The following is a 72,089-nucleotide window of genomic DNA, read 5'->3' as shown; positions in this document are numbered from 1 at the left end:
TGTAACCCTACTAAACGATCTCCAAAAATTACATAAAAATACTCTAAAAATTCCTAAAAATCTCTAGAATATTTTAAAAGTATTTCCAAATATTTTTATGGACTTTTAGAACTTAAAATAAGGAAAATTGGGTCGTTACAAGCATTCTGTTTGATTACTGATCGGTCACCAGACCGATCAGCCGTATCACTAGATCGGTCCCCAGATCGATCCAGAGCTTGGTTTTTTCCCAAACCAAGTCTCAAACCTTCTAAACCAACATCCGGTCAACCTTGACCTGTTGGTACATCATGCTTAGCATCCGGTCACTCCCTTAACCTGCTAAGACTCCCCACCAAGTGTCCGGTCAATCCCTTTGACCCACTTGGACTTTTCTCTTCGTGTCAAGTATCCGGTCACTACCTTGACCTACTTGACCTTCTCAACACCAAATGTCCGATCACCTTTGATCCATCAGGATTTTCCCTTGCCCGGCTTCACTCACCAGGACTTTTACAACTGCCTGGCTTCACTCACCAGGACTTTCCCACTGCCTGGCTTCACTCACCAGGACTTTCACCTAGCTTCACTGACTAGGGTTTTCACAACTGCCTGGCTTCACTCACCAGGACTTTTCCGCATCCGCTCCAGAGAACGAGCTCCCGAGCCCTCAGAACGAGCTACCGAGCCCTCTCTGACCACAGTTCGGAGAACGAGCTACAGAGCTCTCTCCGACTTCCATCCGGTCCAGAGAACGAGCTCCCGAGCCCTCTCTGACCACAGTCCGGAGAACGAGCTACCGAGCCCTCTCCGACTTCCATCCGGTCCAGAGAACGAGCTCCCGAGCCCTCTCTGACCACAGTCCGGAGAACGAGCTACCGAGCCCTCTCCGACTTCCCATGTGCCAAGCTTCCATACTTGGACTTCTCCGTGCCAAGTCTCCATACTTGGACTTTTCCCGTGCCAAGCTCCCTGCTTGGACTTTTCACCATGCCAAACTCCCTGCTTGGACTTTTCCCATGCCAAGCTCCCTGCTTGGACTCTTCCCGTGCCAAGCTCCCTGCTTGGACTTTTCTGAGTCAGGTCAACTCACCTCGGGTCAACCAGGTCAACCTTGGCCACGGGTTGCACCCACAATCTCCCAAGCTTGTATCCTTGTAAAACATCAAGGTACAAACATTGTCAAACATAACTCGTCAAATATCAAAACACAACTCGAGTCAAGTCAACTCGAGTCTGGTCAACCAGGTCAACCTTGACCTAAGGTTGCACCAACATTTAGAACATAGATTATTTAGCTTTTATTTCTTAAAAAACTAAATCTTGAAAGATAGCTGATTTTTCAAGTATAGTTTATAAGGTCAAAATTTAAAAGTTCAAGGTTTCAAACATAAGTTTTCAAAATCAAAATTCCAAAACTAAGTTTGAAAGATCTATTTTTCAAAACTGATTGAAATTTATTTTCCAACACTAAATTTGTAAAAGATTCAATTTTCAAAATTTAAGGAAAATAATTTTGAGAAGCTTAGTTTGTAAACTTAAGTTTTGAAAAATCTAATTTCCACAATCTTCAATAACAAAGTAATTTTTAAAACTAATTTTTGTAAAAGTTAACTTTCAAATCAAAATGTAAAAATTAAGTAAAATCAAATTTTAAGAACTAGAGTTTTAAAATCAATTGTCAAAACTAAGTTAAATCTAATTTTCAACTTCAATTTTTAGGAAAATCCAATCCTTAAAAACAGCTTAGTTTTTCAAAAATAGGTTTAAGAAATTTTTAATAAAATATTTTTCAAACACAAATTTTTAAAATAAAGGGAAAATTTTAATTAATACCTCCCCCTGAACCTAACATTAAATCAAATGTCTAACCAGTTTGTTACTGACTGACTTATCAAAAGATAGCAGCTTTCACTTGGTTAGTCAAGTTAAGTTTAACTTAAACTTGATTAATGTATTTTTGTATTTAACGCCCAGACTTATATCGATGCACTGAAATAAGCATCTTAAGTCTTAGGCAAGTGGCCTACTCATCTCACCCCTTTCTATGTTCGTCAAACACAAGCAAGGTAAGCCTAGGGTTTTGGTGAGATGCTCAAAACTAGTCCTATGGGTACATGCTTTCTAAGGATTTTGAACTAGGCTAAGGCTAAAAATATTTTTAAAGGCTAAAAATAGGAAATTTTTGAAAATGAAACATGTTTTAACCTATAATTTGAGAATAATCATTTTTGAAAATATTTTTGAAATTCGAAACTCTTAATCTATTAATATCGAACATACTCAATCCATATCAGAAAGAACACTAGATATATCAAAAGTATTCTACAAGTGATGTAGATAACTGAAGTGTGTCATAACTAGAGCTATTGAGATGAGGAAGGGGGTGGTCCAGATCCCAAGGAGCGAAGTAGTGTCATCAGCTTAGTGTGTCGGGTCTGCCCGTCAGCTCGTAACTCGGAGACCTCTCGCCGCAGGTCACGCTGAAAGTCAGAGTTCTCCTGCTGGAGACTCGCCATAGCTCTCTCTAGTCCGGTCATACGGTCGGCTAGAGTGCGAGGAGCGTGACGTGGTGCTCGAGTTGGGGGTGGTGGTGGAGCTGGAGTGGCCTCCTCCGGAAATAGTGCAAGCATGAACTCATCCTGCTCGGCTTCCCCCTGTGCGTCTGGATCGTGCTGGTGCTGTGCCCCCCTCCGCCAAGACATAGTACCGTCACCCTCATCTATGTGGATACTAGCTAGAGAGAAGTTCCTAGCTGCTATAATGTCAAACTCAGTCATATAGCGAATGTCTCCTCTAGTGACATCAATGTCCAATGAGGACATATATGCTGTCAGAATGTGACAGAAAGGCATGTAGACTCGTTTATTAGTCACGTATCCAGCAGAGTAGATAATGGTGGAGAAGATATGTAGGTTGATGTCAATATCTAACCTATGACTCAGGGCATAGAGTAAAAATGAATGGAATGGGTGCATCACGGCGATGTCCCGTTTGGTTAGTGGTAAAATGCAGAAAACTAAGACCCTATAAAGAGCATAGTCCTGGACTCGAAGTTCTACCGACCTAAACTGGGGCACAGTGGGTACTCACTCTCCTCCAAAAAAAATACGAATAAATCGTATCAAGAGTGATATGTGAGTAAGGATCTCCGAATGGTAGATCCCCGGGAGGATAGCACAAAAAGGAACAAGTGGATGGACGTAACCCTAAAAACTCCCGGATCATCGTAGGGGATAGCGTGATATCAGTACCCGCTGCCCTAGTAGTATAGGTAAGGTCGTCTACTTTCACTAAGTTGTTGTAAAATTCAGCACACAGACTTATGTTCACCGGACTAGTACATTCAACAAGGTTTCGTAAGTTATAGTGGTTTATAACCTCTATAATGGGAGCACACGAAACTCGGAAGAACGTTCTATCTATACATTTAGTCCTAATGGCCATATAAATAGTTGACTCAAACTTGATTCTAAGTTCATTTGTGGGAAACCTAGGGTCAGTACTAGCATTAGAGGGCACATCACAAGTATTCTTTCGTTTCCTACTGTATATAAAAGAGATATTCTAAATGAAAATATCAAGACAAATTTAAAGAATTCCAAGACAAGAAAAAAATTTACCGAGGAGCCATCGTAATATATAGAACTGATGACCTCGGTTGAGTCGCAGCAGCGTCTTCACCGCAAGAAAATTTAATTTTAGAGCACTCACACACTAAGGTTCGGATAGAACCTTGGTAAGAGTGAAAGGTTGTGGGGCAATTGTTGGGGGCGCCTGCTACTCCCTATTTATAGGAAGCTCCGGGCGCCCGGAGCCATTCTGGGCGCCCGGAGCCATTTCGGGCACCTGGGGTTGATTTTAGGCAGGGCGCCCGGATCCCTTCCGGGGCGCCCCGGAAGGGAATACAAGGGGCGCCCGCCCCTGGTTTCTTTTTTTTTTTTAAGTTTTTGAAATTAAGATTTTGACACTAAAATTTTTTTTTAAGTTAAAAATTAATTTTTTAAAGTTAAAATAATTTTTTTTTTAAAGTTAAAATAATTTTAAGTGTTAAAATAATTTTTTTTAAGTTAAAACAATTTTTAAAGTTAAAATAATTTTTTTTTTAAGTTAAAATAAATTTTTAAAGTTAAAATAATTTTTAAAATAATTTTTAAAGTTAAAATAATTTTTAAAGTTAATTTAATTTTTAAAATAATTTTTAAAGTTAAAATAATTTTTTAAAATAATTTTTTTTTTAAAGTTAAAATAATTTTTAAAATAATTTTTTAAAGTTAAAATAATTTTTTAAAGTTAAAATAATTTTTAAAGGTAAAATAATTTTTAAAGTTAAAATAATTTTTTAAAATAATTTTTTTTAAAGTTAAAATCATTTTTAAAATAATTTTTAAAGTTAAAATAATTTTTAAAGTTAATTTAATTTTTAACTAATTTGAAATTTAATTCTAATTTAACTTAATTTAAATTAAATTTGAAATTTGAAATTTAATTTTAATTTGAAATTTGAAATTTAATTTTAATTCGAAATTCAAAATTTAATTTTAATTTGAAATTTAATTTTAATTTGAAATTCAAAATTTAATTTTAATTAATTTTAATTTAATTTGAAAATTAATTAATTTAATCCTTATTCATCTCACCCGATCTAGATTATCAATCAGGGTATCCTATAATTTTGTGAGATGAATTAGATTTAATTATAGAGTTTGGTTTAACTTGTGTTAGATTCAGGTTTAGCTTTGGTCTCTACAAATAGACATTCTTCGGATAAACTTCTAAGCTTGGTGAGTCACTTGAACGTCATTAGAAGTAACCAACCTTTCAAGGTTTTCCGAATAGTCCTATCCACGGAGCTTAGTACTAAACCTTGGTCTAACTAGTTAGGATCTGTTTAAAGGTAGCTTCGGTCGGTTCCACTTGGCCAAATGCACCAGATTGAAGCCATATCTTTCTAGACATGCGATGCCCAAGCTTCCCCGATGTACTATCATCAAAAAACTTCACCAGTACCATGATTCAAGTTAAACTGGGTCCCTTTTTAACTAATATTAATTACCCTGTCGGGTTAGTTTAATTGGGTTATCCTGTCGGGTAAGTTAGTTTTGGAGGTGCCAGCTATTTTGGAGCCTCCCCCTGAATTATTGACCCTTAATTTAAATTTTCGTTTTAGGGTTGTGTCTATTTCTTTTATAGTTATAATTAACTTGGTGATAATTTATTTTTGTTGAGTTTTAAAATGTTTAAATTTTGATTTAGGTTTGTATTTTGGTTTTTGATTTGGTTTATTCGAGTTTATATAATATATTTTTTCTTTGGGTATATAATATTGATTAAGTCCTACTTGCGTGGTCAAACACGCTTTCGGAACCCAAGCTTGATTAGTTGATTTGTATTGAGTTATTAATGATTTAAAAGTTTTATTTGAGTTCGACTTGTATCCGAGTCCGGTTTTATTATAACACGTCTTTTGATTATTCAGGATTAAGTCTAGATTTTTTGATCTTGTAGTGAATTTTTCTAGCATTTCTTTTAACTTATTGATTTCTTATTTTAATGATGAATTCTCTTCAAGTATTAGATCTTGAGTCGGATTTGAATTTTTTATTTATTCCTTGAGGTCTTGATTTTCCTCAAAGAGTGATTTGTTTTCATTTTCTATTTTAACTAACTTACTATTTAAGCAGGAAATAATTTTGAAAAAAAAATTGTTTAAATTAAAATATACCTTATCCAGGCCTTCGGAAACGAGTACGGACTCATGGCTCGATTTGGGTTCGGACCCGTCTTCCGATTCATCTCCCGATTCGTCTTCCGTTTCAACTTCACGGGCCATCAGCGCGAGGTGGCTCTGGTGCTTCTGCTCTTCTACCTCCGATTCGTCCGAGGAGGAGTCGTCCCACGTTGCTTTGAGGGCCTTCTTTTTAGTTGGCTTCGGTTTGTCGAATTTCAGTCTTGGGCATTCGTTCTTGTAGTGTCCCTTTTTATTGCATCCGAAGCAAGTCACATTCTTTTGTTCCGCGGGAGAACTGATCTTTTGAAGGTCCTTTTTGCTGAAGCTCCTTTTTCTCCTGGTGAACATTTTTCTTACCAAGTTCACCAGGTATTCTTCGTCTTCGGAATCTTGACCGGAATCTTCTTCAGATTCAGACTTGCTCTTCTTTTCTTTGGATGAGCCTGCAAATAAAGCAATACTTTTCTCGGCTCCAGCATTAGTTTGTTCATGTAATTCTAACTTACAGAAAAGCTCGTCTAATTTTAACTTAGATAGATTTTTCGAAATTTTGTAGGCATCTACGATTGATGCCCACAAGCTATTACGAGGAAAGACATTTAGTGCGTACCTTATTAAATCTCTGTTTTCCATCTGGTGGCCTATCGCGTGGAGTCCGTTGAGGATGTCCTTGATCCTCGCGTGCAGTTGACTTGCCGTTTCCCCTTCCTGTATTTTTATATTAAATATTTTATTCAAAAGTAAATCTCTTTTTGTTACCTTTGCGTCGCTCGTTCCTTCGTGCAGCTCAATCAATTTGTCCCATAATTCTTTAGCATTCTGATGCGGTCTGACCCAGTTCAGCTCTTCTCGTGTTAGGCCACAGTGTAGCAAATTGATTGCTTTGTTTTCCGTCGACGCCTTTTTCCTCATGTCCGGAGTCCACTGTTCCGTGTCTAGTGGATTTCCGGAGTTGTCGGTTGGAGCTCGGTAGGCCTTTATAACGCTGAACCATTGATCGTAATCTGTCTTTAGGTACACCTCCATTCTTTTCTTCCAGTACGAGAAGTTATCCCCGTTGAATAGGGGAGGATGTACTGTGCTGAAGCCTTCTAGTTGAGACATTCTGCACACAAGTAAACAACGAAAAAAATATCCCAAGACTTGGTCTTGGATTAGTAGTGCGGGAAAAAAAATAATAGAAGTATCTAAATTGGTGTTGCACCAATTTAGATTTAATTGCAACGAAAAAGGTTTCAAAACAAGTAATAATGCCAGATTGGAATTAAGCGAAAAAAAAACGAAACAAAAATAAAGGTTAATCTTTCACCCCCTTGTCTGATTGGTGGTTGCACCAAATCAAAGCGGTACCCGCTCTGATACCACTTGTTGGATCGTGAAACGTCGATAGAGGGGGGGGTGAATATCGATTCGAAAAATAGTGTTAAAGAGAGTTAAACACAGCGAAATTTAAAAACAATAGACACAGTAATTTTTACTTCGTTCGGAGCCTGTGACGACTCCTACTCGAAGGCCCGTACTCCGTGAGTACTTTCGTTGGGCAATTCACTAGCAATTCGAAATAATGATTACAAAAATAGTACAATGAATGCTAATGAAAGTTAAAACAAATACCGACAAGAATTTAATAAAAAAGGAAAGGAGCGTATTGTCGGAGCTTTGTTAGCGTCGCAGAAGTGTAGAGCAGTAGAGCAAGCAGTAGAAGACTTTCTTTTTGTTGTTATTCTGAAGCTCCCCTCTGACCCTCCTTTTATATGAGGCTCGGGGTGCCCCGGATCCCTTCCGAGCGCCCTGGTGGGACGTGGCAGGTCCAACCAGTCAGCTCCACGTGGCGACGCGCAAGTTTGGATAAAACTTACCTCCGGGCGCCCGGACCTCCTATTTCCCGGAACTCCTTCTCCTGCAAAATAGAGTTAGCCCGAGGTAAATATATATCCTGTAAAACATATTGTTAGCACAGTTAAAGTTCAACAAAGTAATAGAAAAAGAGTATGACTTAGATTCCGTCTTTTTGAGACCGGAATCTAGTCACGATCTCGACTTAGATATCCGAAATGGATCTAAATCAGATCGACGTCTAATGTTCCCTTCCCGGGAACGCGTCCTCGCAGAAACTCCCCTCCAGTGACTTACCTCACTTACCTGTCAGACGTCCGATCAGCCCGTCGACCCGTCTGGACTTCGTGCCAACTATCCGGTCAGCCCGTCGACCTAGCTGGACTTCGTGCCTAAGTGTCCGGTCAGCCCGTCGACCCGCTTGGATTTCGTGCCAACTATCCGGTCAGCCCGTCGACCTAGCTGGGCTTCGTGCCAGACTTCGGTCAGCCCGTCGACCTGTCTGGACTTCTCCTGCACACTCGATCAAAGTGTCAGACAACAATAAACTAACTTAACCTGATTTGTCATTCATCAAAACCTGGGTTAAATCGTTAGTGCTAACCGCACCAACACTGTAATATATCGCAAAATAAATAATAAATGTTATTGGACGAAAAATCTTATTGGATTTTTAAGGAATTTTTAGAAATTTTTCGAGATTTAAACGGGGTCCGTATGATCTATTTTGAGGGGATGAATTGGTGGGGCTAAATGGAGACCTGTTTGGATACCCAATTAAGTTGGGAGTTGATTGAGAAATTAAATTAGGGCTTAATTAAATATACCCTAAGTATTTAATTAAAAACCTAATCTCTACATTTCGGATTTCCTCTCCCTATCCCCCATCCTCGCGCGACCTCCTCTTCCCCGACAACTCCTCTACCCACCCCTTCTCCGGCGATTTCTCGCCTCCCCGACGCCGAGCTCGCGATCGCCGACCATTAGACATTGACATCGACGGAGGGCTTCCTCTTCCCCGATCTCGAGTCTTCTTCCTTCCTCCCTTTCTCTCGCGTGAGCAGACGACCCAATGGCGACGGAGAGACTTCTCCCACCCCGATCTCGTCGTCACGTGTCGTAGGAGGGAAGGCGTCGTTGGATCTCGACAGTACCGATCATCTCCAGCTGGGTAGGCGTCTCGGTGGATGTTTCTTGCGGGCGATCGACGGCGATCCAGCGGAGCTAGGGCATGACGGGGTCTCGACCAATTGAGCCTCTTTCGCTTCTCCTCTTCGATCTACTCACTGGAGGGAGAACCATATCATCACCAGTTGGAATGGATTGTGCGACACCAGCTTTAGGTGATTGGTTTAGGTAAGGCTCTGTCAGAAAGTTTGGTGGATTCAAGAATCTTGTGCGAATTTGTTCCTTTTTGTGATGACCTTTCTTATTTTGGATCAGAGGAGGTGTTAGTTGGTACAGTGCTTGTGCATCATTGTCTTGCTTCCAATTCTCGAAGCTGTGGGAGTCTCGGCTGGGGAAATTGAGGCCTGGTTGAGGTGAGTAAGACTCTGTTTACTAAGGTTCAGCACACAAAATTTGCTTTCCAATTAGGTTTTTGGGTTTGATTTTGGAAGAAATTCATGTAGGGTTCTTGGTAGAGGATAGCAGAGGTTTTGGTGGGCTGTAAGCTTCAGAAATTGCAGCCAAGTACCAAGGTAGGCAATTCCCAGTGTTACTTTTGTGTTCTGATCCGTAAGTTACTGGATTAGGTTTTCTAAGGAATCTAGGGTTTATACTTGCTTAGATTATAGGTGGTGAGTAGATGTATTGATTTAACTCATATTGATATTAGATTATGGATTTTTTTGATTGGATTAATTGATGGTTGTGGATTATGTTTGGTTTAGAAGGAGTTGGATTAAGGATGGATTTAATATCGTATTGGATTTGGATCACTAGGTGGAGTTAAACATGATCGTTATTGGTATGTGTTGGATTGATTGAGGATGGTTTGAGGATTAATCAGAGATCAGATTTAGTTGGAGTGATCTTAGTTGGGTTAGGGATTTTATTTAGCTATTTAATCATATGAATTTAGCTAAATGAAATATATGTATTGATTTATGCAGGACTTTGATATGGGATGTTCATTTCGATATGGGCGGTTCTATTGATACGAGATATATCAAGGCGGGTATTTCTTCCTTTGCCTCTATGTATTTTCTTTGAGCTTAGTGCATGGTTGTTATTTGCCGGATTAGGTTACTTTACCTTATATCAGGTTCATTTACTGTTTTTCCTGCTTGATACTTTTGCTTGAGCTTAGAGAGGATCTAGTTATATCATATACAGTCTCAACTCTTGATTTCTACTCTACTGTGATTACGCGTGTAGAGTATGTATTGTAGGGATTGTCGAGTGATTGGATTTACCATGATGATTTTGCATATAATGTGGATTGTAAGTAGCTTGGTATGTGTTTTATGAGTCATCTTGTTGACCGTACATTTGCATGTTGTATGTACACACGTGTTGGGTTATGTACTTTTGGAGGAGTTGTGTTGATTGTATGTTTGTGGTTTATACACGTGTCTGATGTGTTTATTATTGGAGGATACATGTTGATTGTACTTACGTTCTGTGCATATGTGTCCAGTGGGATTATTGGAGATTTTTGGTTGATTATACGTATGTAGTTGTGTACGTGTGTTTGGTGGGATGTGTGGATTTATCATGACGATTATATTCATGTTGTGGAGTGCTTATGTGGAGTTAAAGTTTGCATGGATGATGACGGTGTCTGTATCATGATTATATATATATATATCATGTTCATCATTCATTGCATACTGACGACTATCGTCTCCTTTGTAGTTGAGAGGGTTGTCAGTTTTATAGCTGTCCACTCTACCACTGGTGGAGGGTGGTAGCTGGGAGTGGAGCTATGTCCTGTCACGCTTACTCAGCTACTTATTGTTTTTACTCTGTCAGCCTCGACCACTCTGGAGTAGTGGATCTTGAGGGTACAGTAGTCAGGGGGCTTGAGTTGTGAGTGGTCAGGGACCCTTAGCTATGTAGTTAGATAACTACATAGTATACTGTCGCCTCAGTCGCTTTATAGCGGTTACGTGCGTGAGGCTTGTACGGTTTGTCACGGACCCAAGCCTCTCGGCCATACATGAGTCGTGGTGTCTGGAGAGGTGGCGGGGGTGACCATGGAGCATGCATGCACATTTGCATTTGATGCGCGGTGCATCGTTGGAGATATATTTGCATACATGCCTAGTAGATACTAGTTGCATGTGTTTGTGGTATGTTGCATTTTTTGCGATATGATTGTTGCATATGGTTGTCATGCTGCATACATGTCATTTATTTTACATGTATTCGCAGTCGTATCTATATTGCACAGGTGTCACGAGTAGGTCTGTTGCAGATATGGTGAGTTTACTGGTCATTGTACCAGGTGTTGATTCCAGATTGGGTATGTATCTATCATTATGTCGGTTGTAGTTTGTATAGTATGTATGTTAGGTTAGTAGGTCTGATATGTTCAGATGCATTGATTATGATAGTAGGATCATATTCTTTGATTCCCTACTAAGACTGTATACCTTTGATCTCTATGTTTATGTATAGACCATGCACTATCTTTTCTATTACCCGCTGAGTTACCTATACTCAACAACGCATGTATACATTTATGTTTTCAGGTAGCCTGTAGATGGTTGGTGTCGCTCGGAGTATCCTGCCTGCCGGGTCCTACGTCACATCCGAAGATCGTGCTTGTTTTCTTTTGTATTTTCTTTTCTTATTTTTGGCATTGTATTTGTGTTTAGCCATGTGGCTATCTTTTGGTTTTGGTATTGTATTTGTGTTTAAGCCGTGCCGGCATGCATTGTATTTATTTGTGTTGTGTGGGCTTTCCTTCGTTTTTCCGCTGTGTTTTGGTACAGCCGTGTGGGCTGTTATATATATAACTGCGTGGTTGTGATTGTTTCATTCCAGCCGTGTGGGCTGTTATTATAACTGCGTGGTTGTGTATATAAATATTCCAGCCGCATGTGGCTGATGTATTTTGTTTGTAGTGATGCTTCAGATTGTCACCGGTACAGGGGAGATGCTGCCAGATTTTTGTCTGGCAAAGACTCCTTTGGGGGCGTGACAAACACATAGCATCAGAATGGATTGGGATGATAGTACGTCAAGGAAACTTTGTCGAAGGCATGTCTAAGCTGAATATGGAATTCTACCTGGTGCACTAGACTTAGTAGATCTGACCGAAGCTACCCTAGTCAAACATGGGCTAAGAAGATCAAAATTTAGTATTAAGTTTTTTGGGCGGGAACAGTTTGGAAAGTTTTCAGGAAGTGGTTCACCGTTGATACACAAGAAGGTCATATGCCTCGCTACTGAATTGAAATCATATCCTTAGGAATTCTGCTTGATTAACCCAAAGCTAAGTTTGAATCTAACATGGGTTCAATAACCTTTTTCAAAAAATAAATAATTATTTTAAAACTTAAATAAAATTATTTTAAAACATAATTAAAATTATTTTAAAACTTAATTATTTTAAAACTTAATTAAAATTATTTCAAAAACTTAATTAAAATTATTTTAAAACTTAATTAAAATTATTTTAAAACACAATTAAAATTATTTTAAAACTTAATTAAAATTATTTTAAAAAACATAATTAAAATTATTTTAAAACATAATTAAAATTATTTTAAGACTTAATTAAAATTATTTTAAAAGCTTAATTAAAATTATTTTAAAAAATTAATTAAAATTATATTAAAAACTTAATTAAAATTATATTAAAAAACTATATTTAAAATTACTTTAAAACTTTTTTTAAATTATTTTGAAACATAATTAAAATTATTTTAAAAACTTAATTAAAATTATTTTAAAACTTTATTTAAATTATTTTAAAACTTTATTTAAATTATTTTAAAATTTTATTAAAATTATTTTAAAAACATAATTAAAATTATTTTAAAACTTTATTTAAAAATATTGTAAAACTTTATTTAAATTATTTTAAAACATAATTAAAATTATTTTAAAAACTTAATTAAAATTATTTTAAAAATTTATTTAAATTATTTTAAATCTTTATTTAAATTATTTTAAAACATTATTTAAATTATTTTAAAACTTTATATAAATTATTTTAAAACTTTATTTAAATTATTTTTAAAACTTAATTAAAATTATTTTAAAACATAATTAAAATTATTTTAAAACTTTATTAAAATTATTTTAAAAACATTATTAAAATTACTTTAAAAACTTTATTAAAATTATTTTAAAACTTTATTAAAATTTTTTGAAAAAATTAATTAAAATTATTTTAAAATTTTATTAAAATAATTTTAAAAACTTTATTAAAATTATTTTAAAACTTAATTAAAATTATTTTAAAAACTTAATTAAAATTATTTTAAAACTTTATTAAAATTATTACTTTATTTAAATTATTTTAAAACTTTATTAAAATTACTACTTTATTTAAATTATTTTGAAACTTAATTAAAATTATTTTAAAACTTAATTAAAATTAATTTTGAAAACTGAATTAAAATTATTTTAACAACCTAATTAAAATTATTTTGAAACTTAATTAAAATTATTTTAAAACTTAATTAAAAAATTATTTTAAAACTTAATTAAAAAATTATTTTTAAACTTAATTAAAATTATTTTGAAACTTAATTTAAAAATTATTTTAAAAGTTAATTAAAATTATTTTATAACTTAATTAAAACTTAAAATTGTAAACTTAAAGGAAAACTAAATTAACTCTAAATTCAAAACTAAATGATTAATCAATTATTTGAACTTGAAATCACTAATTATTTAGTTAATTTTCTGTAACAATTAATCTTTAAATTTCTAAACAAAAACATAAATTAATAAATAAAAAAATAAATTTATAATAATAATAAACTTAAAATTAATTAAAACATAAATTAAAACTTAAACTAAAATTTAAAAATATAAACTTAAAGTAAAAAAATTAAAAATAAAAAAAACCTTAAACAACATAAAATTTAACTAATCTAGACCTAAATTCAATACTAAAGTTTAAAGCTTAATTCAAATTAACACTTAATCATCTCAAAATTAAACTCTAACTTAAAATGATAATTATTTTTATTGAAATAAGTAATAACTAATCTAATAATAATGTAAACCAAATCAATCTAACTCAAAACTAATTTAATTCAATTAATTAACTCTTAATTAATCAAAATATTTAAAACTGAAATTAATAATTAAAGTTAAATTAAGTTAATCAACTTGCTCATTTAATCTAATAAATGAATCAATTATTCTTGATTAATAAATTAATTAATAACCCTAAATTAATTATGTTTAATTTAACCAATACTAATTAAATTGTTTTAAATAGTTAACTTAAAAATCAACTTTAAATTAATCCTTAATTAATTAATTCTATTTTAAATTATACAATAAATTAGAAACTAAATAAATCATTAAAGTTTTAAACCTAATTTATTTAATTCAAACAATAATTAAATCATTAATTAATTTGAAGCTAACTTTACAAATCTAATTAACACAAAATTCAAACTAATCCAAATTTAATTCTCAACTTAATCAATTAATCTAAAACTGATCAACAACTTAAACTAATCACCGTATTTTATTAATTTAAATTTAAATTAATCTTAATCAATTCAAAACTAACCTTAATTAAGTTTAACTTAAATAATTCAATAATCAAATTTAGAAAATAATATTTGATTAACTAAATCAAACTTAATTATTAACTTTAAACTTTAACTGTAAATTAAACTTTAATCGTAAAAATTTTAACTGAATTCTATTAAAATGCATAGATATTTTATGTTTTTTAAAAAAATACTATTATTTTCAATCACATAACTTCTAACTTATACTCAGAGAACCTTGATTTAAAAAAAAAATTCAAATGATTTTTCTAACTTAAACTCTTAATTTTTCTCTTGAACTACTTCAAATATGTTGGTTGGTATTACCCTTATTTTTTATGTGTGTCAAAGGGGGGGAGATAGTAAATTTAAGGGGAGTTATTGAACTCAGGGGGAGAGTTAAAATCTTTTTTACTTAACTCTGCATATTTTAAACTTAACTATGAACCTTAATTGCCAAACATCAAAAAGGGGGAGATTGTTGGTGCAAGGTGCACCAGAATCAAACCTGAGTTTTGATGTTGTCAAAGGTTCAAGTTAAGTCTTGTTATGATATGATTATTTGGCTAAGTGTGCAGACTATTTACTCAATCGAGAAAGTCCTAGTCACAGCCAGATAGTAAAGTCCAAACAGGTCTGGAGGACCCAACGTTTGACAGGTAGGTTAAGATAAATAACTGGATGAGCGACAGTGAGGTCGGGTTCCTAAAGAGAACAACCTAAGGTCGTTGATCCAACTGAAGAAATCGGGAAGGTTTCCAAGTTGAGATCAAGACAGTCCTAATTGTTATACTCATACATATTACTACTCATGTATTATAACTGTGCTAACTTTGTTTTGTAGGAATATTATTGTTATATCGAACTAACTTTGTGTTGCAGAATCATATGACCCCTTGAACTTCAAATGGTCATAACTTTTGACTCAGAACTTAGAATCAAGCTCTGTCAGCGGTCACGCGACCAGCACTCAGAAAGCTTCATTTGACCAAGGGTTCGGTCGACTGAACAGGAGGTTCAGTAGACTGAAAAAGGCATTTTATCAGTCGACCAAAAAAAGGTTCGGTCGATCGAACAGGCAAAATGGAAAAACAGATCAGGTTCGCAAATATGGTATCACAGCATGATCGATCGACTGAAAATGAGGTTCAGTTGACCAAACAGTAAAAGCATTAATGGAGCATTAAATGCGAATCTCGACGAGAAGGAAAGTCCCTTGTTCGGTCGACCGAACAAGGTTATCGGTCGACCGAACCATTAAAGATCAGTTAATGCTCGAAGATCAAATCTCATTGAATCTCAGCACAGAAGGAATGGAGCGAGTTCGGTCGACCGAACCCAGGGATCGGTCGACCGAACGTTGACGGTTCTTATAGAAGAGAGCTCGAGGTCCAGGCTAAAGTACACTGTTTGGGTTCGAAGTTAATCTCTATGCTAGCTGCTGCTGTTCATGCTACTGCTCTACAAATCTTCTACACGCAAGCAAGTGCCGACCGAGCTTCAATTTTCACATATTGTCGGTATATTTATTTTCATATTGCACTTAAATTAAAATAAGATAGTAGGAGTGTTACTATCTTATTTCATTGTACTTGTACGATCTGCTTCTTTCCGAAGATTTCAGAAATAAGGGTTTTAGTGCTTTGCCCATCGGTGCGGTCAAGGACCGCGGACCTTCGAGTAGGAGTCAAGCTAGGCTCCAAACGAAGTAAACGACTTTGTCTCTTTTCTTATTTCCACTGCATGATTCTGATTTAAAAGTAAAAGAAAAGTTTTAAAAGAGTACAATATTCACCCCCTTATCGTACTCATCCGATCTATCAGTTTATATGAATAAAATATTGATTTTAAGAAATTGTCTTTAAGTACCAAGTTTTAGAAAGAACTTGATTTCAGTTTCTAAACAATACAAGGATGGATATTCTGTCTATTTATTATAGCAAAGGTGTTATCAAGATAAATAGGAAAGTTATCTGTTCTGGTACGTTCGTTGGCAATTTATATACTCTAAATCCAATAACTCCCATGATGCAACAAATGAAAATTAATAACACATTTTCTAAATCTAATAAGAGAAAGGAACCTTCGAAAATGAACCAAACATATCTTTGACATCTAAGGCTTAGTCATATTAACTTGAGTAGGTTTGAAAGGACTCTTGGGTTCATTAGTGTTGGAAAACTTTCCAACTTACGAATCTTGCTTGGAAGGAAAAATGACCAAGAAACCTATTAAGGCCAAGGGGTATAGAACCAAAGATGTGTTAGAACTGGTTCATTCTGATTTGTGTGGTCCAATGTCTATCCAGGCAAGAGGTGGTTTCGAATATTTTGTCTCTTTTATAGACGATTATTCGAGATACGAGTACATTTACTTGATGCGCCGCAAGTCTGAGTGCTTTGATAAGTTCAAAGAGTACAGGGCTGATGTGGAGAAACGTCATGGTAAAAGTATCAAGACACTACGCTCTGATCGTGGTGGCGAATACCTCTTTGGAGAGTTTAGGAATTACTTATCAGAGGCCGAGATTCAATCCCAATTGTCTGCACCTAGTACACCCCAACAGAATGGTGTGGTAGAATGAAGGAATATAACTCTTATGGAAATGGTTAGATCGATGATGAGTTATTCAGAATTACCAAATTCATTTTGAGGATATGCTCTGGAAATAGCAGTATACATTCTAAATATGGTACCTTCTAAATCAGTACCCTTTACTCCCATAGAATTGTGGAATGGGCGTAAGCCTTGTCTGAGTCATATTCGGATATGGGGTAGTCTAACACATGTGCTGAAGGGAGACACTGACAAGTTGGAATCACGTACAGAAGTTTGTTTGTGGGATATCCTAAGGGAACTAAAGGTGGTTTGTTTTATAATCCTAAAAATCAGAAGATCATTGTTAGCACCAATGCTTGATTTTTAGAGGAAGATTATGTAATGAACCATAAGCCCATGAGTGAAATTGTTCTAGAAGAAATTAGAGATGACACGTCTAGTCTAGTACCAACAGTACAAGATGAAATATCACAAGAAACTGCAACACGTATCACAAATGATACACAAGAACAAGATAGTGCCTTGTCGTAGTGGGAGGGTTGTTAGGCAACCTGAAAGATTTATGTTTTTGGGAGAGTCGTCGGACTCGATCCCAGGTAAAACATGAACCTGATCCCCGAATATATGACGAAGCACTCCAAGATAAAGATGCAGCATCTTTGTAAAGAGTAATGAATACAGAATTAGAATATATGTATTCTAATAAAATATGGAAGCTTGTAGAATCACCAAATGGTGTAAAAGCCATTAGGTCTACAATAGAAAAAGAAGGATAGACGGGAAGGTCGGAACCTTCAAAGCAAGGCTTGTTGCGAAAGGGTATACTCAGAAAGAGAGAATCGATTATGAGGAAACTTTTTCGCCAGTAGCTATGCTTAAGTCTATCCCGATACTCATATCTATTGCCGCTCATATGGATTATGAGGTTTGGAAAATGGATGTCAAGACAGCTTTCCTTAACGGAAGTCTTGAAGAAAACATCCATATGAAGCATCCAGAGGGGTTTATTGCAAAGGGCAAAGAGCATCTAGTGTTCAAGCTAAATCGGTCGATTTATGGACTGAAGCAAGCTTCAAGGTTTTGGAACATCTGGTTTAATGAAGTAATCCAGTCATATGGATTCATTCAGTGTCCGGATGAGTCTTGTGTATACAAGAAGTGTGATGGAAACGTGGTGGTATTTCTTGTACTATACGTAGATGACATTTTGTTAGTTGGAAACAATATCAAAGTGTTGTCGGAAGTTAGGGTATGGTTGTCCAAGCAATTTTATATGAAGGACTTGGGAGAATGTGCACATATTCTTGGGATCAAAGTAATAAGGGATCGCAAGAAAAGAATGTTGTACTTATCCCAAGCTTCATATATCGATACTATCCTAGCTCGTTTTAGCATGCAAAACTCCATGAAAGGTTTTTGTACCTTTTGGGCATGGAGTATATTTATCTAAAGAGATGTCTCTGAAGACATCAAAAGAGATAGAAGAAATGAAGGTAGTTCCTTATACTTCAGCTATAGGAAGCCTAATGTATGCTATGCACGAGACCAGATATCTGTTTTTCCATGGGCATGGTTAGCAGATATCAAAGTAACCCTGGACAAGAACATGAGACTACTGTAAAGCATATATTGAAGTACCTGAGAAGGATTAGAGATTATATGCTGGTTTACCAAGCAGATGATTCGCTCCCTGTGGGTTACACGGATTTTGATTTCCAATCAGATAGGGACAATAATAAGTTGACCTCGGGGTTTTGTGTTTACTTTAGGAGGTAAAGCCATTACAATGGAGGAATGATAAGCATAGATGCTTTTCGGACTCTACTATGAAAGCTGAGTATGTGACAGCCTTTGAGGCAGCCATAGAAGCTATATGGCTCAGAGACTTCATGATGGACTTAGATGTGATTCCTGGTTTGCCCAAAATTATTACAATGTATTGTAACAATAAGTGGTGCAATAGCAAACTCGAAGGAACCACAAGCCCATAAGGAAAGTAAACACATAGAGCGCAAGTACCACCTAATACGAGACATTGTATAACGAGGAGAAGTTGTTGTCGCCTAGATTGCATCAGATGATAACCAGAAGATTCTTTCACTAAGGCCCTTAAGGCAAGAGCTTTTGATGGGCATGATGAAGGAATGAGAATCAAATGTATGGCAGCATTTATGGCAGCATAGTCTTTTAGTATAAGTGGGAGATTGTTAGAGTGTATACTAAAAGCCTAGCTTTTATAAATATTTATTTTGAAATAAATAATCACATTGGTCATATATCTACATTTATATGCTAAGTGTAGTTGTTCAATTAATTTATATTATAGATAACATGGTGTGTGGTGTCACACACAGAAGATCATGATATCAATTCCATATAAATTATAAACGGTAGCTCATGACTAAGATGGATAGGAACAAACCATTGGAATAGTCGTAGTATAATTTAATATTAGTTTATCTTGACTATAAAATTACACTAGTACACACAGAGTGTATTGAGTTGGACCATTTAAGGCAAGTTCTTTTTATACTGATTGCATAAAAGAACAAGACTTTTGTTATTATGGAAGTGTGTGCTCTTAATCCTGATATAATAACTGTTAGGACCTTCGGATGCGGCTAGAGAGGGGGGTGTGAATAGCCGACCCCAATTTCGCGTTTCTTCCTATGAATTAGGTTAGCGCAGCGGAAATACGATGTAGAAATGAAACAAAGAATAGCAAACCTTAAACTCGACGATGTAACGAGGTTCGGAGATGAAACTCCTACTCCTTGGCGTGTCCGTAAGGTGGACGAAGCCTATCAATCCGTCGGTGGATGAGACCCCGGAAAACCGGCTAATAGAAACTCCTTCTGGGTGGAGAAACCTCGCCACAGTCTCTCTTGCAATAGCAAAATCAGTGTACAAGAAATACATCAAGAAGACAAGAACAATATGAATGTAAAAACACTAGTTTGCTTGTCTTCTCGTCGACTGGTGATGAAGCAACCACTTCACGCCAACAACAGCAGCAACTGATCAGTTGGAGTCCAACCGAGGGAAGCTCACACGAAGCTTCAACAAAGAGGAGCTCAGCAAAGCTCAAATCGCAGTAAGAAAAAAGTAGAAACTCAGCAAGAAGAAGAAGAAGAACTAATTACACTGTAGAGGCCCTCCAACTTCTTTTATATCCTGAACCTGCGAAGAAAGAAGACACAGAGATCTAGCCGTTTTAAAATCTTTCCTTTTATAAATTTTCTACAAAGGATTAAAAGAGAGTTTAGATATCTTTCCTTATTTGTAGATATCTATAATGTTAAAAGAAATATTTTAATTTTTTAAGAAAACTTTTCTTTTTTGTAACCATGATATAAAAGGAGTTTTATTTTTAAAATCTTATCTTTTATAGATATCCATAAAAGGATTTAAAAGAGAGAGATTTTAATTTATAAAATATTCCTTTTATAGCTAACCACATAAGGGATGTTTTAAAAAAGAGATTTTAATTTTTGCTTAAAATCTTTCCTTGATTGTTTAAACATGTTGTGGCCGGCCATATAGAGGAATAAAAGGAAGTTTTATTTTTTTTTATAAAACTTTCCTTTTTTGGATTCACCAAGGATTATAAAAGAAAGGTAAAAGGTGCCTTCGTGAGACAAACCCTCTTCTATTGTTCCTCTCTTCCATCCTTGGTGGCCGACCCTCTCTTCTTCTCCTATTCTTCTTCTTGGTGGTCGGTGGCATCAACTCTTGTGGAGCTTTTGGTGGCCGGTTATTTGGAGGTGAAGAAGTAGAGAAAGAAGGTATTATTTTCTAGTATCCCTTGAATATTGTGGTGGTGGCCGAAACTTGAAAGAGTAGAAGGTTTTGGTGGATTTATTCTTGGTAGATCGTCTCCCATGCGACGTCCAAGATAAGGAGAGGAATACAATAGAAGATCAAGAGGTTTTGTTTACAAAGAAAGGTATAACTAGTAGTTTTATTCCTCATCATACTAGTTTTTCTTTGTATGGATTTTGAAATATCAAACACAAGAGGCTATTGATTTTAGGCAATCGATTTTATATTTTGATTTTGTGTTTCTTTTGTTTTTCGATCTTGTGATTTGATTGTTCTTAGTGGTTACATCTAGGGTTACTATAAAGGGATTAAATATTGAATTTCTTTGAAAGGCTTTGTCTAGGAAGTGGTGGATGATCCCATAACTAAGAAGGCCTAGTGCCTCACCATGTTTAACCTAGAAGATGATCTTTGAAATAAATATTTAATTAACTTTGTGATGTGGGTGGATTTGGATTAATAATGTTAAGCATTGTATGTGATCCAAGTCTAAACCTCTAAGAACAGATAAGTTGAACTTGGAATCAATAATGTTAAGTTTTGTTTGCAATTCCAAGTTTAATTTCTAAAGAACACAATAGGTTGTTAGGAGAGGTTCGGGACTTGTACAAAATTTTTGTACAGGGGAACCAGTACGATATTCCGAGTAGCAACCAACAGGACCTTCCTTTGTTGCGACAAGGTGTAGACGCTACATGGAGAGGTAGCTGCTACAACATGTAGCAGTTAACTCTCCATGTTGCTGCGACACCTTGTAGCAGCTAACTTGGTAAGTCGTGTTTCTAGCAACCCTATTTTCTAGCAGAGATTAGCCCAGTAGCCATAGTTTTCATATTGTGTATATCAACTTGATTTAAAAATCATTTTTGCTCAGTCTTTCTGATGCTTCAGCGCCTTTGCTTTGTTGTGCTACTACACCTTGCGAATGACTACTTCGACTCATAACTGCTACACCTTACAGTAACTATTTTAGTAAGTCATTTGTCTAGTAGGCCTATTTTCTAGCAGAAATTAACCCAGTAGCCATATTTTTGTAGCAGTGTATCAACATGTTAAAAAAATAAATTTAAATTATTTTCGCTGTTGCAGCGCCTTTGCTTTGCTACCATACTACACTTTGCGAATGGATACTTCGACTATATAACAGCTACACCTTGTAGAAGCTACTTCGACTCATAACTGCTACACCTTGGAGTAGCTAACTCCCCATGTAGCTGCCACAACTTGGGCCAGCTAACTCATTTAGTCATTTTTTAAAAGCCATATTTCTGTAAAAAGATTAACCCTAAAAATATTTAATTGTCGTCTCCCTATTTAAACTTGCTTAAATAATGATTATAAATTATTTCCGCTGCTGCAGTGCCTTTGCTTTGGTTTGCTGTGATGCGTTGTAGCAGCTACTTTGACTAATAACTGCTGCACCTTGTAGCAGCTAATTTGACTCATAACTGCTACACCATCTAGCAGCTATCTCCCTCTGTAGCTTCCATAACTTGTGGCAACTAACTCTAGAGGATATATGCTACAATGATGTAGCATCTCTTTCTTCATTGAAGCTTCATCAAGATGTAGACTCTGCATTTTTAACCAATAATTGATCATAGCAATCGCAGTTTTTTAGATAGATCAAGTAAATGAGGTTTCTTACATTTCGTTGTCGAAATAAATGCAGCACGGTGAAGCAGCTAGTCGTCAGAAGCTGCTACACGTTGTAGCAGCTAACGATCCAAATAACCTTTCTTACCAATTACCCTTTTTGCAAATACTGTGCAAATATATATAGTGTCCAATTACATTTTTACCCTCACCTGACAAAGTTTTAACCCCTATACTCTCCTTGTGACAAATATTTCGAAGGAATTTCATTGATAGTTGATCGGTACCCCACGGAGTCTTCCTCAATCAACCTCACCCCGACGATTTGTTTCTCATCTAAAGCTACGCCTTCGTCGTAAGTACTGTGGTAGGGTTTCTCATCCAAAGCTTCACCTCCATTGATAGATTGAATCTTTAGGGTTTTGAACCTTCATTAGCTTCTACAATTGGGTTTAATGTCTTTAGTTCGTTAATAATTGAGGGTTTTACTTTGAGCAAATCAAGGGTTTAAAAGACATGTTTTTCTTTTCTGTTGCAGCTACTGTAGTTGAACTACTATAATCTAGGTAAATCCTATTGATTGAAACGTTATGGTTAAACCCTATACTGCGATTGGCTTCTCATTATTGTAGTAACTACTTGACCCTATCTACTACAACATGATCAGTACCTATGTTGTATAATATACCAATCACGTTGTACTACCTAAGACAGAGAATAGACATTGTAATGTATCTAATTATGGTATAAAAATAACAGTTTCATGTATCAGGTATACATAATTATATGGCGAGCCAAAGAACTGCTACGTCCCGTGCATATCGCAAGAAAGTGCATTGGAAAAGTAAATACCCTCACTTCAAGGGGTTTATATTATCACTACACATAAACGACCGGTAAATGGAGATGATCAATGGATCCCCATTTGCTTGGGCAGTAGCCATGCCTGAAATTACAAATATTCGAAGCCTTATTCAAAATATGTTTGACAATTGGGATGTACAAGCCAGATGCTTCATATTTCATAATAAGGAGATTAGCTTCACTAGAAAAGATGTTTCATTGATTTTGGGACTCCCAGACCAAGGCGCTGAAGTAAATTTGCAACAGCATGCAGCCACCACCCCATTATTTCTTCAACACTCCCATAATATGGAGTGTACATAGAAGGAGCTAGAGAACAAGATGGTCACCCTCAGCAAACAACCTCCTACTGCTGAATCCTATACTCTCTTTTAACAATTATTAATATTGTATTTCTTTGTTACTATTTTATTTACTACCACTAGCAGTATATCAAGATTACCAATACAATCACTAATAGATTACGTAGATGATTTTGTCAATTTAGGTAGGTATAATTGGTGTAAGGCTGTATATGATTATATCAGCCCACAGCTGGGGGGCATTGGTTTGATGCTTTCACAGAGGCCAAAACCAGAGGGCCTTGTGGGAAATCAAGCTCCCATGCTCAGAGGGTTCGCACATCTCCTTGCTGTAAGTCCCTAAATATAATGATAGTCTTATAAGATTTATGCAAAGAGTATCATATTTAAACAATTTGTATTGTATTGCAGGTCTGGATGTGTGAACATGTGAGAATAATGGATCCTTACAGACAGCATGCCCTTCTAAGAATATGCAGATGGAAGTGGTCAGGCTTCCAGGTGGAGACAATAAAGTCTAGGATCGTAGAAATACCTCCTGCCAATATAATTGTTGATTTAAGTCCATCGGACCTAGAGACACACCTGCTCTCAAACAATTCTCTAGAAGTTATTGTAGAGCACATTGATCAACAAATTGCATAGGGGTTTTTACAATTAGCTGGTGAGGGAAATTATGAATAAATTCCAGAGCAATTTACTGAACAGGCAGTCGATGCTCAGGAAATTCCCCATCAAGTTCCTGCATAGGCAGCCGAAGCTCTGGAAAAGCCTGAACAAGTTATTGAAAAATTAACTCTAGAATATATTCAGGAGAAAGAGGCTTGCATAAATTGTCAAGGAAGGGAGGTTGAAATTTCTTAACTGGAGTCTGTGGTTGAGGGCAAGAACCAGATCATTACCCAGTCTGTTTGTGATTTGGAAACTTTAATAGATTGCAAGGACAAAATGATTGAGGAAAAGGACAGAATTATAATTGTAAAAGATAAAATTATAGCAGAGCAAGAGGAAAAAATCAAAGATTTTCAATGGCAATTGATTTCCAAAGATATAGTGGCATTACCTGCTAAACGGTCAATAACAAGGGGAAAAAGGAGTGCTAGAAAGAGATTCCCACCCCCAACTACAAAATAAATTAAGTTAGTCCCTTGGCCAAAAGAATTAAAAAAGTCACTTTCCAAGATGAGCATGAGCTAGAGACTGCTAAGGGCAGCGGAGAGGAAATTATTGAAGTTCCTGGTAAAGGTGAAGAGGGTTGTGACTCATCTACTGATGTAGCGGCCACAACTTCATCATCTAAATGCTTGCATGCGCTTATCAAACACAAATATAAAATCATGAAGGTACGATTTATGTTGGTTGAATCTTTTGTCTTTTACTCCTATAGCACATATAATTAGTCTCTCGTTGAATAATGCTCTCTATGTATTCAGCAACCGAAGTCATATTTTAAGAAAACCAAAGATGATGCGGTGGTAGAGGCATTGTTGAAACTGAGTCAGCTCAAGTGAGTTAAAAGTTTGTTGAGTTACACATTGACCCTAATGCAATTATATGATGGATAATATGTGTATACTTATATTGGTAACACAAGGATAAATTACTTTGGAAGTGTATTATTATTTAATTGTAAAACAAACATTTCATTTTGTTGAATAAAATAAACCATGGTAGATATAGAAGTTGGTATGACACATATAATTTCCGTAACTGCTCCAATTGTAGCTGCAATAGACACTATTGTTGTAAAACATAATTTATGGACATGTTTTATTTTTTTGTTTATGTAGGGCTACGACAAAGGCAATATGGTCCAACGGAATGATTTCATTGGATATGTCATCTTTCCTATGTGTTTTTAATTGGACTATAGGCACAGATGGTGATTGCATCAACGTATATTTTGCAATCATTGCAGAGGAAGCCAAAACCTCTGGCATACCATATTGGCCATCTATATTTTGTGCTGCTGGATTTGTTGTGAGTATAATGCCAACTCCTACTACCCAATTTTTTATTCTCCATATATTCCTTTAACAATACTTGTTTGTTGGCACAGGAAATGTTTGAAATGTTGTCTTATGAGGCATTTGGTCTATCAGCAAGCACTGACACTGACAAGTCATTGAGGTATATATTCTGTCCATTAAATAATGCAGATGATCACTGGCACCTACTTATAATAGACCTCCAAAAATCTCAATACATGCATTATAACTCCCTTTGATCCTCGGAACTATACACATCAAAGTTTCAAAATTCTGTGAGTATATGCCATGTTGAGTAAATCATAATCTACTGGATGTATGGGTGTATTGGTTACAAACTTTATACTCGTGCAGGTTGATTTTTTTTAAAATATGGACCCATCCTACTTTGAAATGTGGTATCTAGGGCTACAATCCTTAATGTCAAGAGACTTTGAGGTATCTACGATCCCAGGTCCAACACAAGTAAAATCATAAGTACATCTCTTTATTCATAATTTTTATACATCTCCATACTTGCACTAGCAATTATAATATTAATAGTGTGAAATCAACTCTATCTTTCAGGTTAGATTGTGCATTTTTTGTGATGCGATACGTCAAGAGTTTAATGTACCGAAGGCCAACGGATTTTGGACAAGCTGGAATGAGAGAGTTTAGTTTTCATGTTGGTCCTAAAATTTTTAATAGCAAACACTAAATTAATGAGAAGGTGGGGGTGTAAACGTATTGATACACTGATTGTAAAGGTTTTCTGATTCCCATAAAATTAGCCTATATTGTGTAAATGTTTTGTAATATACTGCTAACAATGCCTTGCGAAGCTAATATAGGGTATAGCAGCCAAAGATTAAGTATATGCTGACAGATTGTAGTAGTTAATCGGCAGTAACTGCTACAACGTGTTGCATTCCATCAACAGTAGCTGCTATAAGGGACAAATAAAAGCTGGATTATTCTAATATAAATCACTGGTAAATGTACTGTGAAGCTGCCTAGTCCACCTTGTAGTATCTAACAAGAGCTGCCGCTTGGTAAGTCCTACTTATAACAGCTACATCTTAAAATATAACGCTAGAGTAAATGCTACACGTTATAGCAGCTAATCCATGTAGCTGCTACAACGTGTAGCAGCTTATCGCCAGTAACTGCTACACGTTGTAGCAGCTAATCTTTTGTTGCTTCTATCTGTCCTTGCAGCATCTAGTGCTTGACGTTGGCTCTGCTAGTCAGTTTGTTCGGAATATAGGTTTAGTAACCTTTCAACAATAAATGCATGGTAGAAAAAATACCCGACGGTTGATTAATCCTAGTTTTTACTATCTATCTTATGATCATTATCTTTTCCCAATTTGATGACCCATTGACTTGGAAAGACGCATCCGTTTGACTTCTCTTTATCAAGCGGTAGGGTAACTAGGGTTTGCTAGCGCATCTTTTCCTTTAAATAGACGATTAACATAATTGACTCTTTCACGTTGCCTTGCCTTTCGTCCACATTATAGCTCTTTCATGATCATGTCTAGCTTTAGCAAGAAGATGAAACCCACTATGGGTGGGGTTAAAGAACCCCCTATCGAAGAGGATTCAAGCTCTGCGTCTTATTCACCGGAAAGATCATCTGTATCAGTAGACTCGTCTGCTTCCCAGTTTGTATTATTCACTCGTCTTGTGTTTTATATATATCTTTCTTTCCTTGGAATCACGAATTTTCTAAAATATTCGTAACAAGTATCTCAGTTTAGCCATGGAACATCATGTGGTTTGCGGTTACATTAAGATTCTCACAGACCAACGTAACCAGGTAAGGAAGGAATTAGAAGCTGCCCTTTTTCGAGAGAAAAAAAAAACAAACTGAACTTGTGCATCTATGACAACAGCTGCCCCAAGTCAATGGGGCATTAGAGGAGGCTACAAAACAAAAGAATGAGTGAAATATCAATTTTTGTGAAGCTCAGCCTCACATCTCCATAGTGATGCTACCTTTCTACGAGAGACAAAGAATAAAACTGTATTTGTCCAAGTGCGATGATAACTATGTCTATTTAATCTTTCACCAGAGAATGCTATAAATCAAATGAATTATGCACTAGTGTTTGTACCAAATTTTTTGGCTTAAGATATTGTTTGTCTTATGTTATTATGAAACCCAACTAAAGTGTCCAAGACTTCTTCATTGAGGCTGAACAAGAGTTGTAGTCCCTCAATCTCAATTTTGTATTTTGATTACATAAATGAGCTTCTTTACGTTTTATCTATTTGCTTATATTTAGGCACAAGCTGCTACATTGCTGCATTAGCAACTATGTGATCGAAGATGGTACCACATGTAGCAACTTATAAACAGTAGCTGCTGCACTATATAGCAGTTACTATGCATTAGCCACTACACATTTGCGGGTAACCTCGCGACATGTAGATCTCACATCGTGTAGCATTTTCAGTGGATTAGCTGCTACAACGTGTAGCAGTTTTTGATGCACATTGTAGCATTCACATCTAGTTGTCTGGACGATGCTACCACGTGTAGCAGCTTCTAAAGAGTAGCTCCTACACTATGCAGCAGTTACTATGGATTAGCTGCCACATCGTGTAGTAGTTACTGCAGATTAGATGCTACAAGATGTAGGAGCTACTCCAGATTTGTGAGCTCCCAGAATATGCAGCAGTAAGTGTTGATTTAAATAACAAGCCCCACTCTCTATTAAAGATGATATGGCCAATAATTTATTGTAAAAAAAATAGATTTGTGCAGAACTATCAAAGATGTCGTAGGTGACCTACGACATCTGTTCCATCGATCTGTCACATCCATAGAATGACCACTCATAGCTGTCATTTATGAGCGGTGTGACAAGTCATACCTGTCATAAACCATGACTTGTGAAGAAATCAAAAATCTGCTTTTTCAGACGGCCAGCTGTGGATGCGTGAGTACAACTATTCCAACATGGACTACGGACTACTCAGTGCCATTATTTTCCTATATAACAGAGGTAGCCAGGCTCATTGCTTGACATCTAAAGATAAAATGAGTAGCTTACAAATGGATTGGCGGGATTTTCCCCACACCACCTTCACCATTTATTTCATGGCATATAGTCTACATCTTCAAGTGTTTCTTGCTCTTGAAGCGGGAATGAGAAAGCGCCAATGTTACCTTCCATGATCTTGTGTATGCTCCCATATTCGTAAAGGAATTTCGTTAATGCGAACATCATTCTCTGGGTCGGATCAATGTACGTGCCTAGGGTTAGGCCGCTCATGGAGCGGTCTAAAATCTGTACGCTTTTCTGTGTGTGCAAGCCTCAATCATTCGCTATGGAATTCTCATGGCATAACAAATAGATTCGGGGCACGACGATCTTCTCCCAACCCCGAACAAATGATGGGAGGGAAATGTAATCTTTAATTGTCAATTTTACGTTTACTATGGAATATCTGTCATATTGACAATAAATGTATTATTCCAATTTTATTGCTTAGCTATGTTGTGATATGTTTATGCAGTAAATTAATATTGATTCATTATTCAATATCATACTCACCAACAAGGATCAGGAACATTACATCATCGTTGTAGTAACTACAATATTATAGCTCCCAAAACCAATGTAGCAACGGGTGGGGTCGAAGAAATGTAATTATACTTAAGTTGATGGTGCAGCAGTTATGGGTCATCAACGGTACATGACTTCATATTGTAGCAGTTATCTATCCGTAGCAGCTAATCCGTAGTAACTACTACATAGCTACTATTCAGAAGTTGTTACATGTTGTAGCAGCATCTGACAACTACGTGCTGCAAGGTGCTACAGTAGCAGCTATAGCATGCAGCAGCTTAAAAGTGATAATACATTATCTGTAGCAGCTTTAAGCTAAGTCCAAATAGGTTTACCAAGTAACCGTAATACATTGTAGCAGTTTAATTTCCAAGTAGGTACTAGTTGCTCCACGTTGTAGCATGTAAGGGTACTAGTTGCTTTAATTGCGTGTTGTATTTAGGAAGTGTACAGTGCAACACAAAACTTTGAGTGCCCCTAAAATAACCACTCCTAGCGACCATTGCCCCTAGAATGACCACTCATAGCAGCCATCACCCAATGACTACTCATAGCTGTTATAAATCATGGCTTGTGAAAAGCTGACTAATATGTTGTTTTGTCAAAAGGGCAACTGGGGGCTCATGACTACACCTGATTTCCTATATAACAGAGGGTCGAAATGTTCATGAATGTCACAAAGGAAAAGGAGAAGTAGATTCATGGATTGGCCACATTTTCTCGTCTCTACCTTTGTCATTCCTTTCACGTCATCCTCTATAAATCTTGAGGTGTATCAAACTCCCAAATCGGGAAAAGCAAAGCGGTCAAGTAGCCTTCTATGCTCTATAGTATGCTTCCATATCCATAAACGTATTTCCTTATTGTGAACACCATCGTCTAGCTCCCATCAACATACGCATATGATAGTCGGCTGCTCATGCAAAGGTCTATCTTCTGCCTCAAGTCATATGTGCTCGACGAAGGGCCTCTGCAATGCCCTGAGGAATCCTCAGATTTTTCTCAACCTCCACCAAATGACATGAGCGCCATGAAAAATAAGAAATGGTGTATTGTGTTCAAAACATAGAGTACGTTTATCGAGGGAGATTGTTCATGGAGATTACTGTGGATGCAACTCTACCAATACGAAAATGACACAATCTTCTCCCAACCCCGAGCAAATGACAAGAGGGGCATGTAATCTTTAATTGACAATTTTACATTTACTATGGATTATCTGTCATATTGATAATAAATGTATTATTCCAATTTTATTTCTTTGCTATGTTGTGATATGTTTATGTGGTTAATTAAAATGGATTCATTATTCAATATCATACTCATGAACAAGGATCAAGGAACATCAGGCCCACGTTGTAGCAGCTACAACATAATAGCTGCTACACCAATGTAGCAACGTGTTGCAACTTATATATTAATAGCTTATAAATCAGAATAGTAGCATAAATTCTTCCAACGTGTTGCAGTTTCTCAAGAGTGGAAATTGTAGATACCATCTTGTTGATCGTAAAGGGAAAAATACCTACAAACTATAGTTGGCGTTGATATTATGAATGGAATAATATTAATATTGTGAATAAAGATAATAACATAACACACAATTTTATCTTGCAAGCTGCTGCAGCATGCTGTGGCAGATCACAACCCTGAATTAGCTGCTACAAAGTGAATCAGCTAATCCGTAGAAACTGCTACACGTTGTGTAAGCACACATCTCAGGAGCATATACAACAATGTGTAGCAATTAATATGAAGTAACTATCACACGATATGGCAGCTCACGTGTCTGTGGTTTCATAGATAATGTGTAGCAGCTAATCCGTAGTAACGACTACACTTTTTCTACTATTGAGAAGCTGCTACATAGACACACCTCTAGTTCAGGAACATGTGAGTGATGAACATCCAACTTAAGTTGAGGGTGTAGCAGTTATCTATCAGTAGCTACTACAACAGAGGCGAAAGGCATTATGCAAGACGTCACAGATCGTTAATATAATAAAATTTGTTGCTACATGCAGTAGCTTCTCGATAGTAGAAAATGCACATACCATCTTTTTGACCGTAAACAAAAAAAAAACTTGGAGATTATAGTTGGGATTGATGTAATGTAATTATTTAGAGTATTATTTATTAATATTCCAAATAAAGATAATAACTTAACACAAACAAAATTATATTAATTCTTAAAGGCAATTTAAATACTCAGGATTTTCCTATTAATACAAGGGAGGTAACAGTTGGATTTTTATGATTTTATGCTTCAAAAGGTCAAAAAGATGATTAATCAAGTCTCCTTACAGAGGATTAATGTATATCGCCAACTAAACCAATTAACATTTGTTTTTCTATATATTAATCAAATAGATCATTTATATTCACAATCAAAAAGAAGATAGTAGGATAAGATTGGAAATAAAACTTATATTGAAATGACTTACCAATTAACTGCTCTACGTTGTAGCAGTTTACTATCCAATTAGTTGCTACACGATGTAGAAGTAGATTTTCCACGTATCTGCTCCACGTTGTAGCAGGTTAGGTTCCTAGTTGCTTTAATAGCGTGACGTATTTAGGATGTATGCATTGTAGCATAAATCTTTGAGTGCCCCTAGAATGGCCACTCATAGCAGGCATTGCCACTATGACTACACATAGCTGTCATAAATCATGACACGTGGCTAGTTATATAATATGTTGCTTTGTCAGAAAGGTAGGTATGTGCTCGTGACTACACCTGATTTCCTATATAATAAAGGGTTGCAACGTTCATGAATGTCAAAAATGAAAATGAGTACCAGATTCATGGATTGGCCACATCTTCTTCCCACCACCTTCGTCATTCCTTTCATGCCATCCTCTTTAAATCTTGAAGTTTATCAAGATCCCAAATCGGGAGAGACAAAGCGGTCAAGTAGGCTTCCACGCTCTAGAGTACGGTTCTATACTCGTAAACGTATTTCATTAATGTGAACACCATCATCTAGCTCCCATTAACATACGCGGATGATGGTCGGCTGCTCATGCAAAGGTCTCACTTCTGCCTTAAATCATGTGTGGGAGACAAAGGGCTTCTTCGTCGCCCTGAGGAATCCTCATGGAGTAACCATAGGATTCTCTCCTCCTTGGATTTTTTTCATCCTCGACCAAATGACATGAGGGACATGGAAAATAACAACAAGGTGCATTGTGTCCTGCACTCGGAGTATGTTGATCAAGGTAGATCGTTCTTGGAGAATACTATGGATGCAACTAGACCAATACGAAAATGACACAAGCGGTGAGAACAATGTGAGCGCTCCTAGGCCTTTTGACCACTGTGTTCATATTAAAATTATGATGTAATTGAAATGTAATTGTATTCACAATATTGTCAATAAAGGTATAAATGTAATTTATAGCTGCTACATTATATAAGAACTACTGCCACCTAACTGTTGTGATTATTCTGATTTCTCCAACATGTTGTCGTAGCTCATAACTGTGGAGTAGCTATTATAAAGGGAAGCCGCTAATCTCTAGTAACTGCTACACGTTGTGTTAGCGCACATATCGGGAGCAGTTACTACAATTGTAGCAGCTAATCCGCAGTAACTGCTACATGATGTGGTTGTTCACGTGTCTGTTTGATTTCTTCAAAATTGTGTAGCAGTTAATATGTATTAACTGCTATACATTGTAGCAGCTACTCTTGAGAAGCGGATACTCGTTGTAGCCGCATGTGACAACTACCTGCTATAAGGTGCTGCATTAATTGCTACAGCATGTAGCGGCTTGTAAGTGAGTTCTACAATATCTGATAAACCATGTAGAAGCTCAATGTAGGTGATCTAAATAAAACACTGAGATCAACAGATGGACTAACATTTATTGATCGTAAGCGAAGAAAGACTTGGAGACTATAGTTGGATTTGATATACATGAATAGAATTGTATATTATTATGATTTACAATACAACATACACGACCTGGAATTCTATGTTTTTCAATAAATGGATGGTCGCTTTAATAGTTGTTTCGGTGGCTCGAGGAGGGACCGGATTGTTCCTCCCACCCCAGATAAGGCCGTGTGCCTGAACAACATGCTGGTCAAAACAAGGAGTAGTAGCAACTATAGTACAATGTAACTTAATTATACTTAAGTTGATGGTGTAGCAGTTACGGGTCAGTAACAACATACGACTTCATGTTGTAGCAGTTATCTATCCGTAGCTACTACAACACAGAGAGAGGCATTATGGAAGACATCTCAGATCATTAATGTAGAGGTGGTAAGCACAATGTGTTGCTACAATGTGTTGCTACAATGTGTTGCTGCTCGATATTAGCTAGTACACGGTTATCATCTGTATGTTAGTAATGTAGAGGTGGTAAGCACAACAACAGCTGTGAGATTGAAGATGCTAGTGAAACGGGAATAGACGAGGGCGATATAGAGAGCGGCGAGATAGGGAGTGGCGCGCCAAGTAGTTTGTAGCGCCTTTGCATGTTAGTTGCTGCAACATGTTGTTGTAGCTCACAATTGTGGAGTAGCTGCTACAAAGGGAAGTAGCTAAGCCGCAGTAACTGCTACACGTTGTGTTAGCACACATATCTGGAGCAGCTGCTACAATGTGTAGTAGCTAATCCACAGTAACTGCTACAGCATGTGTCAGCTCACGTGTCAATGGTTTCTTTGAAAATGTGTAGTAGCTAATCCATAGTAACTGCTACACAGTGTAGCAGCTAATCCATAGTAACTGATACACGTGGAGTAGTATCTGACAACTACCTGCTGTAAGGTGCTATAGTAGGTGCTACAGCATGTAACAGCTTGTGCGGGATTTATACGTTAGTTGATTAACCGTGTAGAAGCTAAAATTAGGTTATCTAAATAAAAAATTGAGATCGACAGACAAACTAACATCTTATTGAGCATAAGCGAAGAAAGACTTGGACACTATAGTTGGATTTGACATACATGAATAGAAGTATATATTAATAGGATTTACAATACAACGTACCAGAACTAGAATTCCATGTTTTCCAGCAAATGAATGGTCGCTTTACTAGTTATTTCAGACCCTCGATGAGGTATCAGATTGTTCCTCCCACCCCAGGTAGGGGTGTGTGGCTGAACAACACCCTGGACAAAGATGAGACACTTGCTCCATCCGCCTACGTTTATTAGACTTACCTTCGTAGGTCTGTGATAAAGAGCATATCTCCGAGTTGGCTCGGTTTATTTCAGATTGCAAGGACTTTATTTTACCTGCTTGCTGCTCCAAATCTTGCTGTTGTTGAGATATTAGTTGACCATCTACTTGGATCTTCTTTGTGAGTATGGTGATCGCTGAAGCATGCTTCAATCCTAGGTCATCCAGTTTGGCGGTCCTTTGCTCTACGTCCAAATAGGCTTTTTCCCTTAAGACGACCTCGGCTCGAATCTGGGAATGGGCAGCAGAGAGATGCAACTCAAGGTCGACCTGATGTGAGCGATGAAGATCCAGAGTTTGCATCGCCTCTGCTAGGGATCACTCTTTCTCGGATAATATTTGAGGCCAAGCTTGTTGAAAATCTGAATTCATACCTCTTGACTATAAGGTGTAGGAGAAGATGGAGAAAGAAAATGTGTAGTGATATCAAACAAATGTAAGGGCGTACGCTACAAGTTATAGCAGCTACCTCGACATTTAATCACTGACTAGCTGTAGCAGCTACCTATTCATATAGCTGCTACAATGTGTAGCAGCTACATGATAAGTCATCATATTAGTTTCTGCAATTTTTGTGTGCACCTGTACATCAACTGGGTAAATATTCAATTTTAATTTTTTTTTTTCCTACTATACTACACTGAGTGAGCTTTGCTGCTACACATGCTAGTAGCTACTTCGACACATAACTACCACAAGTTGTAGCAACTAACTGTCAATGTCGCTGCTATGGGTAGTAGCCTACTGGGAATGTTAGCTGCTATAACGATGTAGCAGGTCTTGCTTCGACAAATACCTTATCACTATACGCTATAGCAGTTATGCATCAGTTGCTGCTACACCTTTCTTTTTTTTATTGTTGTGGTTACCCTAGCAATTGCTAAAACGTTAAGCTCTAAGACATTTTCCCCTGTTGTCAAAGCTTGCGTCGACATATGACCACTACTAACCTGTAATAAGTTCGGGCGTAGGGACCATAGCTTCGCCTCCCAACCTCCTTGCGACGTCTGGTTTTTGCCTTCGAATCTTCGTCCATCGTAAGTTAATTTGACTCTTCACTTTGGAATTAGGGTTTGAACTATTAGTGTTCATATGATTTTGAGTCGCCTTCTAGAATATCCTACTAAATTCTACGAGCTAATTTGAGCTAAATATGTCATTCTCTAGCAATGGGAGACACCTATGATGCTAAGCAGCTATACAATCCCCAAGTTGCTGAAGATCGAAAACCACGGATTGGAATGGAATTTCCATCATTGGTGTAGGCCTTTTCGTTCTATAATAAATATGCACATGAAGCCATCTTTAGTGTAAGATTAGGCAATAGCAAGAAAAATAAGAGGACCAATGAAGTTGGATGGAAACAATTTGTATGCTTTAAAGAGGGGCATATAGATGATAAACCGAAAAAAGAAGCACACGTTGACAGTGTAAAGGAAAGAGCATGTGGGGAAGTAAGGATTGGATGTAGGGCAACACTTTCACTTGTTAAATAATAGACCAACCAAAATTGGATTGTCACACAAATCATGGAAAGTCATAATCATCCACTCTCGACTCCTTCAAAGGTGCATTTGCTTCGCTCACATCGCCATGCTTTTGAAGCCAAGAAAGTTTTAATGCAGCAGTTTTCATAGGCTAATGTGCCAACTTGTCAACAAGTTCGATTATTGGAGATAGATTCTGGAGGCCTTGAGCATCTCGGATGCATTGAACGGGATATTAGAAACTTTGAGAGAGAGCTAAGGGATGAACAAAAGGGAATTGATGCTGAAGCACTCATTGAGTTTTTTGCAACTAAGAAAGAGAAGAATTCCGCCTTTTTCTATGATTATGAGACTGATTCAACAGAAAGATTCACTAGGTGTTTTTGGACAGATCATGTATCGAGGAGGGCATACAGCGTCTTTGGTGATGCAGTTGTATTTGATACCACACATAACACCAACAAATATGGATTGATTTTTGCACTCTTGTAGGAGTTAATCATCATCATCAGAGCATTGTATTTGGCTGTGCCTTTCTAAGTGATGAGAAAATGAAGTCGTTTGTTTGGTTGCTTACGAAGTTCATAAAAGTCATGCCTAAATGTCCACCAACTGTGATAATTACCGATCAGGATCCAACATTGACGAAGGCCATTGCCCAAGTATTACCATGCACAATGCATCGATATTGTCTGTGGCACATTCTCAATAAATTTCCAGATAAATTGCCCCCTTTGACCTTTCGCAACTACTATCAAACCATAAAGGATGTAATTGTTAACTCCTCAACCCCTGACAAATTTGATAGGTCATGGGAAGACGTTATCAGGTCTTCTGGCTTGGAGAAAAATGATTGGTTAACATTGATATATGAGTTACGACAAAGGTGGGTCCCATTATTCTTTAGCCATGTTTTTTCTGCTAGAATGTCAAGCAGCCAGCGATCTGAAAGCTCACATTCATTTTTCAAGAAGTATGTATCACATAAGAACTCATTGATGGATTTTATCACGCGTTTTAATAGAGTATTGTGACACCAAAGACACAATGAGTTAGTTACCAGCCATATTGATATGGTCGAGCAACCAAAGGTTAAAACACACTGGCCTATGGAATCTCAAATGGTTAGGGTGTACACCAAAGAGAAATGGTTGGATTTTCAAAGTGAAATGACTGTGAGTCATGATTATATTGTGCAACAAGCATCTATAGTTGGTGATTTAGTGGGTTACAATGTCATGAATTTTCAGAGTGGTTCATCTGCAAAACCAAGGGTCCTCACGCATGACAAACATACTGACTACATATCGTGTAGTTGTAGTAAATTTGAGTTCGAGGGCATTCCATATATGCATATGTTAGCTTTTTTTCATATTAACCAAGTGTTTCTACTACCTGATAAGTATATACTCAACAGATGGACAAGAAATGCCAAGGGGCAATCTATGATTTTGGGGAGCAAATTTCCATTGGCAGTCCAGATGCTAAATTGATGGCAAGACACTCGAGATTGTCCTATAAAGCTTCAGTAGTGATCAATGTTGCTTCTTTGACTGAGGAGGGGACAAACTTTTTGGATGACCAATTTGATTGTATATATAGTAAAATTCAAGAGCTGAACATTAGCCGAAAAATTGACAACCCGAGTGAAAGGAAGAAAGGCATTGATGGGGGCGCCTCTATTGTTGATCCTTCTTTAGTAAGGGCAAAGGGTTGTGGAAAATGATTGAAATCTTCAAAAGAGACGTAAACCTCAAAATCCAGGCTATGTCGTGGATGCGGTCACCGAGGTGTCTCACACGACAAGCGCAACTGTCCATTATTGCAGCAGGGGTATGCGTCTAGCATCCATTAATTATCTCCTTAGAGCATAAGTTATTAGCTAAGCATATCAATGATTATCATCCATTAGCAATAAAGTTAATGACTATACAATTGTCAGGTCAACTGCTACAGAGAAGCAGAATACCAACAATGATGAATCCTATGAAGAATATTTGGCATCTATAGCTGGTACGTTCATGTGTTTTTGTCCCTATATAACTACATATGGACAAATTGCAGCTTATAATTATTGCACTATTTTTGTAGGGTCTAACACCTTGACCTTTGCGTTATGAGGATAGGTCTGCCAAACTGATTACAGATCGGTTTCCATCTTCTATGAACCTTTCGCTATTATTCTGATAATAATCTGAGACGTATCACATAAAACTAAATTTGGTTATTAGAAAAACATTTATCCAAAAAACTACCTATCATCACCATCCCTCTTCTGCGATCACTCAATTAATGATTGGTTAACTCCATAAATAAAATAATTTCAAATAATATAATTGATCATGGATTTATATATATAGATTAAGGTTTGTTTGCTGTATCCGCAGGAGATGGTACACTTTGTAGCCGATCACGTGCCCGAAATAGTAGCTTACAATGTGTAGCATCTAATCCGCACTAACTGATACATCGTATAACCGCTAATAATCAGTTGGACATTCTACTCAGATTACCACGCTATTTAAATTATATAATTGACCATTGAGTTAGTAATACACAATGTAGCAGCTAATACGAAGTAATTGCTACACAGTGTAGCAGCTACTCTTGGGAAGCTGCTACATCGTTAGGCAACTCTATATACACTAAGGTAGCGTTTGGTTGTGGGATTGGATTACTAAGGGATTAGTTGTAATCACGAATCCATTGGTGGCGTTTTGACACAGCAGGTGATTAGGTTGATGTTATAGCAATTCGGGGTCGGAGACTGCTACAATATATTACCTCACGTTGTAGCAGCTATCGATCCGTAGCTACTACAATATAGAGAGAGGCATTTGGCTCCACATCTCAGATCATTGATAGAAAAATATAGTGGCAATCTGGTACATAACTCTCTCATCGTCCATAAAATGACCACTCATAGCAATAGCAGTCATAACCCATATGATAAGTCATAACTGTCATAAATCATAACCTGTGTTTGAAAATATGAAGCTACTTTGTCAGAAGGGCAACTATGGGCTAGTAACCACACCCATTATCATATTTAATAATAATATAGCACCACTGTTTTCCTATATAACAGAGGGTCGAACCGTTCCTGATTGTCAACAACGAAAATGTGTAGCTGAATCATGGAATGCACACATTTTACTGCCACCACCTTGGTCATTTCTTTCATGCCATCCTCTTTAGATCCTCAAGTGTTTCAAGCCCCTCTTCCGTGTTGACCCTGGGACGGGTTGCCGGGGTCGCTGGGGGTGAACGTAATCGCCATTTGCCACCATGAAGTGTATCAAGCTCCCAAATTGGGAAAGACAAATCGGTCATGTTGCCTTCCACGGTTTAGATTATGCTTCCATACTCATAGACGTAGTTCCTTATTCCAAACACCATCATCTAGCCCTGATGCGTCTATGTTGATGAGGTTAGGCTGCTGGAGTGCATTAGGGGGAGGATGATCACCTCGAAGTACCTTTCCCAGCCACTTCCAAAGGATGCGAGGCACGTGAAAAATAATCTAATCTGTTTGGTGTTCACAACACTCTGTACGGTGGCAAAGGGTGTTCCCGAATGGAGAAGAATGTGGACAAAACTTGGCATATATGAAAATGGCACTGTCTGTATGATAGCAATGTAAGCGATCATGGGGGTTTTGAACAGTGTTCAATATGTAATTGACGATGCAATCGAAATGTAAAGGTAATGACATTATTTTCTCATGTAAATGTATTAAGTTAATGTATGGATGTTATACCTTGTTGTTGTAGTACTAAGTAGCTACTACATTATGTAGCAGCTACTGCGAGATATTTTTAAACACCGGATTAATTTATTTTTACATATAATATTCCCATTTTATTTCATAAGTATATCGTCATATCATGAAGTGGTAAATTCAAGTGGACTAATGTATACTTGAACAAGCACGCGACCACATAAACTCTACGCTGGAGCAGCTACTTTGTGGTAGACATAAACACCATTGTAGGAAGTGAAATATCATTCCCAGAAAACACATTTAAGGCAGCAGGAGCCGGGAGGAGTGGGTCAAAATTAATTTTATTCAAGGTGAAGTTGTAGCAGTTACTGGTCGGTAACTGCAACAACACAGAACACTTCCATCTGCATATTATTGGAAGGGTCAATGATTGTAATAATGTAGTGGCACAGTATATATATTTGTAAAATAATTGCTAAAAGGTAAGTGGTACGAAAAAGTTTTTTCGACCGTTAACTACTTCAACGTGTAGCAGCTATTCTGGCAAGCTGCTACAAGCTATAGGAGTTAGTGCGGAGTTGGAGTCTCACAAAGTAGCAGCTACTGCAGAGATTGAGCTGCTACAAGGTGTAGCAGTTACTAGTTATGCAACTAACAAGCTCAACTCTATATAATAATTCGATGGCCAGTTATATAATTTAAAAAGTAATAAATTTATAGAGACACATCAATTGATTCATGGTAACCTACCACACCAGGTCTATTCATCCGTGACGTCCATAGAATGACCACTCATAGCTGTTTTTATTATAGTTATGACTACTCATAACTGTCATAAATCATGACCATTGAAGACTTAAAAACTAGCTTTGTCAGAAGCATAACTGTGGACGCATCAATTCAACTATTCCCATAATGAATACTAAGCGCCTCTGTTTTCCAATATAACAGAGGCAGGGAGCCTCCTTTCATGAGATCCAATGAAAAATGAGTAGTTCTACTTGGATTGACGTCATTTTGCCGACACCACTACCTTCATTTTTTCTTTCATTGCATCTAGCCTACATATTCAAGTATTTCTTTCATGCACTGAGGAATCCTCATGTAGGCTCCATATGATTCTAGTCATGATGAACTTCTCCCAACCTTGACCAAATGTCGTGGATAAGGTTAGGCTGCTCATGTACTGGTCTATCATCTACCCAACATCCTGTGTTCGCAATGAAGACCCTTGGGAGTTCACCGAGGAATCCTAATGGAATAACCATACGATTCTTGCCTCCACGAACTTCTCCCACTTCTCCTATCGCCGACGAAATGACGTAAGGCAGGTGAAAAACAAAAGAGATCAGTGTGAGGGGTAAAGGGGGTTCATATTACTATCTTCACAGTGTTCAATATTACAATTATGGCCTAATGGACAGACACATATCATTTTGTTGTGTTGACAATATTAGAGCAGACAATGTAATCTCTGCCATATTTACAATAAATAGATTATTCCTATTTTGTTTCTTAGATTTGTTGGATATCATAATGTGGTAAATTAAAGTGGACTCATGAGTCCTGAACATACACACGTAATCACGAATAATGAACATGCGGTACACGTTTTAGCAGCTAGAGTGTAGTAGCTGCTATATCCATGTAGCAACTGAACCATCATTTTCAGATAACACATTAAATACAACCAAAGGGGACGATCATAAATAATTATACTTTTTCAAATACAATAATAAACTGATATGATACAAATTGTAGCAGCTTCTCAAGAATAGCTGCTACACTTTGTAGTAGTTAGTGCGGCTTAGCTGCTACAACTTGTAGCATATTCTAAATAGTAGCCGCTACACACGGTAGCAGTTAGTGCGGATTAGCTGCTACAAATTGTACCAGCTTATCAATAGTAAATACTACAAGGTGTAGCAGCCACTGAATATTAGCTACTACACTATATAGGAATTACTGAGGATTAGCTGATAAACATTGTAGCAGCTAATTCAATTACGTGATCTACTAAGGTGAAGATGTTAACACCTGGTAATACCAAATCTACTTATACTCATTAGGAGCTGCTACACGTGGTAGCATCATCGGTGAACTAGATGTTAATGCTACACTATGCTACAGTAGTTGATACACCTTGTAGCCGCTAGTTCACAGTAACTGCTACACGATGTGGGAGCTACGTGTCTGGAGTTTTGTAGCAAATGTGTAGTAGCTAATCCCTAGTAACTACTACACAGTGTAGCAGCTACTCTTTATAATTTGCCACACGTTGTAGCATCTTTGAATAAGTAGATGTGAATGCAACAATGTGTTGTAGTACGTCATACACCATGTATCATCTTCTGCCTACATTTTGTACACACTGACTAGCTAAGCCATCGTCCAGCAAAAGATGCTAGAAGGACACATAGAAGCAACAAAAGACTAGCTGCTACAACGTGTGGCAGTTATACTGGCGGTAAGTTGCTACACATTGTAGCAGATACTTAGGATTAGCTGCTACAACGTGTAGCAGTTATTCTATTGGTATACTTTATGATGTAGCTACTGCCTGCTACAACGTGCGGCAAATAGTGTAGTGCATGCTACACGTTGTCGTAGCTATTGCTGATTAAAATAGTTTCACATTTTTTTACCAAGTTAATATACATACCAACGTCTCAATAGTTTTTTTTTACCATCATTTCCATATACTGCATTAAAGGCAACCGGATGGGGTGGTGAAATATAATTATAATTTATCAAGATAAAGTATGAAAGTGATCTCCTACAAATTACAGCACCATCTCAATAGTAGCTGCTACACTCTATAGCAGTTAGTGCGAATTAGCATCTACAATTTGTAGAAGCTTCTCACGATTAGCTGCAACACGTTGTAGCAGCTACTTCTGATCATAAAAATATATAATTGTATTTTGCCACATTTAATATACATAATCTTTAGCTGTTATACCCTGTATTAGCTTCGCAAGGCATTGACACCAGTATTACAAATAAATTTACACCACCTAGCCTATTTTTATGGGATTTACACTACCTTTACAATCAGTGTATCAATATGTTTACACCCCCACCTTCTCATTAATCCAGTGTTTGCTATTAAAAATTTTATGACCAACATGAAAACTAAATTCTCTCATTCTAACTTGTCCAAATTTTGTTGGCCTTCGTACATTAAACTATCAACGTATCGCATCACAAAAATTGCACAATCTAACCTGAAAAATAGAGTTGATTTCAGACTGTTAATATTATAATTGCTAGCAGAGTTATGGAGATGTATAAAAATTATGAATAAAGAGATGTATTTACAATTTTACTTGTGTTGGACCCGGGATCGTAGATACCTTAAAGTCTCTTGATATTAAGGAATGTAGCCCTAGATACCACATTTCGTAGTAAGATGGGTCCATATTTTTTAAAAAAATCAACCTGCACGAGTTTGAAGTCTGTAACCAATACACACATAAATCTAATAAATTATGTTTTACTCAACATGGAAGTTACTTACAAAATTTTGAAACTTAGATGTGTATAACTCTGAGGATCCAAGTGAGTTATAATGCAAATATTGAGCTTCTTGGAGATCTATGATCAATAGGTGCCAGCGATTATCTGCATTATTTAATAGACAGAATATATACTTGAGTGGCTTGTCAGTGTTAGTAATTGTTGATAGGCTAAATGCCTCATATGTTGTCATTGCAAACAAATCCTGTGAATGCAGACAAACATTGGTGGATCCATATATTGATAATAAAAAACTAGATAGGATGAGTTGGTGTTATACTTACATCAAAACTAGTAGGACAAAATATAGATGGCCAATAAGGTATGCCCGAAGATTTAGCTTCCTCTGCAATTATTGCAAAATATGCATTTATGCAATCACCATCTCTGAAGATAGTCCTATCAAAAATACATAGGAAAGATGATAAATCCATTGATATCGTTCCGTTGGACCATATTGGCTTTGTCGTAGCCCTATAAAAACCAAAAATAAAACATGTCCAATAATTAGGTTTACATCAACACTTCCTATTGCTGCTACAATTAAAGCAGTTACATACATTATATGTGTTATAACAACTTTTATATCAGACATGATTGATTTGATTCAACAAAATGGAATGTTTGTTTCACTATTAAATTAGCAGATAATGTCAAAGTCATTTACCCTTGTATTCCCAATAAAATTATACATTCCTAATCCATCATATATTTGCATTTCAGTAAGTGTATAACTCAAGAAACTTCCAACTCACCTTAGCCGGCTCAGTTTTAACAATGTCTCTGCCACCACATCATCTTTATTTTTCTTAAAATATGACTTCGCTTGCTGAAAAAAATACATAGAGACAACTTTTCGATGTGAGTAATATGTGAATTAGGACTAAAAGATAACACATTTAACTAATCAAAATCGTACCTTAAGTATTTTGGATTTTTGTTTGGTAAGCGTATTCAATAGTTTATCTGATGAAGATGTGGCAGCTACAACAGTAGATGTTTTATGGCCTTCTTGTACTTTAACAGGAGGCACAACAAATGCCTCTCCTTTGCCCTTGGCCATCTCTGACTCATGCTCAACTTGAAAAGTTACTCTTTTACTCCTTTTGGCCAAGGACACTCCCTTAATCTCTTTACGAGTTGGGGGTGTCCTTCTCTTTGTAGCACAAGTCTTTGTCCTGGTTAATGGACGATTGGTAGGTAATGGGTAAATAACCTTCGTAATCATCTGACTTTGAAGATCTTTAATTTTTCTATCTTGCACTGTAATAATTTGCTCTTTTACCTCTATAATTTTGTCCTTCTCATCTATTATTTTATCCTTGGAAGCTAATGAAGTTTCTGCATCACGGGCACATTTTTTATTCTCCTCAATTAACTCACTAATTTTGCGCTCCATTTGGGCAATGATATGGTCCTTGCCCTTAGCCACAAACTCCAAACCAGAATTTTCGGCCTCCCTCGCTTGACATTTTGTACAAGCCTCTTTCTCCTTAACAAATTCTACATTAAACTCAGGGACTTGTCCAGTCATTTCCAAAGCTTCTGCTGCCTGTGCAGGAATTTGGTGGGGAATTTCCTGATCATCGGTTGCCCGTTTAGTAAATTACTCTGGAATTTGTTCAGAATTTCCCTCACCAGCTATTTGTAAAAATTCCTCTGCAATTTGTTGATCAATATGCTCTACAAGATCTTCTAGAGAATCGTTTGAGAGCAGGTGTGTCTCTAGGTCTGATGAACTTAAATCAACAATTATATTGGCAGGAGGTATTTCTGCAATCCTAAACTTTATTGTCTCCACCCGGGAGCCTGACCACTTCCATCTGCATGTTCTTGGAATGGCATGTTTTCTGTAAGGATCCATTATTCTCACATGTTCACACATCCAGACCTGCAATACAATACAAATTGTTTAAATATGATACTCTCTGCATAAATCTTATGATACTATAATTATATTTAGGAACTTACAGCAAGGAGATGTGCGAACCCTCTGAGCATGGGAGCTGGATTTCCCGCAAGGCCCTTTGGTTTTGGCCTCCATGAAAGCATCAGACCAATGGCCCCCAACTGTGAGCTAATATAGTCATATACAGCCTTACACCAATTATACCTACCTAAATTGGCAAAATCATCTACGCTATCTTTTAGTGATTGTACTGGTAATCTAGATATACTGCTAGTAGTAGTAAATAAAACAGTAACAAAGAAATACAATATTAACAATTGGCAAAAGAGAGTATCGGATTCAGCAGTTGGAGGTTGTTTGCTAAGGGTGATCATCTTGTTCTCTAGCTCCTTTTGTGTACACTCCACATTATGGAAGTGCTGAAGAAATAGTGGGGTGGTGGTTGCATGCTGTTGCAAATTTACTTCAGCGCCTTGGTCTGGGAGTCCCAAAATCGATGAAACATCTTTCTTAGTGAAGCTAATCTCCTTATTTTGAAAGATGAAGCATCTGGCTTGAACGTCCCAATTGTCAAACAAATTTTGGATTAGGCTTCGAATATTTGCAATTTCAGGCATGGTTACTGCCCAAGCAAATGGGCTTCCATTGATCATCTCCATCTGCCGGTTGGTTATGTGGAGTGATGATATAAACGCCTTGAAGTGAGGGTAGTTACTTTTCCAGTGCACTTTCTTGCGATATGCACGGGAAGCAGCAGTTCTTTGGCTTGCCATTTAGTTCTGTATACCAAAGAGTATATAAGATCTTAATGATACTCAGATGCATTCCCTGAAATGCAATTGATTTTCACCCATACTATGATACCTGACACTCTTATTTTTAAACCATAATCTAATAAATTACAATGTCTATAATTTTTCCTATGTAGTTCATTGTGACTTGTTGCTGCTAAACATGAATACTCTACACGTTGTAGCAGTTAGTGTCAAGTAACTGCTATAATAGTGAGAAGCCAATCGACACTGTAGGGTTTAACGATGTTCTATCATTTTGTAGCAGTTCAACCACAGGAACTGCGACAGCAAAAATAAACAAATTTTTTTAACCTCTAGATTCCCTCAAAGTAAACCCTCATTGATTAGTGACCTAAAAACATTAAATCCCATTGTAGCAGCTAGGAGACGGATCAAACCCTTAAAAATTCAAACTATTAAAGTAGGCGAAACTTTGAATGATAAAACCTAAGACAATACTCACGATGGAGGCGAAGCTTTGGATGAGAAACAAGTCATCGTGGTGAGGTTGACTGATGAACACTCCATGGGGCACTGATGCACTATCAAAGAAATTACTTCAAATTATTTGTCACACAGTGAGTTTAGGGGTTAAAACTTTGGCCTATGAGGGTAAAAATATAATTGCACAGTATATATATTAGCATAATAATTGAAAAAAGGTATTTGGGTAGAAAAGGTTATTTGGAATGCTAGTTGCTACAACATGTAGCAGCTTCTGACGACTAGATACTTCAACGTGCTACAATTGTTTCTACAACGAAATGTAAGAAACCTCATTTAATTACCGAGTTAGCTACCACAAGGAGTGACAGCTACCTGGAGAGTTAGCTGCTACAAGGTGTAGCAGTTATTAGTCGAAGTAGCTGCTTCAACGTGTAGCAGCAAAGCAAGGCGAAACCGCTACAGCAGTGGAAATAATTTTAAATTATTTTTGTAGCAAGTTGATATACAGCTACAAAAATATGGCTACTGAAAAAATGACTTACCGAGTTAGCTGCCACAAGGTGTGGTAGCTACCTGGAGAGTTAGCTGCTACAAGGTGTAGCAATTATTAGTCGAAGTAGCTGCTTCAACGTGTAGCAGCAAAGCATGGCGAAATCGCTGCAGCAGCGGAAATAATTTTAAATTATTTTTTTAGCAAGTTGACATACAACTACAAAAATATGGCTACTGAAAAAATGACTTACCGAGTTAGCTGCCACATGTTGTGGAAGATACCTAGAAAGTTAGCTGCTACAAGGTATAGTAGTTATTAGTCGAAGTAGCTGCTTCAACATATAGCAGCAAAGCAAGGCGAAGCAACTGCAACAATAATTTTAAATTTTTTTTTTTAGCAAGTTGATATACAGCTACAAAAATATTTCTACTGAAAAAAAATGACTTGCCGATTTAGCCGCCACATGTTGTGGCAGCAGCTACCTGGAAAGTTAGCTGCTATAAGGTGTAGCAGTTATTAATCGAAGTAGCTGCTTCAACGTGTAGCAGCAAAGCAAGGCGAAACCGCTGCAATAGTGGAAATAATTTTTGATTATTTTTTTAGCAAGTTGATATACAGCTACAAAAATATGAGTTAGCTGCCACAAGTTGTGGTAGCTATCTGCAGAGTTAGCTGCTACAAGGTGTAGCAGTTATTAGTTGAAGTAGCTGCTTCAACGTGTAGCAGCAAAGCAAAGCGAAGGCACTGCAGCAGCGGAAAATAATTTTAAATCATTTTTTAAGCATGTTGATATACAGCTACGAAAATATGGCTACTAAAAAATTTATTACCGAGTTAGTTGCCACAAGGTGTGGCAGCTACCTGGAGAGTCAGCTGCTACAAGGTATAGCAGTTATTAGTCGAAGTAGTTGTTTCAACGTGTAGCAGCAAAGCAAAGCGAAGGCGCTGCAGTAGCGGAAATAATTTTAAATCATTTTTTTAGCAAGTTGATATACAGCTACAATAATATGGCTAACTAAAAAAATGACTTACCGACTTAGCTGCCACAAATTGTAGCAGGTATTAGTTAAAGTAGTTGCTTCAACATGTAGCAGCAAAGCAAAGCGATGGCGTTGCAACACTGGAAATTTTTTAAATCATTTTTTTAGCAAGTTGATATACAGTTACAAAAATACGACTACTAAAAAAATGACTTATCGAGTTAGTTGCCACAAGTTGTGGCAGCTACCTGCAGAGTTAGCTGCTACTAAGTATAACAGTTATTAGTCGAAGTAGCTGCTTCAACGTGTAGCAGCAAAGCAAAGCGAACGCGCTGCAACAGCGGAAATCATTTTAAATCATTTTTAAACCATGTTGATATACAGCCACAAAAATATTTTTCGGTTTATTCTGTTCCAAAAAATATGGTTACTAAAAAAACGACTTACCACTTTAGCTACTACAAGTTGTAGTAGCTACATGGAGAGTTAGCTGCTACAAGGTGTAGCAGTTAACAGTTGACAGGTACTTGCTACACGTTGTACCAGCTAACTTTCCATGTGACCATGTAGCTGTTACAACTTGTAGTAGCAAAGGAATATCCAAGTGGCTGCAGGCGATTGTAGCAGGCATCGACCTTGCACGTCGTAGCATAAATCCTTCCTATCTTCTACGACCATCAGTCCAAGTTAGCTGCTACAAGTTGTAGCAGCTACAAGGATGGTTTGCTGCGAAATAATTGCTGCAACGTTTAGAAGCGAAGTAAAGACACTGCATCTTTACAAAATAATTTCAAATAATTTTTTACAAACTTGATATATATGAAATTTCAAATAATCACACATATATATATATATATATATATATATATATATATATATATATATATATATATATATATATATATATATATATATATAAAAGATGGGTGACCTGTTTAACTAATAATTCATCAGGTTGAATTGAGAATTTTTCAATGGAAGATGGTCTCGTCACTGCCACCGCTCTAAATCCATTTTTATTACCTAACACTCATTTGGTTTAACGGTGGATTAAGTTTTAACTAATTTGATATAAGTAAAATCATTCCCTTTTTTATTTAAGAAGAAAATTTGAATAAAATAATTTTGCCCACACTTGATCACTTCATGCCTCCATCCATTATTATTGGCATGCCATGTGATAGCACACACTCATCGCTGACTGATTGATCACCAAGTCATGTTCTATCCACCTCCTTTAGCTATCTTAAATTCTACACCAAGTCACTGCCACTGCGGCACGCGACGCATTCTGCAGCAGCCACTCGCATTTTTCCAATTGATTAGGACATATAAAATTACAAGTCCATTGTAAGTGGAATTCTTTATTCTATAAAAATGTTTTTAATTACATAACGAATCTACGCGTTGGAAACGAGACGATTTCCTACGCATTTGGATAGAAGAAGGCCATTAAAAATTGGAAAATAAGGAAGATTCCAATTTTAAAAGGACCCTGACCATTACTCCGACTCCCCAACCAGGGAAGGAAGAGGGGCTTGATCGTGGGAGGATGGTCACAGAAAGTCGCCGCCTAGCTCTCCTCCTCTGCCTTCTCTTCTTCGCCGCCTTCCCCAGCGATGTCACCGCAGCGTCAGCGTTCGAGCGGCAGCTCCAGAGCCGGGTGACCGCGCTTCCTGGTCAATCGTTCAACGTCAGCTTCGCCCACTACTCCGGATATGTCACTGTCAATAAGGAGGCCGGTCGGGCTCTCTTTTACTGGTTCTTTGAGGCCACCGAGGATCCCGCCTCCAAGCCTCTCGTTCTTTGGCTCAACGGAGGTCTGCCTCTCGGAACCCTTCCTCGTTATATGATTTGTTTTTTTAATTAAATAGATTGGGTTGCGAGCAATTATTGGCAAAATAGTTTTTTTTCCCCCTGTTTCTTATAGCTGGACACGGGTTTGTTATGCTAGTGACGTATCAAAAGAGATTGGATTTCAATCTCGTTTGAGTTTTTTTTCCTCCCTTATTCACAATTTGGTTTAAAGTTTCCTTCTTGCATCGATCAGTTCCTTTTCTGATATATTTGAAGGGTGTGTTCGATTATTGATGTATCATCAAAGATGGGATTGTTGCTAACGGTTTGTTTCATTTCGCTGCTAAACAATATTTGCAGTGGTTGGCCTTGTCCTGTTTTCGGCCAATAATGCTTTTGGTTGGTTGTATATAGTACGAAATTGATATAATCTAGGATTTTTTTTTTGATGGTTTTCCAGTTCTATTTAAACACAAGTTGGACCTCTGTGAACGTTTGTGTTGGTTGTGGGTTTGATTCGAGTTGTTTGAACCTTAATTCAAGTAGAATCAAACTATAGCTCGAAATGGCTTAAAATTTGAGTTCATTTCAAGTTATTCAAACCTTAATTTTAGCATATTTAATCTAAAATTGTGTAAAAAAAATAAAGTTTGGTTCAATTTCGGCTCATGACCGACTCGTGAACAAGTGAACAAAAAATTATGGATTCTAATTTGGCTTGAAAAATTATTGAACATGTTCAATCCCAACTTGAATTTGATAATTTCAAATACAAATCAAATATTTTTCTAGTCAGCTCAAAAAGCTTGCGAGCAGATTCGATTCATTTGCACCCCTATTCACAAGTCCTTAAAGGATTTGATTATTTGAATGGAAGATATAAGGGAGAGGAAGAAAAGGCACAATAATATATATGGAGCTCCATCATTTATGTACATCTTTTTGTCACTTGCTCTCCTCTCCCTCATATCTTCCATCCAAGCTATTGGACCTCAAAGGTCTCCTGGTAGTGATTAAGTGGAACAGATGGCCACAATTACCTAATAACAATGTTACTGATGAGGAAGCCTGTTCTAGGTGAAGGAGTTGGTTTGATAACTTTTTGATAGCTCAAGTTAATCATATCCAGGTTGGTGGCAAATGCCAGCAACATTGATCACTCTTGGTTAGAAGGCAGAATATTTTCTTTGTTTTACCCAAGTCATATTTTTCAGGAAGTCCTGCCCATAGTGGTCTGGATTTGTTTGGATCTTTACTTTTATATTACCTCACACCAAAGTTGAGTTATTTTGTGTGTTTTTCATAAAATATATATAAGGTAAATATAGTTGTTAAACCTGTGTCTGTTATTAATGATTTGGTGATTACACATATGCAAAAAATCACTTTTTGTGCTTTGCTTTAACCCTCGGAAATTGTTGGCACTTTGTAGGACCTGGTTGTTCTTCTATTGCATATGGATTGGCTGAGGAGTTAGGACCTTTTCATGTCAAAGCAGATGGGAAAAGTCTTTATCCCAACCCTTATTCTTGGAATCAAGGTGGACTTTTTTTTTAATTTTATTTTGCCTATTTTCTTGTTCATGTATTGTATTACCAAACTGAATTGTGTTTTCATATTTGTTAGCATGGTTGAATTTGATAAGTAAAAAATGTAAAATCCAGCATGATAAAATCAACAACTTTATATGATATGATTGTCTCTGGATATTTTGCAGTGGCAAATATCTTGTTTTTGGATTCTCCTGTTGGTGTTGGCTTTTCCTATGCAAACAATTCTCAGGATGTGGTGACGAATGGAGATAAAAGGACAGGTATTTTATCCTCAAAACTTTACTTAGTTATAAACTTATTGAAATTTGACTCTTTAATTTCTCTTTCTTGCAGCGCAAGATTCGTTAGCATTCTTGAAGAATTGGTTCAAGCTCTTTCCTCAATACCGTGGAAGGGAATTTTACCTAACTGGGGAGAGTTATGCAGGTTTGGAAACAAAAGAAGTGTCTCCCTTTTCTTCTCTTGTTAATGCTTTGTTCAATATATTGAGTCAATTTCTTGTATCTATTTATTGAAATAGTTCATATTCTTTAAAAGGACATTATGTACCTCAGTTGGCTCAAGCTATCGTAAGGTCACAAAAGTTGACAGGAGAAAAGTCAATCAACCTAAAGGGATACATGGTACAAATTTTGATATAGATAGTGCTGCTGTTGTTTTGTGTAGATATTTGTGACATTAGAATTTTTCATAGAGTGAATTATAACCCTAGATTTGGGTTAAAAATGTTCAGGTGGGAAATGCTCTGACTGATGATTATCATGACCATTATGGAGTATTTCATTTCATGTGGACAGCTGGCTTGATTTCAGATCAAACATACAAGTTGTTAAACATTTTCTGTGACTTCCAATCATTTGTACACACATCATCTGCATGTGAAAGGATCCTTGACATTGCCGACAAGGAACTTGGGAATATTGATCCATACAGTATTTTTACTCCTTCCTGTACTGCTAATGTCACCTTATCAAGGAATAAGTTACTGAAAAGAAGGCATGTAAGTGTTTTAAACCCAGATTGATAGGCTGTTTGCATAACAGCTTTGCAGTTTTATAGTGGATGATATGAAAGGAAACCTTTTATTGGATGGATCATGCATGTCCTCTAAATTTGTCATAGTAGAAATGAATTTATGATTTATGAATCTCATACCAGTTGCCTTGTTTTGACAGTCATTGGGGATAATAGGTGAAAAATATGACCCATGCACTGAGAAGCATTCTACAGTTTACTTTAATCTGCCAGAGGTTCAAAAGGCTCTCCATGTCAATCCAGCATATGCTCCAAAGAAGTGGGAAACTTGCAGGTGAATATCTCTTTGTAAACTTCAAATGGATTTTGTGAATAATCTGCATTTCAGATTAGGACATCTCTTGTTAGTTCAATTATTGTTCTGAAACTGATGCTTATTCTAGACATGTTAGATTGTGGAACCTAAAAGAGAAGGGGAGGGAGAGGTAGCTTGTTTGGATTGCCCTATCATATGTAATTTATATCCCTCCCAATTGATTAAGATGGGGAAGGAACCATTTAGGCTGGTTTATTTGGATTGAGTACTAGGAGAGTAACAGGTGGAAAGTGCACATAATTGGACAAGAGTGATCAATGATCAGGGATCTTTTCGCTCTTCCTTAACTCCCCTCCATCATTCTACTCAATTGAAGGAAAATGAGTTTAGTTTCTTCCCTTCCCTTTAAAGGGGTGGTCGCAAAACATGGATATTATAGTCAATCCAAAATAAATAAATTCAAAAGGAACTGAGTTTTTTAGTAACCAATTATTTTGTTTTACTACAAACTTTTATGAAATGTTTTGAGGTGTCCATTTATATGCATTATATCAATGTACCAAAATTATTATGTATTTAACGTTCTGAAGGATCAGTCGGTTAAGGATTAGTGCTAATAAAAAGTCTGGGGTTTCAGCCTTGTGGACAATTTTGTACAATTATATATGTAGACTGAATTCTGCTTCATTCTTCTCTAATAACGCAGTGATGCTGTGAATGAAAATTGGAAGGACTCTGAAAGCTCTGTGTTGCATATTTATCATGAGCTTATTAGCCAAGGACTTCGCATCTGGATCTTCAGGTGACTCTTTTATCGAGTTATGATCGTACAGTTGGGTATGAGTGTTTTTACTATCTAAAAGAACTCTCATAATGTTTCATCAATGCATATTAATCATGTGGCAATGCATTACTGATTACTTGTGGATTTCTTTTCTTTTTTTCAGTGGGGATACAGATGCAGTAATTCCAGTAGCATCAACGAGGTACAATGTCAATGCTCTTAAGCTTCCCACAGTGACACCGTGGCATGCATGGTATGATGATGGTCAGGTATGTAACTGTATTGAGCATTCTTCCTATGGCTCTTAACTCATCATACCTGGCTATCAATAATAGTTTGATAGTGAACTAATTATATGTAACATGCACGTGTTAACTTTTTCTTCTGCATCAATAATCCATGGCGATGGAGCAGGTAGGTGGATGGACTCAAGCATACAAAGGCCTCACGTTTGTAACTGTTAGGGGAGCAGGCCATGAGGTTCCCCTACATCAACCAAAACTAGCTCTAGTTCTTTTCAAGTCATTCCTGTCAGGAAGGCCGATGCCTACTTTAACTGAGCTCAACGTCCCAATGTAGCTCGATCGACTCGAGTCATAAGTTGTGATCGAGTTTTGCAGTTCCTAAAGAGACAGTGTGGAGGCAAAAGAAGGTTACTTGCACGATTGGGTAACTATTTACTGAATCCATAGTATTATTCAGGAGGAAGGAGCTATGCTTATATTCATTCTCCTCCTTCACATATGTTTGTTGCGCATGTGATGGAAAATGCCGTTAGGTGAGAATGGCAAGCAAATAATGTTCATTCACGAAACTGAAAACTAAGTTATTTCAGTGAGGAGTTATTAACTACATTGCATATTATTCTACATTATCATATGTTATTTATAAACAACATAGCTGCTATTGCACAGTGTGTCACCTGGTAGAAATTAAAGACAGTTCTAATCATAAGTAGGCCGGCTCTGACTTTTGGGAGTCCTTGGCGAACAGAGAAAAATAATCTCTTAGGAAAAAAATTTACTAAGGAACAATTTGAATATAGTTTAATAGGAAAATTTAAAAATCAATATATTTCATTTAAAATATGATAAATTTCATGCAAAATTTATTTCTCAAGATTCTTCAAAAAAATATAACACCATACAAAATTTGTTTCTTAAGTTTCTCCAAAAAAGTGTAATACTTACAAATAAAAAAGTATGAAATAATTATTGAAAAAAATCTATATCTTCTAGTATTTTGAGAAGTAAAATCATTAATAAAGTTTCCAAAATCAAGTTTTTCTAACACTCATTTTCGATACATAAAATTGTCAAGATATTTACATTCAAATCATTATCATCATTTTTTCTCAATTCTTCTTGTTCATTCATTGCATGATTATGATTTTCATTTTCTCTCAATTCTTCCTGTTCATTCGTTGCATGATTATGATCATCATTTTCTCTCAATTCTTTTCCCTCATTGATTGCATGATTATTTAATTCTTCTTGATTACTCGATTGTTGCTCATTTGTTACATGATCATTTAGTTCTTCTTGACTTTCTTCTTGCAATTCATCAACTGAATTTTTATTGCTAGCTTTAAAAAACTTACAAAAAAATACCTTTGTAAGTTTTAATAATCTATTCCACTCTTTTTCTTTTGTTTCTTTTCTAATTCCAAGATTGATATTTTTTTAGAAACATGTTTGTATTATAAATTTTAAGTGTAAAAATAAAACACACAAAACCAATAACAAAACTAACAATGAAATAAATACAAGCAGTGAAAATAATAGTCAAAGAACAATAAAGCATGGTTTGTGCTTGAAGCAATCGATATAACTTATTCTATGATGATTAAAATTAGGATGATTTATTTAAACTCTTTCAAATTTGTAAAAATCATAAAATATTGACTCCAATACAATATTAAAAATCAATATTGAATATTAATAATAAGAAAAAATATAGATAAGTAGGTAACTTACCTTATAAGTTTATATATTGATGAATGATTTATGTTGATGAAATTAAAATTAATAAATTTTTCTAATTTAATTAGAAGAGATTCAAAGGACAATATAGGAGGAAATTGACGTTCAAAATTCATTCTTTACTATTTAAAATCTTATGACTCCTGTAAATAAATTAATGAAGAAAGAATTGCACAAGAAATAAAATGTTGGAAAGAGAAAAAAAGAATCGTTTACCTTCCTTTTTTTTCTTAATTTTTAATAGAAAATATATTTTTTTAACCTTTATTAAAACAATTCAACAATATATATATTTTTAGACTTTTATTAAAATAATCTAATCAAATATATTTTTAAGTTTTATTAAAGCAATCTATATATTATATATGCATGTCAAATTTGAGGCTCCAAAAAATTGAGGGCCCTTGGCCATCACACGGGTGATATGTCTCAGGGCCCGCCCTGATCATAAGCATGTTATGTGTTTTTTAAAGAATTTTATTTTATTTTTTGTTTTATGTAATTTTTGTCATTATTGTTTTTGGTATAATGACATTTTTTCAAAAGAATTCGATAAGATCATCATTCATGATTTTATTTATTTTTATTTTTATTTTGTCTAAGCATCTTAAAAAACTTAATTTGTTAATCACAATGATCATTCTCTTTTTCTATTCAATTATTTGAGAATGTGTGAATTTAAAATATTCTATTTATAATCAAGCTTTTTTTCCTTATATATTTAGAAAGCAAATCAAAAAAAAATGTAAAGATTAAACATGATTTAAATTCTAAGAAACAATGCCTAATTAATCTTAAAATACTATTTATATCTTACGACTAAATAAATAAAAGGCTAAAGGGTGTTTTATTTTCGTTATAGAAAGGAGTTCTTCTATGTTGAAAAAAAATATATATTAAAACGGTGTTTTTATAATTTAAAAATACTTTTTCAGCATAATATTATAAAAATCATTATAGGCATAAACCTAATTAAGGGCGAGACTAACCAAATTATGTAATCCTAATAATATAGAAATATTAATATTCAAGTTTATGTAATATTTGAATTCGAATTAAAATTTGAAAATATAAATAATTTTGACTCAAAGTTTGAAATAAAACTTAAAAAATAAATAGAGTTTGATCATTCAAGGAGTTGTGAGTGACTACTGAATAATTAAATAAAATATTATGAATTCAAATTTGAATTAAAAAAAATATTGAACATGTTCTAATTGGATTCAATTCCTTTGCACTCCTGATCCCCAAATTTCAAAAATTGCTTGAAAAAGTTTAGAATAATTTTAACTAGTGTTAGTTAGATTTTAATTGAAGTCAGAAAAATTTTAGGATTTAAATTTTAAAATTTTAATCTACGGTAGCAATTTTAGGTTGTAGATAAGTTAAGATAGTATTGTTATAAACATTAAAATTATTATAATAATATTGAATAAACATCATGAAAAATAAAATGCAATGTTTTTAATATATTTTTTAAAGGCATCCTTTTAATAATAACACAAATAAAAAAGTGTTGTTACCCTATAAAAAATAATTAAATGCATTCTCAATTACGTACTTAATTCTTTATTTTTTACAAAATAATTACACTTTTGTTTCCTTTTTTTTATTTTTCTAATAAAAATTCTTTCTGAATATGTAAGATTATTTTTCTCACCTTTATACTTTCAAAAAAACGAAAATTGTTTACAACTTTTAAAACCACTACAACAATACAATAATTCCATTTTTAATCTAAAAAATAAAATTAAGTTTTCAATTCATTCAGTGTAAAAGAAAACAAAATTATATATATATATATATATAACTATATTTAAAATGTTGGAAATATGGATTCAATTGCACGGCTTCCCTTCGACCTCATCCGGCGCAGCGTCACCCATCCATGAACATGTCAATGGCGATTGAGAAGAGTTCCGAATAAATCGAGCAAAAAAATAAAAATAAAAAGTTGATCGACGCAGGGAAACAAGATCGGAGGTGGCAAGCGAGAGATTAGAGGAGGAGAAAGAGTCAAGCATGGAAGGAATCGAGCAAATCAAATCATCAAAGGAGAAAGATCGCATGGCGGGTGCTCGCTTTTGGATTTTGCCCTGGTCAATGAAAGCCAAGACGAGAAGGTGCAGAAACAACCTTCCTTTTTTCTCCGCAACCGCCTTCGCTTACCCTACGCCCCTTCTCTATATCTACCTCTCTTGTCTTCATCGTCCCTTCTTTGTCCGCTTGTTTCGAAGAAGAAGAAGATGAGGAGGGTCGCCGAGGAGACATCGCCATCCACTTCTTGCGCTGCCCCTAATGGCGACGATGTCAGGAAAAGATTCAGATTCCAATCGCTCTTTCAAGATTACATGGAATTGATTAAGGTGAGATGCGTTCTCTGGAATTTCATTTCGCTTTGATTGGGGGATGTGCTCTAGATTTTAGGTTTCTCGAATCCTGCGTCAGATAAATTCAAAAGAGGGATTTTTTCGGATTTGCGTCGCCGAAAGATTATTGCCTTCGTATTGTTTCCCCGTTTGCATTCCGATCGATTCATATAATTTGCTTCTAGTTATCCGAATTGAATTGGTTTCTATTCGATCAAATGTGTGTTCTTATGCATTTCGTTCTGACAATTTGGTCGATGGATTTAGATGTTGATTGTGGAATTTTCCATATCCAATCACGGATTTAACGAGACCTCTTGATCAGAGTCTCCGATCGATATATTTATGTTTCCACAGCAATAAAATTGCGCTACTAGATGAAAAGGGTTGCAATCTTGAACCCATTTGTATTTCAATTTCTGTTGCCCCAGTCAACAATTTATTAGGATTCTTGACAGTTTTAATTTTGCAGGAAACTGAAGAAAAGAAGAGGAGACTGGTGGAGAGTGGAGACGAGACAAAAGAAACGGAGACTCTTGTCTGAAGTCAGGTAGTCAATTTTTGTTGCAACATGAATCATTCATAGTTGAGATTTTCATCTGGTTTTATAATGATAATTGCCTAATTTGAATTTCACATCCTAGATTTTTGAGAAGAAAATATGAGATTCTATCTGCAAACCAATGTCAGCAATTTAGATTGAAGGAGCCATCTGACACAGAGCCCGTGATCATTGATCAACCTGGGAACAAGCTTGTTCTCAGCGGAAAGCCTCCTACAGGAAAGAAGCCCAAACCATCTGAAGCTGCACGTACAAGTAACTACAATTTGAATTCTTTGAATACACATACATCTCAGTGTCAGTTTACAAAGACATCTCGGAAAAGGCCAGCCGAATCCCTGTGCTTTGTACAATCTTCATCAACGCACTTCAGGGTAATGGAAGCTGCAAATGCTAGCACTTCAGCAACGCTAGGTGTGAATGAAGTAGCTTTTAAGGTACAGTGATGGTGCCCAACAACTCATATATTTCATCATTTCTCGACTCACAGTGCTAATTCAATTACTAATTGCAGAATGGGCAAGAAATGAACCAGTTTAAGTTGGAGCAGAATCACAAGCAAATGCAGAAGTTCAATAGAGTGCCTATGATTGGAGGGGGCTCAAAAGATAAGTTGGCTATTTGTAGAGATCCTGGAAACAACTCCAAGAAGATTGGTAAGAGAAAACTCTCTTGGCGAGACCCACTGGTGTTGGAGGTTTGAAGTTTGATGGGAAACTTTGCTTTTAGTTGTCACTAGCTCATACAAGGTGAGATGGAGAACGCAACTGTATTCTTGTTACAAACGGATAAATCTATGAATATTCTATCTACTGCCACGGTGCAGTTCATCTAAAAATATTTTGTGAATAAGCTAGTTGGTTTGTCTCTATTCGATCTACATGATACTTTTGCTAGTTCTGATCTTCTGGAGAAGATCCACTTGAATTTTGGCAGTTTGACTCGCAAATGAATTCTATTCTGTCACATAGATGTCAACTGAGCAAGTGATAGATATGTTGACAAACCTTGGCACCTTTATAATGACTAAAATCTAGCCGACCCTAGCGATTTCATCAAAGGGCATTGTTTATTCTAAGACATATTCTCAAGATGGTATAACAAGAAAATTCTCAAGTAGATGAATCTATGAAAAACAAAACTACAACAAGTTCTTATTAAACAAGCTTGATTTGCTAGTTTAGTTCAGTTCCACTCACTTCAATAGCTTGTGCAACTAAGGGATGCTGGGATTCTGGACTGTCTGCCGCTAGTGCTTCCTGATTTATCCTAGTGGTCGGTGGAAAACTTTGATAGAGCCGGGCTGATCCTCCCAGGCTCGACATTACTCAGCTTGGTTGCTTTGCTATGATACATAGGAACGCATCTATCCATGGCTGCCTTTGTTCCGGTTGGGTTGCACAGTGCAGGACCATCTTGGATGATTCATCTCCTGAGATCGATGTTATTCTGATGAAGTGGTTGGCTTCCCTCTGTATGTGGACTGTGCGAATGAAAGCTCAATAATACCCATCGTTCCATCATTTGTTTCAAAGGTTATTGACAATTCGATAGCACCAGTCTTTATTCAGTCACGCCTGGAGCTGTATTCATCCTTTAGCTTTATATCTGTTCTTTCTTGTGCGGTGCCCTTGTCTATTATTATCTTCTAATGCATATTGATACGAGATTGATGATAATGTTGTATCTGTAACTACTTATGTGTTTCCGATATTTAAAAAACCATCTTTTGTTGAAGAAATTAAAAGATTGGATTCTTACACTAATCTCACGATAGATAAGTGGGAAAGTTATACGGTTAAAATAGATGGTTGAAGGTCGAGTACTAATGATTTCTCAAGTATTCTTCACCAAATGATAATGTGCCATGAATATCGAGTACAAGGCAACCTATATCTTTTATGATTTTATTTTATTGATACAGCTTAATACAAAACTTAAATCTATAAACTCATATCATAAAAATTTATTATGTTATTTGACCAGTGGAACCATCTACCCCATGGTGTAAGATGGAGATGGTAGGTTGATCACAAGGCTTTTGATCTTTGTCATCATATTGATACTGTTAACTATCCCCTGTGAGCCAATGCCACTGTCTTTCAAACCCTGAAACAAAGAAGGCCATGAGAAAAAATTGAAGAATAAGTGATCATTGCAGTAGCACAAACTTGCATTTACCTGGAAGGGGAAATGGTCAGGCCCTCGAGCTGGTGCTGAATTTATCTGAATTGTTCCTGATTCGATTGCATCGCCGATCGTTATTGCCTTATTGATATCTTTTGTGAAGACAGATCCCTAGTACATGTTCAGCTATCAGTCAGTGGTTGATGCAGAACATTAATCTCAAAGGTACTGAATCAGTGGCATACCTGGAGGCCAAAGTTGCTGGCATTGCAATGGTGGATAGCTTCCTTGACGGAGCGGATTCTGATCACTGGCAAGACCGGTCCGAAGGGCTCCTCCCAAGCAATTCTCATGTTGGCCCGGACATGATCCAAGAGCAATGGCCAGATGAGATTGCCCTCCCTCTTGTACTCCTGGCAGAAGGTGGCTCCTTTCTCCTTGGCATCCATAACCAGACCTTCTATGAAGTTTGCAGATGATTCCGATATGACCGGAGTAATGTCACAGTTTTCCTCCGGTGTCCCAACACTCAACTTCGCCATTTTAGCATTCACCTTCTCGACGAATTCATCAGCTACCGATTCCATGATCAGAACCACCTTAACAGCTGTGCATCTTTGTCCACTGTGATGATTAAAAAAAGTAAGTAATATTAGTCACTTCTATGCAAGTGGATTAGAAAATAGATACTGATATAAGAGTAAACAACAACAATATTGATAAACATTCAACTCTGATACATGACCTGTAAGAGTAGCCTCCTTGTACAATGTTTGTAGCAACCAAGTCAAGATCAGCATCCTCAAGAACAATGCATGCATCCTTCCCACCTAGCTCCATCTGCAGAGGGATCATTCCAGCTTTCTTTGAAATGGCAATCCCGGTATCGCCTCCCGTGAAACTGTAATGACCAGCAGCGCAATATCTATCGAAATCAATCACTATAGGAGAAAACACTTGAATGAAAAAGAAAAAGAAAAAGAAAAACAAGTTCATCTAAGTTAGAAATACCCAAGCATGTTGCGATTACCTGATGCAATTTACTCCAGGGTGCATTGTCATGAAGTCACCGATCTCTGAACCTTTGCCTGTGATACAGCTGATGAGGCCCTTTGGGAAACCGGCAAGGTGAAAGCAGTGCACCATGTGAAGAGCAGCCACAGAACCCTGATCAAAGGATTAACAGTTGAAGTTGCATCACGAACCAGGACCATAGAAAACACTGCGGATTAAGCACATACCTGAGTAGGGGGCTTGAGCACCAAGGAGTTGCCAGCAATTAGTGCAGGACCAATCTTGGAGACTGCCAAGTTTACAGGATAGTTGAAAGGAGGGATAGCCAATACAATCCCAAGAGGGATCTGCAAGAAGCAAAATTTAAAATCAGAATGTGCAAAGTTTTCTTATGGACTTCAATGGATTTGCAGAGCACCTTGGAAGTGAGGCAGTACTTGTTGCGCTCATTACCAGGGAAGCTATCTGAGAGCAAGAGCTTGCCCTCTCCAAGTATTCTCACTCCTTCCTCAGCGGTGTATGATAGCAAGTCACCAGACCTCACCACCTTGAAGTCAACAGCCCCAACGTAAATAATCTAAATATGATATATAAAACCAGAGTAAACAGTCTAAATGGTAAGAAACGTAAAGCCTACTTCAGTGACAGCATCCTTTGCTGGTTTAGCAATCTCCTTGACAAGGCACTCGGCTATTGGGTCCTTGTTCTCTTTAAGGATCTCCGCGGCTTTGTGGAGGAGCTCTGCCCGCTTCCACAGCGGCGTCCGTGCCCACTGCTTCTGTGCTGCCTTGGCGGCCTCCATCACCTTGTTCACCTCTTCCTGTGTGCATGCTGTCATAGACACACACAAAGCACATTAGCAGATTCAGAACAAACACCTCTGAAGTCACTCATGAGATTTAGAAGTACAGTAAGGAGTGATTTAATCAACGGGATTTCTGATTTCTTTTTTTAAAAAGTTGAATTTTTTTTTTGAGGAAAGCAAGCAGGGATTGAAAGACCCGACCTTGGACACTGTATTGAGTCTTGCGGGTGGTGGGATTGACAATGGAGACTGTTTTCCCGGAGGCGGATTTCTTCCACTCCCCTTCGGCGTAGTATTTGAACACCTGGTTCTCGTCGATGATGTCGGTGAACACGCCCGACCCGGCCATGGCAGATTCTTTCACAACCACCGCCTCGAACGCCCTCTTCTCTTCCTCCACCGACGTCCGCAGCAGCGCCGAGCGAGCGACGAGGAGGCGCGGCATCAGACTGAGAAAATGAGGAGCAGGGGAGGAGAGATGGTGGCGGCGGGCAGGATTATGGAGGGGAGACGAGGGCCACACAACGCGGAGAGCAAGCTGGGCCATGAAAAGAAAAGCAACGAGGGAGCTTCTCAGAAGGCCGCGGGTCGGTTGAAGGCTACTAAATCGCCATGGACCTTCGGCGGGAAGTGACGGCGTGCGACGTACGCACCGGTACCGCCTCCTGCTCTGCTAGCCCCCGGGCTCCTCCGCCTTTCCCCTCCACCTTTCTGTGCTCGCGCGATGGCAAATAAATAAGGAAATGAAGCCACGAGCTCATTATTAATCAAGCCTACAAATCAGGGAATGGGCTGAGATGAGAACTCCAAGACGGTCGGAGAAGCAAATACGAATGACACCTATGGCTTTTATCGCCAATTTATATTTATTAATGTTATTGTACATTTATTATAATTCATAAATGCGCACCTGAGCTGAGCTATCCTCCTACGTCAGGCTTCTAGATACTGTCATAAGTTAAATCATCCCATCCCTTCTTGCTCGTGTACAAGCTTTAACCTTTAAACCAATTCGACGGTGTCTGTATTGGGGGAACATTTGCTATATTATTATTTTGTTTACCTTAAAGTTATCTAGAAAGATTCGCCTCGATTCTTTTGTTCTTCATCTTTTTGTGGATTTTAGCATAAAAAGCAAGTATGAATAAAGAAGAAGCCGAATCTTCAGTATTTTTTATGCATTAGCGTCGAATATATTAATAAATGAACATGTTGTTTACGCCAAGGGATTCCATCACATCATTCTTAATGACACTCAAGGAAATCAACATTGTTGTTCCCATCATGTTTCTGCTTGTACTCCGTTATTTTTCTAAGATGACAGATATGGATGATTAACCTAATCATTCAAATCAAGACATACCAAGGAGGCCGATCCAAGTGATAAACTGGTCAGGTCTCAGGTCCTCGGATTCTTATTACAAGTGTTTGGTTATTGGTCAGATCAGGTCATCTAGCAGCCTAGGCTAAACATGCACAGAGCCTATGCGCTCTCAGAAAGATGCATGGCTAAGGAAAATAATGGTTTGTGCTCCAGAGTCAGAGGTCTCTTGGATAGCAAATGCTTGTGACAGATTGAAAATTGAAAGGGTGATGGATGGCAACGCATTGAGCATCAACCCCTAGATTGCGAGCACAGGAATGGCTTATGCTCATGCATTCTTACCGATCAATCACTGCAATACGTAAATCTGTCGACCCTGAACAATCACATTACAGATAGGAAAGCCAAATACAAACTACAATAAAGTTCACTATCCTCACCCTCCTGTGGGACATTCAGCACTTTAGCACGAACAGTCGAAGTTGACTCTTAAGTCACACATAAACAATCGGATTAAGGAGACTGAATACATTGCAATGTGTTCTATAAAAATCAAGTTGGTCAGCACCCTAAAACACTGGGATGTCAGTGAATTGTTCATCATGCTTTCCGCACTATGACTCGATGCTCCCTCTTATACTCTACCTCCTCTCTTTGATGCATTATCAAAAGAGCCCTCCTCACCTGAAATATCAAGCAGAGATAAAAAGAGTTAAAAGTATCATCAAGCAGATGAAAAATGGGATCATAATCTAAGCTTAATTTCCTTACAATGGATTCATTCAGGCCCATTCTAGTAAGATCGTCTATGAGACGCCTTTCAGATATGCGGGTTCCAATTCCCATTCTTCTCTTTATTTGTGTCTCAGCTTGCTGTCCATGAAATTTGAAGAGTTATTCAAGAAGATAATGATTGCAATAAATAGTGAAGCCATTGTTCATAAGAACGCTAGCCACAGCCATTCTACCTTGATTTCATTGGCCATCTCAGGGGATAAATTTAAATGCTCGTTTATTCCAGAACGAGCAGCATCCATCGTGGAAACTTCAAACAACCTGAATGCCTCTTTCACATGTTCTTCAGTAGCGACAGAAGCCCTGAGTTCATAGGGGCATTTAGCACAAATATTCAATTGGTTATAACTTGCATTTTTCAAGCTAATGTTTCACTAACTCCAAACAATTAGCAGTCACATGATAATTCTTGAAACAGAATATGGAGCAATATGATTTCCCAACACTATAAAGGACAACATCTGATGGAAATAATTGGGATTAATGCAGGTTGATCATAATGATGAATTATCAAGGACGTGAGCTTTTCATCAAATAAATACAACTTACAGCCTCATCTTTGCAAGAGATTCACTCAAACGTATGATTGCTTCAAACTGCCTGACAGTAATTGGAATTGCAGAAGGTTTTCCTGTATCATGAGCCTGTTGCCTCATTCTCTACACATGAAGAGTACAGTAAGGAGTTACAAATACTTAAAACAAATCAATTCCAGACGAGCAAAGACTATCCCCCCCTCTTAATGTGTTCACCACAAGATGCAGTTGCAAGAAATTAGATTGATGAATCAACATTTCTTAAATCAACCTAATCTGATAAACTTTAAGTTGATTCATCTTTTTCAATCTCGATTTGACTAAATTTCAATTGATTTAATATATTTACTAGTGTACCTCATTTCTTTATCACACAATTTATGTAAAATGACCAACTTCTCAAGAAATATCGGATTGATACAGATCTTAATCCAACTAAGAAGATTTTATCCATACTGATTGATCTTGACCCCCATGTTACACAGTACACAATGATCTTGAGTTGACTAAAGCATACCTGTCTGATTTCCACATACTTATGTTGCAAAAATTCAGCAGCCTTTTCTGATAGTCGTGGTTCACATGTGACCCGGCAATACTCAATGTACCTTTTACAGATTGAGTTTAGAGCTTATACATGCTGTGTATATGGAAAAAAAAAAGATTGATTATGAGAAAAATAAATACCGCTTCAGCCAATTTTCCCCTTCTGCAACATCAGTACTTTTAGTGGTTGTAGCACCACTTGCGTGCACTTTGATAATATGACTTGCAATTTTCTGCATGATACATAAATTTAAGTCGATCTGAGAAACAGCACATAATTCCAGCACAAATCTTAAATTAATATGCACCTTATCTTGCTCATACATTCTGACATCTTTCACAATGAAGATAAGATCAAATCTAGAGAGAATGGTTGTCTGCAAATCAATATTATCCTGTGTGCTCTGAAAAAACAAGAACTCATCTAAGCAACTGAACTTCTTTTATACTGAGTAATTAACTAAAATAACTAAGCCCTTAGCAAATTTAAAAAGTTAAACTAACTTACTTTGAGATCATCATACCGTCCAGATGGAGGATTAGCAGCAGCAAGCACTGATGTTCTGGAATTGAGTACTGTGGTTATTCCTGCTTTAGCAATAGAAATAGTTTGCTGTTCCATGGCTTCGTGAATTGCAACTCTGAAGAAAAGAATTTTGTGCATGGAACAAGGTTCCAAAAAATTATACAAGAACCCTGGAAAAAAAATGAGACTCAAACTGAATCCCATAGACTTTTACCTATCTTCAGGCCTCATTTTGTCAAATTCATCAATACAGACTACACCGCCATCTGCTAAAACCATGGCACCACCTTCCAAATAAAATTCACGCTGAGAACAGAATTTCAAGTTGTAGTTAGTAGAGAAGATTTTACTAGCATGTTTTTATCCCACATAATTGTTGATATGTAAAGCCTGATCCTGATCTAAAATTGTAATGGTATAATTTTTTTTTTTGTTAATAATACTCAAATTCACTTCATACATATGGTTAAGTGGAGAACAGAACAAGAAAAAAGGAAAGGGCACAGAACAGAAAATAGAACAAAGTTTAGAGAGACCAGAACTTACAGAGCTACTATCACGAATCACTGATGCGGTTAGACCAGCAGCAGATGAACCTTTTCCTGAAGTATAAACAGCTACTGGAGCAGTTTTCTCCACAAATTTTAGAAACTGGAAAATGAGCAAAATCATCAAATAATAAACATATGAAGTAAATCAAAGACTTGGAAGAAAAAAACAACCCTAGTTAACAATTGGTGGGCTAATAAATAGTAATTCAACAAAACAAAAACAGAAACATTGTCAATTTCCTTATTTGACTAGTAAGAACAACAGTCTCTTTACCCTTAGTATACTACTATTTTAGAACCAGCAATAACAAATAAGGTTCACAAAACAGAATATGATAGATTGATGAGATTGTGTAGTGAAAACAAAAAACAGAAAGAAGATGAATGAACTGAAACGTTGAAGAATGCACAAAATAACAAAAAGATCAGGAATAGACAAACAGATATGCAGAAAAGCACATTTAAAAAATAACAAGACATTTTCTAAAAAGCAGAAGCACAACTTCTCTCTGATAAAGGCAAACGAAGCTCTATCTCTAATTTTTTAAATCAGAATTTATCTCAATGTTTATATAATACATTCACAACCTTAAATCATGGTACCTCCAGAAGCAATCATCAACTTCTCTCAGGCTAAGAAAGCTACAAACATCTTCTATTAAAATCTAGAGCATAATGTGCTCTAGAACTAGCACTAATCAACAGATTATAAAAAAAACAAAAGAGTATAGAATAGATTGAATCTCTAGAACAAGAACACAACCTGTGATTTTGCAGTTGAAGGATCACCCAATAACAGCACATGGACATCTCCTCTTAATCGAACACCGTCTGGGAGCCTCTGTAGTTTGGAAAAACAAATATTGCATACTTATATGCATATATGTGTGTATGGTTGGAAATCTGCATTCATTATTTTAATCAAACTGCTGAGACCAATCACCATACCTTCCTTGAACCCCCAAATAGCAAACAAGCCAGAGCTTTCTTGACATCAACATGGCCATATATTGATGGAGCAATCAATGAACATAACTTGGCATATGCATCAGGCCTCTGCGCAAATTCTTTAAATTCTAGCTCCTGGTCAATGGAAAAAATAGTTTTTAATTATCACATGTAAATTCAAAAAAACATTACCAAAGGTTCTTGCCTCATCTAAAGTGAAGTTTGATGGACCATTAGAATTTGCTCCACTGGTTTGTTCCAGTCCAACCACTCTAATATAAGCTTGTTTAACTCCAACACCCCCCTTCTGGCTGGAGAAGCCAAATAGTAATTTACTTAACCATCAAAGCATAACGAAATAGATAAAAGCTTCAATTGGTTCACTTCACTCTTACACTGCAGATGATTGGAAGACACTATAAATGCCTATGACCGTCAACCTTGTGCCAGGTGCAATAGTTTGAACATGATGCCTATCCACCGAGAGAAGCATGTTTCTTGGAAGTTCTCCAGTAGGGACATCCTGAAAGCCAACCAATTAAAAAAAATCCGACATTGTTTTAACTCGCAAAAAAACAAGAGAATTACCAACCTCGGGATTCTCCTGCAGTTTAAGGGTCTGGAGATCAACATATTTGCTCTTGTCTGGTGCGACTATCCAAGGGTCCAAAGGACAAGGTTCTTCACCAGCCTATGTAAAAGAGTAAAGAGAACCTAAAGCAACCAGGTCCAATTTATTTGGATCATAAATTATTATGAAAAAGACAATCTCGCTACCTGAGGTACATGGTCACAGGAACGGGGAACAATCGCCCCACCAAGCCCCGGACGACAAGGCACCGTCTTTAGGGTTTTGCAATTCTTACACATCAGTGTCACGTACGTAGCCTTGGCTTTTACTCTAGAAGCAGCAATCGTAATCCCAGCTATCTTAACAAGCCTTGACATTGACTCAGACTGCAGCCAGCATTCAACAAATGATCAAGACGGGAAAATTTTTAAGTAAAAGAACAACAACAAAAAATCTTATAGGAATATCAGGAAAAATACAAACCCCAATTGATCTCATAGATGTCGAACTCTCCTTGGAAGAGAGAAAGATCTGAACTTCTCCCACGGCTGGTTCCTCCATTTCGCCCCCCTCTGTGGCGACCTTTAATCTCAGACTAGCAAGTACCTCGGCGGCGGCAGCTTCAAACTAGGCAAAGAGAAAAAGGTTCCTTTCTCAACATGCGCTGATCAGGAAACGGGAATCCAGAACCCCAAAGTTACCAATTAAAAATAAGTAACAATCAGCGTAGAAATGGCTTACCAGGGGAAGATAATCGGCAGGGAGCTTGCGTATCTTGTCTGAGAGAACAGCGTCGAAGTCGTCAAGGTCCTCCATAGCCACTGTAAGATGGTCGGGATTGTGGACGAGGCTCTCCCTGCGAGTTCCAAAGCAGAGTAAGACTTCAAAGAGAGGAGAATGGAATATTACGAGTGAAAGATTAGTTTTTTAAAGGTTACCGGTAGGGGAAGTCGCCTTTTTGGCCATGAAAACCACGGAGGAATTCCTTAAACTTGCGGAGGGCAGTGTGACGTGTGATGGAGCCCTGATCGGGGTCTCCGCCGCCACGAGGGAACTGCGCCTGGTCGCTGTAGAACACCGCCCCTTCATCCCACCCCGACATCTCTCCTCTCTCTCTCTCGCAGGGCAACGGCCGAACGAGGGAGCATTGATGCTGCGGGGAAGGTTTAGATATCTTCAATGAATGGGCATTTTTGGCGGGAAGGTAGGGGTTGTTGGCGGGAAGAGTCAGATGGCGGATCCGATGGACTTGTAAAGGGCCCTTTAAGCTGGAAAACCCATAAGGCCGAAGAAAGGTTTGAAGCCCACAGAAAAGATAATTAATAAGCAAGAAATGCCAAAACACAGGCGATAATTGTCCGCCACCGACTTGACAGCTGTTGTTACAAGACGACGAGATCGTGGCCTACGAACCAGATTCCTACCCGTTCCCCTCCTCACTCCCAACGTCAAACGTAACTGCTGGGACCACCACTTGTCAATTTGCCCATCTGCCAACTGGTTATTCCTGAAACATCATTGTCATCTCCAGCCCTTCGATTGGTGACGTACGATCTGTTTTGATCCATATGAGCACCTAGCAGCTGTTGGTCTTCTTGTAAATATATGTCAAAGTTAAGGACTATTGTATGCATTCCCTTCGCTGATTGCTTTCATGAGTTGTGTGCTCCGACGCGTCGTATACGTAGCTAATTAAGAAGCCGTCCTCATGTTTATCATCGTGCGAGCAGCGATCGAGTGGATTCGTGGCCGATAGACGCACATGATGGGACCTTATCTGGCCAAGGCGGTTGACGCACAGAAATAACAGTGCGGACGGACATTTCCAATATCGGACGTGTTGGCCTCTATAAGATGGGCTTCAAGGGTATTTCGTCTTTTGACATCATTCTTCTCCTCTTTTCCAGTTTTCCCAAACAGTTTGTGCCCTAATGACCACGGCGGTCCTCCGATCTCAGGATTGCCTGAGAAATCGCCACCATCTCGATGCCTTCAAATCATCCCCTCCGCTTCCCGTGAAACACCGCCGCAAGAAATCGCCACGGCCTTCTCCTTCTTCCTCTCTTCCATCCTTCTACCCAGTTCTTCCTCCAAAATCTTGTCGGTGTGGATCTGGCCCCCGTGCTCGCTCTCCATCTTCTCAGGCTCCGAAATCAGGTAGATCAGCGAACGCGCCTCTCGATCCACGAAGATCGACGCATATGCGCACTGATGGGCTGGGCCTAGAAGCCAAGCCGCGCCCGCGGAAGCCTCTTGTGATGCAGGAAATAAGGATCTTGAAGCGAGGAGAGGAGCTGAAGCTGGGCGCGTTTCCTACCGTCGCTCCGAGGCCGGGGGTTGATGGTTCGACCCTTTGCTCTACGGTTCGGTTAGCTCAGCTCCTTGCAAATAAGGTTTCCTTCGTCGCTCGGGCGTCCCCGTACGCCGGGCCGGCGTACTTTACTGCATCCCCCGCTCCTAGTTCTCTCCCTTTTCCTTCTTTTTTCCTAAAAAAGGCTGATGGTATCTCAGTCAACAACGAACTTGCTTCAAGGATCCTTAAGGAGAGCGTTGGAGTATACTAATCGACCTGGATTCCAAACAGTGGTCGGTAAGATGCAATCTTAGTGGCGAAAGGCTCCGTTTTAATGATGAAAGTATGTGGAAATGGTGATTTAGGTCATAAGCCCTTATATGGAAAAAAAGAGAAGATAGTAGTATGGTGGCTCTTGACAAGATTCACTTTCAGGTAGTTTTCTTCCATAGACTTCTCTGGTTACTTATCTTCCTCTATTTTTTCAAAAGGAAGATGTGATTTGGAGAAATTTAGGCCTACAACTACTACCACCACCACCATCGTAACTCTTTCCTATTACTACCACCACAACTCTTCTACTACTAGTACGAATACTAGCGTTACTACTACTCCCACCATCACAACTCTTTCCTTCTACCATTACTACTAGCACTACTGCTCCTCGAACTGTTGTACTATTAGTGTTTCTACCGGCTCTAGTACGTTTACTGCTAAGACTATTACCACCATCACAACTTAAGTTCCATCATATATTAGCACTCTGTCAAGATTTCCATCAATATTGGGTGGTATCATGCTTTGATATTGGTAGGGAAGATGCAGGTGTATACATGATATCCTATGTTTTTAAGTTCAAGTAAGGTTTGTTTTACGTAGATGGTTGTGTTCATTTTTTTTCTTCTGAATGTTGAAATGTCATATAAGCTTAAATGCTAATACTTGTATCTGTTTGCTTCTGTATACATTTCTATATGATGTTTTATTGAGTATAATTTATGGTCTATGTTTTTTTTTTTACTCAGCATTGTCTTTGTTCCACTTTGTCAAGAATATTTGTTTCGTCTACTGTCGAGTATATTTGTGCTAAAGATCCTTGATCATTAGTAGATGGAGAATTCCTTCTAATATGCTCGTCTGGTGATCATGCTTCAGTCGACCATGCATTGCATCGGTTGGTAAGATATATAGCAAGTAGACCACAGTTTTCTTGTCCGAATCCAAACTCGAATTCCCAAATTTCTTTTTAACAACGTGATTTGCAAGTGAAAACCATCAATTTTATCGAGAGACCATATGTCCAGGAATTCCGGGAAATTCCAGGTTCTTCACTTCGCAACAATAGCAATTCTTCCTCCTATTTTCAGGCAAGCAACAATAAGTTGCTTCCTCTTGTTTTCAACAAGGAACGATTTCCCACTGCCCTCTTCTACCAACAACAAGCAATTGGTTTTCGTCCCCTGTTCTACTGTTAAGGATCTGTAAATAAGTATTTATTGATATTCAGAATTGGATAGGTTTGATTGGCTTGGGCATTTCGTATGAACGAAACACTTCAGTGTTTAATCCGTAGAAGGAATATCATGATGTATATATTTTATTCTGTAAATTATCGAACGTATCTAAAGTTCTAAAATATGCCGATCACGTACCTAAGGTCATTGTTATATTATAGCAATTGATTTGGATTGCTGTGCATCAACATAGTAACTACACTATAGCAAATGATTTAAAAAAACTACACTATAAGAAATGATTATTTTTTTTAAACGATCAATTTGTGTTAAAAAAATATTTCTATAAATATAATTTATCAAATTAATGTTTAAAGGTGTAGATATAATTAGGAGATTTAAAAACATATATAAGATATGATTTTATGTCATTTTAAATTTTCTAGATTTATTAATTGATTTTGACATATAATTAGATTTTATGTGCTCGTTTAATTTTCTTTATTATATTGATATTCTTAATCATAATTCCATGTATGCTAAGAGTATTAATTTTTTTAATCTATTAGTACATAGTAATCCATTGAAGTTAATATTCATAGTCACATAACTTTATCGACTTAATTGTAGTAATTGATTAAAAATTTTGATTTGTATTAAAAAAATTATTATTCTTAATATATTGTGTGTTCTTAATATAGTGTGTGTTTGAGAGTATGAATATAATTAGGAGAATTAGATGAGTATACCAAACTTGATTTTATATCATTTCGAGTGA

The 72,089-nt window shown here is 37.0% G+C and overlaps 4 protein-coding genes and 1 long non-coding RNA gene across 5 annotated transcripts; 3 read left to right on the top strand and 2 right to left on the bottom strand.

The window, feature by feature from the left end:
• The first annotated feature begins 48,959 nt into the window (after window positions 1–48,959).
• On the top strand, window positions 48,960–53,777 carry LOC121992258 (serine carboxypeptidase II-2-like). Its single transcript, XM_042546497.1, has 10 exons — window positions 48,960–49,303; window positions 50,713–50,820; window positions 50,998–51,093; window positions 51,167–51,259; window positions 51,371–51,456; window positions 51,567–51,833; window positions 52,009–52,142; window positions 52,831–52,926; window positions 53,072–53,177; window positions 53,323–53,777. Exons 1-10 carry the CDS (start codon window positions 49,036–49,038, stop codon window positions 53,485–53,487), a joined length of 1,419 nt encoding a protein of 472 aa, XP_042402431.1. The 5' UTR covers window positions 48,960–49,035; the 3' UTR covers window positions 53,488–53,777.
• Window positions 53,778–56,722: 2,945 nt separating this feature from the next.
• On the top strand, window positions 56,723–58,701 carry LOC121992257. The gene is made up of 4 exons (XR_006114828.1): window positions 56,723–57,256; window positions 57,732–57,809; window positions 57,904–58,258; window positions 58,336–58,701. It is a non-coding gene; the product is annotated as an uncharacterized LOC121992257 (long non-coding RNA).
• Window positions 58,702–59,372: 671 nt separating this feature from the next.
• Window positions 59,373–62,554, bottom strand: LOC121992256 (NADP-dependent glyceraldehyde-3-phosphate dehydrogenase-like). Its single transcript, XM_042546496.1, has 9 exons — window positions 61,969–62,554; window positions 61,600–61,793; window positions 61,381–61,509; window positions 61,190–61,309; window positions 60,979–61,115; window positions 60,694–60,849; window positions 60,194–60,572; window positions 60,003–60,119; window positions 59,373–59,930 (listed from the first exon to the last, which is right to left on the bottom strand). Exons 1-9 carry the CDS (start codon window positions 62,312–62,314, stop codon window positions 59,817–59,819), a joined length of 1,692 nt encoding a protein of 563 aa, XP_042402430.1. The 5' UTR covers window positions 62,315–62,554; the 3' UTR covers window positions 59,373–59,816.
• A 905-nt stretch (window positions 62,555–63,459) lies between these two features.
• LOC121992255 (DNA replication licensing factor MCM5) lies at window positions 63,460–68,720 on the bottom strand. Its single transcript, XM_042546495.1, has 19 exons — window positions 68,503–68,720; window positions 68,306–68,420; window positions 68,048–68,191; window positions 67,771–67,950; window positions 67,586–67,684; window positions 67,389–67,516; window positions 67,199–67,304; window positions 66,994–67,128; window positions 66,809–66,886; window positions 66,041–66,145; window positions 65,709–65,800; window positions 65,477–65,609; window positions 65,277–65,372; window positions 65,110–65,201; window positions 64,940–65,030; window positions 64,436–64,545; window positions 64,060–64,189; window positions 63,863–63,964; window positions 63,460–63,775 (listed from the first exon to the last, which is right to left on the bottom strand). The coding sequence occupies exons 1-19, from the start codon at window positions 68,664–68,666 to the stop codon at window positions 63,692–63,694; spliced, it is 2,184 nt and encodes a 727-aa protein (XP_042402429.1). The 5' UTR covers window positions 68,667–68,720; the 3' UTR covers window positions 63,460–63,691.
• A 775-nt stretch (window positions 68,721–69,495) lies between these two features.
• Window positions 69,496–70,128, top strand: LOC121990844. Its single transcript, XM_042544905.1, has one exon. The coding sequence runs from the start codon at window positions 69,496–69,498 to the stop codon at window positions 70,126–70,128; it is 633 nt and encodes a 210-aa protein (XP_042400839.1).
• Window positions 70,129–72,089: the final 1,961 nt, after the last annotated feature.

The sequence above is a fragment of the Zingiber officinale genome, chromosome 6B, assembly GCF_018446385.1.
Source record: "Zingiber officinale cultivar Zhangliang chromosome 6B, Zo_v1.1, whole genome shotgun sequence".
In the NCBI taxonomy this organism is placed as follows: Eukaryota; Viridiplantae; Streptophyta; class Magnoliopsida; order Zingiberales; family Zingiberaceae; genus Zingiber; species Zingiber officinale.
This window is presented reverse-complemented; position numbering and strand designations above follow the sequence as displayed.

Coding starts and splice junctions, on each gene's coding strand:
- LOC121992256 (XM_042546496.1), bottom strand. CDS start 62,314: ATGGCCCAGCTTGCTCTCCGCGTTGTGTGGCCCTCGTCTCCCCTCCAT. Junction 61,794..61,968: donor GACTCAATACAGTGTCCAAG/GTCGGGTCTTTC, acceptor TGTCTATGACAG/CATGCACACAGGAAGAGGTG. Junction 61,310..61,380: donor AGTACTGCCTCACTTCCAAG/GTGCTCTGCAAA, acceptor TGCTTCTTGCAG/ATCCCTCTTGGGATTGTATT.
- LOC121992255 (XM_042546495.1), bottom strand. CDS start 68,666: ATGTCGGGGTGGGATGAAGGGGCGGTGTTCTACAGCGACCAGGCGCAG. Junction 68,421..68,502: donor AAAGGCGACTTCCCCTACCG/GTAACCTTTAAA, acceptor TGGAACTCGCAG/GGAGAGCCTCGTCCACAATC. Junction 63,965..64,059: donor AGATGGCCAATGAAATCAAG/GTAGAATGGCTG, acceptor TTTCATGGACAG/CAAGCTGAGACACAAATAAA.
- LOC121992258 (XM_042546497.1), top strand. CDS start 49,036: ATGGTCACAGAAAGTCGCCGCCTAGCTCTCCTCCTCTGCCTTCTCTTC. Junction 51,094..51,166: donor GAATGGAGATAAAAGGACAG/GTATTTTATCCT, acceptor TCTTTCTTGCAG/CGCAAGATTCGTTAGCATTC. Junction 51,457..51,566: donor TCAACCTAAAGGGATACATG/GTACAAATTTTG, acceptor AAAAATGTTCAG/GTGGGAAATGCTCTGACTGA.
- LOC121990844 (XM_042544905.1), top strand. CDS start 69,496: ATGACCACGGCGGTCCTCCGATCTCAGGATTGCCTGAGAAATCGCCAC.